At 35.6% G+C, this 72,089-nt stretch overlaps 4 long non-coding RNA genes across 4 annotated transcripts; all 4 read right to left on the reverse strand.

Annotated features, from left to right (window-relative positions):
- Positions 1-11,297: 11,297 nt before the first annotated feature.
- LOC123328395 lies at positions 11,298-26,023 on the reverse strand. Its single transcript, XR_006543184.1, has 4 exons — positions 24,553-26,023; positions 19,778-19,798; positions 16,975-16,995; positions 11,298-11,309 (listed from the first exon to the last, which is right to left on the reverse strand). It is a non-coding gene; the product is annotated as an uncharacterized LOC123328395 (long non-coding RNA).
- A 1,307-nt stretch (positions 26,024-27,330) lies between these two features.
- On the reverse strand, positions 27,331-49,085 carry LOC123328396. The gene is made up of 4 exons (XR_006543185.1): positions 49,063-49,085; positions 30,678-30,698; positions 27,698-27,742; positions 27,331-27,528 (listed from the first exon to the last, which is right to left on the reverse strand). It is a non-coding gene; the product is annotated as an uncharacterized LOC123328396 (long non-coding RNA).
- Positions 33,999-39,211, reverse strand: LOC102406123. Its single transcript, XR_006543187.2, has 5 exons — positions 39,191-39,211; positions 37,893-37,913; positions 35,264-35,305; positions 34,695-34,715; positions 33,999-34,018 (listed from the first exon to the last, which is right to left on the reverse strand). It is a non-coding gene; the product is annotated as an uncharacterized LOC102406123 (long non-coding RNA).
- Positions 49,086-50,511: 1,426 nt separating the features above from the next.
- LOC123328398 lies at positions 50,512-55,284 on the reverse strand. Its single transcript, XR_006543188.1, has 4 exons — positions 55,262-55,284; positions 51,598-51,639; positions 51,412-51,432; positions 50,512-50,532 (listed from the first exon to the last, which is right to left on the reverse strand). It is a non-coding gene; the product is annotated as an uncharacterized LOC123328398 (long non-coding RNA).
- Positions 55,285-72,089: the final 16,805 nt, after the last annotated feature.

The following is a 72,089-nucleotide window of genomic DNA, read 5'->3' on the forward strand; positions in this document are numbered from 1 at the left end:
GTCTCTGGAAGAACACAAGATCAATGTTTATAGGGAGGTACAGATATTGAATGAAAAAGAAGGATTGAGAATGAATGAAAAGTATAGAAATAGAAATGAAGAGAACATAATGTGAGAGAAGACCATGAGCAGAAATAAGTGAATGGGACATGTAGACATCCAGAAGAATGAGCCACTGGAAACCATATAGGTAAATGGAACTCTAAAGACACCAAAAAAGCAGTCATTTATATGGTTATGGGAAATGTCAGAGAAAATTTACCAATTTTTTGGGGAAGATCTTCTGAAAAATAAAATACAAAGATAAATGTAAATATCATGGGAAGTAGATGTGAAGAAAATTAAATGCATTGAAAATTCTAAATATAAGCCCCAAATTAAACCTATTAACATGCAAAAGCACACACACACACTTACTCACATACACACTACCTCACACATAAGTACCAACAGAGGAGGAAATCCCACCTCTGCCCACAGAATATTTTACAAAAAATCAAACTAGAAATGGAGTGAAATTACTGAAAGAGAAAACTTTTTAGAAATATTAGTTGTGGTGGTTACCTCTTAAAATATGCTATTGACATTTTGGGGCATTATTTAGGCTTTTACTGATGGACAGGGAGGCCTGGTGTGCTGCAGTTCATGGGGTCGCAAAGAGTCGGACACGACTGAGTGACTGAACTGAACTGAACTCAGCTGAGGCTTTTATTATTTGATTTGTTAGCTTTGGTAAGTTCTTGTGTTGTGCTGTGCTCAGTTTCGTTCCACACTTTGCAACCCCAGGGATTGCCAGGCTCCTTTGTTCATAGAATTTCCCAGGCAAGAATACTGGAGTGGTTTTGCCATTTCCTTCTCCAGGGGATCTTCCTGGCCCAGGGATCAAACCAGAGTCTCTTGTATCTCCTGAACTGGCAGGTGAATTCTTTACCAGTAGTGCCTCCTGAAAAGCCCCAACCCATGGACATATATAGCCTTGTTACATGAAAGGAAGGAAATTGAAATATTAAGTGGCAGTGATGGCAGTTCCAAATCAGATGGCCTCAAGTTATCTTGAATAAAGTTTAATATCAGAAAGTTTAAAAATACAGACATATATTTTAATGCAGGAGGCCCAGGTTCAATCTCTGGGTCAGGAAGATCCCCTGGTGAAGTAAATGGCAACCCACTCCATATTCTTGCCTGGAGAATTCCATGGACAGAGGAACCTAGTGGGCTACAGTCCATGGGGTCGCAAAGAGTCAGACATGACTAAGTGAATAACACATACACACAGAATAATGACTAAATTTCCTAATATCCTGCTACCTTAACCAATGTAACTGTGTATTATCAGCAACATGTAGATATTTAACATACTTGATGAGTTTAAGATTTTCCAGTCAGTATTTCTTTGATGCTCAATCTCTAAAATCATTGTGAAGTGGGATCTTATTTAAGTTGAAACCTGTGTCCTCTTCAAAGGACCCCAGAAGCCTAATGCAGCTTCCTTGCTGTTCATTTAACAAGATATTCCAAGTAAGTTTGACATTTTCTACCTGATCTGGAAATGGCTATTTTTTTCCAAGACACTTTACATTCTTTTAGTGAGAAATTGTTTAGAGAAATCACAATCTTGGAAATGGGAACAGGAATTTCTGGGAAGTTGATCATAGTATCCAGACCTATTCAGTGAAACAGATATATGTGTATATATGAAATAATAATACATCATTGGAACTTGCCTTTTCCCTGTTCTTTCTTGTCTGAAAAATAAAAATAAGAAAGAATTAACATTCAAAATGAAAGTACAATATCAGGAAGAGATGAGTATAAAATTTTTAGAAGCATTGAGTTTACTCTGTAGTTTAAGCTCACTAATATTTCTGGGAATTGGAACCACAAGTTTCCTAAAGCCATCAAACCAATCACAGACAGCGTTGCTGTACAACTTTCACCCACTGTGCAAAGCAGTTAAGATAGGCGGTGACACCTTGAGAGAAAGTAGACATGACTTCCTCTGGGATATATACACACACACATATAATCAATCATTATTCTTTCAACAGACCTTCTTTTTCAGAATAAAGTGCAAGCATGTTCACATACAAGACAGATACTTAAAAAGTGATGAGGCAGCATATAATATAAACATTCATCTGACCAAAACTGTATCTGTAGCAGTAGTTATATGAAGCCTGCCACATACATGAAAGAAGTATATTCCTAAATTCCATTCAACCTGGAAACATAAAAGCAATTTTAAAATTAATGAGGGCAATAACCTTACAGAAGTATTCTAGGATAATAGCTTTTTAAGTAATAGGTCTATATTATCAAGAAATGTATTAAAAATATAAATTGCTTCTACATCCATAAAAGAATTTTATATGGTATAGTTAACTTCTATGCCAAAAAAATGCAAAAATATAAGGAGAATGACTATAGTTGGTAGAAAAAATGTGAGTAAGAATTGTGTAAAATATCTGTATACTTGTGAACATTTGGGTAAAAAGATTGATTGCAGTGGAAGACAGCTTCATGCTTACAAATGGCCATTAAATAAAATCAGAATTTACACATTTTTGATAGAACAATTGGGGATATTTAATCACATGTTTATTGTCTCATAAGTAATAAACTTTGAAAAGTGTCTATTGCAAAGAAATGAGCCCTAATATTTGGAGCACATGACAGAGGTCCAAAATTTGAATGTATTCCAGAAAAATAGATAGAATAAAAATCATATGCCATTTGTCTCATGACTTCTCAATGAAACTGTGGAAGGTCTCTGGGTACAAAAAAAGGGCCAGTATTTATAGAGAAGAAATGGTGTGGAATGAAAGAAGTGAGCACGAATGGAAGGAAGGGACAAGAAATGGAGACAAGTTAATAGAGGAGAGATAACCAAAAACTTGAGGAGGGAAGTGTAGACACCCAGGAGAAGAGTGAGCCAATGGATGACATATAGATAAAAGATAGATAATCTCAAAGACACCAAGAAAGGAATAATTATAAAAGGATTTGGGAATACTGAGTTGTCAGAAAATTTACCGAATATTTTCTGTGGTCTTTCTGAAAAATAAAATGAAAGGATTAGTGAAAATATTTTGGGAAAGAAACACAAAAAAATCAAATATTACAATTTTAAAATTTAAAAGTAAACCCATTAGTTTTCAGGTAAAAACACACACACAAATATTTTCCATGCAAAGATGCACATACACACACACACTGTCTAAGAGCTCATATTTCTCAGAGAATTGTCTACAAAAATGAAAAGAGGAGTGAAACGGAGAATTTACTGAACTGAGAAAAATTTAGAAATGTTAGATAAAATATGTGTGTGCTGTGCTCAGTTGCTCAGTCATGTCTGACTTTTTGCAACCTCATGAACTGTAGCCTGCCAGGCTCCTCTATCCGTGGGACTTTGTGGGCAAGAATACTGGAGCAGGCTAACACTTCCTCCTCCAGAGGATCTTCCCTACCCAAGGATCATACTGGAGTCTTTGCACTGGCAGGCAAATTCTTTACCACTGAGTCACCTGGAAATTCCTATTAGATAAAATGACCACCTTTAAAAAGTGTTCTTAATCCCTTTTGACATTGTTTAGGCTTTTATTATTTGCTATGCTAGCTTTAATAAGATCTGTGGCTGCTATCAATAATGATATAGTCAATTCTTGTTTTTGTGATATCTGTGTTGTATAACCAGCTGGTGCTAGTGGTAAAGAATCTGCCTGCCAATGCAGGAGATGCGGATTCTATCTCTGGGTCCGGAAGATCACCTGGGGAAGGAAATGGCAACCCACTCCAGTATTTTTGCCTGGAGAATCCCATGGACAGAGGAGCCTTGTGGGCTATAGCCTATGGGGCCACGAAGAACATGTAGGACATGACTGGCTGGTTGAACACACACATGTTGTATAAAGTTGCTTAAAACACTGAAGTAGATAATACTGGTCTTAGAGAAAATGCAGGGTTATGTTTCTGGGCACCTCTATTCACTTCTCTGTTCACCTATTTAATGAAACCTAACTGTAGTTTAACTTCTATTTTAATTCATACCTGAATGAGCTAACAAATAAATTATTTGATAGGAAGTGGAATGAGATATTAAATGTTGGTAGAAGTGGTCCTCAGTCAAACAGCCTGGACCTTTTTTTAGAGAAAATTTATACACCATAAGTTTTAAAAGTACAAAACTTTTCAGACATATTATTAACAAAATTTATACAACAATGAATCTGTTTATATTGATTTCAATGATTAAGACAAATGAAAGAGAATATTGGGGAAAATGTAATAACAAATGATGATGGCAAACTATAGTTGGAAAGATAACAAGACTAAGTCATGAAAAATATGTCTGTTGGAACTGAGGAGTATAATCATTGAACACTGAAGACAAAGGTAGAAGAAACAGATGAAACGTGACTAGGTATACAATGAAATAGTTTAATTGGACTTGCCTTTTTCTTGTTTACTCTTATCTGAAAAATAAAGAAAATCAGTTTGTTCAAAGTGAGGGCTCAATGTCAGGAAGGAAGAGGATAAAAAACTTTTAAAGTTTTATAGTTTATGGTTCAAATTGACTCTTATTTATGAGAATAGGAACCTTATGGATGATCAATCAGAGGCAGTACTGTTTTATATTCTCCTACCTCTTATGCAAAAGGAAATAATATAGGAAATTACATACTGAGAGGAGACTGACTAGGAATTCTTCTGGAATAACTAGTATAAATATTTTGTTTTTCATTAGAACTTTTTCTTTTTTTCAGAATAAAATGCAAACAAGTACACATACATAAGATAGGTACTTAAAAAGTGATGAGAAAGTATACACTAAAACACGTTGGTGTCCATAACTGTACTAGTACATGTAGTCATAAGAAGCCTGTGTGTGCTCAGTCACTCAGTTGTGTCTGATTCTTTTGTGACCCCTGGACTATAGCTTATCAGGCTCCTCTGTCTCTGAAAATATTCCAGGCAGGAATATTGGAGTGGGTTGCCATTTCCTTCTCCAGGGGAATGTCCCAATCCAGGGATTTAACCTGAGTGCCCTGAATCTCTTGAATTTGCAACCTGGCTCTTTACCACTGAGCCACTTGGGAAGCCCATAAGAAGCCTGTTCCATTCATTAAAGATATATGTTCCTAAATTCCACTCCTGAAAACGAAAATGTAATGGAAAAATATCACTGGGAAAAGAAAAATATGAAAACTAGTAATTGTATTAGTGTTAATGAAAACATTTTAGGAATATCTTGGGACAATAGCATAAAAAGTCAGCAGAAAACTCATTGATCATTATTGATAAATAGTCAAAGTTAAATTTGGTAATATAATTGTGATGCATAATTCACTCAGAACTCAAAGTTAAAATAATGAATGTAGTAAAATAGCCATAACTACAACAAATTGTTACTAGTTACAAATATTAAAAAATATGTAACTTGTAATATCAATAACCTAAAATGTGAGATGGGAGAAGGCAATGGCAAGCCACTCCAGTACTCTTGCCTGGAAAATCCCATGGACGGAGGAGCCTGGTAGGCTGCAGTCCATGGGGTCGCTAAGAGTCAGACACAACTGAGTGACTTCACTTTCACTTTTCACTTTCATGCATTGGAGAAGGAAATGGCAACCCGCTCCAGTGTTCTTGCCTGGAGAACCCCAGGGATGGGGGAGCCTGATGGGCTGCCATCTATGGGGTCGCACAGAGTCGGACACAACTGAAGTGACTTAGCAGCAAAATGTGAGGTGAAGAAGTAAAAAGTGTAAGGTTTAGGAATTCTTCTGAAGTTATGTTATTATCAGCTTGAAATAGGGTGTTGTAATTTAAGGTATTTTATGTAAACTTCATAGTAACCCAAAGGGAAAAAAAAATCTGTAATAATTATGCAAAAGAATATGATAAAGAAATTAAATCATACTGATAAAAAAAAAGACATCAACACACATATATACACATGCAAAACAGAGTAAGAAACAGGGAACAACAGACCTACAGAATAACTGAAAAACAATTAACAAAATGGCACTAGTAAGTTTTTACCTATTCAACCGGCACGCTAAAGCGCGGCTGAGAGGAGCTATCCCACGTCCGAGGTCAGGGGCAGAAGCCAGGAGGACCCCATGCCGGAAGGGCGCGGCCAAGAGGAGCTACCCTGCATCCGAGGCCAGGGGCGTGGCCGGGAGGACCAACCCCCGTCCAAGGAGTGGTGGCTGCGTGGGCGCAGAGGGCCTAGAGGAGCTATCCCACGTTGAAGGTCAGGAAGAGCGGTGGTGAGGAGATACCCCTCCTCCAAGGTAAGGAGCAACGGCTGCGCTTTGCTGGAGCAGATGTGAAGAGAGACCCCACGCCCAAGGTAAGAGAAACCAAAGTAAGATGGTAGGCGTTGCAGAGGGCATCAGAGGGCAGACACACTGAAACCATACTCACAGAAAACTAGTCAATCTAATCACACTAGGACCACAGCCTTGTCTAACTCAATGAAACTAAGCCATGCCTGTGGGGCAACCCAAGATAGGCAGGTCATGGTGGAGAGGTCTGACAGAATGTGGTCCACTGGAGAATGGAATGGCAAACCACTTCAGTATTCTTGCCTTGAGAACCCCATAAACAGTATGAAAAAGCAAAATTAGGGGATACTGAAAGAGGAACTCTCCAGGTCAGTAGGTGCCCAATATGCTACTGGGGATCAGTAGAGAAATAACTCCAGAAAGAATGAAGTGATGGAGCCAAAGCAAAAACAGTACTCAGCTGTGGATGTGACTGGTGATAGAAGCAAGGTCCAATGCTGTAAGAGCAATATTGCATAGGAACCTGGAATGTCAGGTCCATGAATCAAGGCAAATTGGAAGTGGTCAAACAAGAGATGGCAAGAGTGAATGTCGACATTCTAGGAATCAGCGAACTCAAATGGACTGGAATGGGTGAATTTAACTCAGGTGACCATTATATCTACTACTGTGGGCAGGAATCCCTCAGAAGAAATGGAGTGGCCATCATGGTCAACAAAAGAGTCCAAAATGCAGTACTTGGATGCAATCTCAAAAACGACAGAATGATCTCTGTTCATTTCCAAGGCAAACCATTCAATATCCAGTTCTATGCCCCAACCAGTAACACTGAAGAAGCTGAAGTTGAATGGTTCTATGAAGACCTACAAGACCTTTTAGAACTAACACCCAAAAAAGATGTCCTTTTCATTATAGGGGACTGGAATGCAAAAGTAGAAAGTCAAGAAACACCTGGAGTAACAGGCAAATTTGGTCTTGGAATACGGAATGAAGCAGGGCAAAGACTAATAGAGTTTTGCCAAGAAAATGCACTGGTCATAGCACACACCCTCTTCCAACAACACAAGAGAAGACTCTACACATGGATATCACCAGATGGTCAACACCGAAATCAGATTGATTATATTCTTTGCAGCCAAAGATGGAGAAGCTCTATACAGTCAGCAAAAACAAGACCGGGAGCTGACTGTGGCTCAGATCATGAACTCCTTATTACCAGATTTAGACTGACACTGAAGAAAGTAGGAAAACCACTAGACCATTCAGGTATGACCTAAATCAAATCCCTTATGATTATACAGTGGAAGTGAGAAATAGATTTAAGGGCCTAGATCTGATAGATAGAATGCCTGATGAACTATGGACTGAGGTTTGTGACATTGTACAGGAGACAGGGATCAAGACCATCCCCATGGAAAAGAAATGCAAAAAAGCAAAATGGCTGTCTGGGGAGGCCTTACAAATAGCTGTGAAAAGAAGAGAAGCGAAAAGCAAAGAGAAAAGGAAAGATATTCCAATTTGAATGCAGAGTTCCAAAGAATAGCAAGAAGAGATAAGAAAGCCTTCTTCAGCGATCAATGCAAAGAAATAGAGGAAAACAACAGAATGGGAAAGACTAGAGATCTCTTCAAGAAAATTAGAGATACCAAGGAATATTTCATGCAAAGATGGGCTCGGTAAAGGACAGAAATGATATGGACCTAACAGAAGCAGAAGATATTAAGAAGAGGTGGCAAGAATACACAGAAGAACTGTACAAAAAAGATCTTCATGACCCAGATAATCATGATGGTTAATCACTGACCTAGAGCCAGACATCTTAGAATGTGAAGTCAAGTGGGCCTTAGAAAGCATCACTACGAACAAAGCTAGTGGAGGTGATGAAATTCCAGTGGAGCTCTTTCAAATCCTGAAAGATCATGCTGTGAAAGTGCTGCACTCAATATGCCAGCAAATTTGGAAAACTCAGCAGTGGCCACAGGACTGGAAAAGGTCAGTTTTCATTCCAATCCCAAAGAAAGGCAATGCCAAAGAATGCTCAAACTACTGCACAGTTGCACTCATCTCACATGCTAGTAAAGTAATGCTCAAAATTCTCCAAGCCAGACTTCAGCAATATGTGAACCGTGAACTTCCTGATGTTCAAGCTGGTTTTAGAAAAGGCAGAGGAACCAGAGACCAAATTGCCAATATCCACTGGATAATGGAAAAAGCAAGAGAGTTCCAGAAAAACATCTATTTCTGGTTTATTGACTATGCCAAATCCTCTGACTGTTTGGATCACAATAAACTGTGGACAATTCTGAAAGAGATGGGAATACCAGACCACCTGACCTGCCTCTTAAGAAACCTGTATGCAGGTCAGGAAGCAACAGTTAGAACTGGACATGGAACAACAGACTGGTTCCAAGTAGGAAAAGGAGTACGTCAAGGCTGTATATTGTCACCCTGCTTATTTAACTTCTATGCAGAGTATATCATGAGAAACGCTGGACTGGAAGAAACACAAGCTGGAATCAAGATTGCCTGGAGAAATATCAATAACCTCAGATATGCAGATGACACCACCCTTATGGCAGAAAGTGAAGAGGAACTAGAAAGCTTCTTGATGAAAGTGAAAGAGGAGAGTCAAAAAGTTGGCTTAAAGCTCAACATTCAGAAAACGAAGATCATGGCATCCGGTCCCATCACTTCATGGGAAATAGATGGGGAAACAGTGGAAACAGTGTCAGACTTTATTTTTCTGGGCTCCAAAATCACTGCAGATGGTGACTGCAGCCATGAAATTAAAAGACGCTTACTCCTTTGAAGGAAAGTTATGTCCAACCTAGATAGCATATTGAAAAGCAGAGACATTACTTTGCCAACAAAGGTCCGGCTAGTCAAAGCTATGGTTTTTCCATTCGTCATGTATGGATGTGAGAGTTTCACTGTGAAGAAGGCTGAGCACTGAAGCATTGATACTTTTGAACTGTGGTGTTGGACAAGACTCTTGAGAGTCCCTTGGACTCAAGGAGATCCAACTAGGCCATTCTGAAGGAGATCAGCCCTGGGATTTCTTTGGAAGGACTGATGCTAAAGCTGAAACTCCAGTACTTTGGCCACCTGATGCGAAGTGTTGACTCATTGGAAAAGACTCTGATGCTGGGAGGGATTGGGGGCAGGAGGAGAAGGGGACGACAGAGGATGAGATGGCTGGATGGCATCACTGACTCGATGGACGTGAGTCTGGGTGAACTCCGGGAGTTGGTGATGGACAGGGAGGTCTGGCGTGCTGAGATTCATGGGGTCGTAAAGAGTCAGACACTACTGAGTGACTGAACTGAACTGAACTGATCAACAGTTATGTTAAATATAAATAAATATTCCAATCAAAATACATAGAGCAGCTGAATGGAAAAACTAATTTAAAAAAAGATAGATTCAATTTTATGTTACCTACAAGAGACCCACTTTCACCTTAAAGACACACATAGAGTGAAGGTGAAGGGATGGAAAAAGACGTTTCAAGCCAAAAAGAGGAAAATGAGACATGTATATTTCATTACATAGTGAAAAGTGGGTTAATTATGAAGATATAACAATTATAAATGTCTATGTGTCTAATTTTGTAGCACCTAAATATACAAGACACATATTCACAGAGATAAAAGGAGAAATAAATAGCAATACAACAGTAGTGGGGTACCTGAATACCTCACTCCCAACAATGAATACATCACATAGGCAATCAATTACGAAACAGTGGATCTGAACAACACTATAAGCCAAATAAACCTCCCCAAAATATCAAGAACACTTATCCAACAACAGAAAATACATATTCTTCAGAAGCACACATGGAATCTTTTATATTTAGATCATATATTGGGCCACAAAACAAAGTCTTAGCAAATTCAAGAAGACTGAAATCCTACTAAATATTTTGTCTGCTCACAATGGTATGAAACTATCAATAAGATGAGTCCAAAAATCAATAAGAAATAGAATACTGGAAAATTTACAAATGCATGAAATTAAACAACACTCATTAAAAGCTAATGGATCAAAGAAGAATTTAAGGGGGCATACATTTTCTTGAGACAAAGACCATGAAAACACAACATATCAGAACTCATGGAATGTAGCAAAAGCAGATCTAAGAGGGAAGTTCATAGCAATAATAACCCATTATAATAAAAAAATGAAAAAAAAATCCCCAAATAAAAACCAACCTCTATGTCTTATGCAACGAGATAAAGCAAACTGAGCTAAAAGTTGAAAGAAGGAAGGAAATAATAATAGTTAAAGCCAAAGCAATAAAGAATAGAAAACCAATTGAAAGGATAAACCAAATTGAGTTAGTGTTTTGGAAAGTTAAAATTGACAAACTTTTATTTAGAATAACCAGTGAAAAAAGAAAGGCTGCAAATCAATAAAATTATAGATGAAAAAAGTGGACATTACAATTATTATTACAGAAATGCAGAAGGGAGTAAGAGGTTATATGAACCTCTATATGCCAACAAACTGGACAACTTAGAAGGAAAACAAACCCTCTTAGAAATATACAACCTACCCAAGACTGGAAGAAATAGAAATCTTAACAGACCAATTTCTAGTGAGGAGATTGAATCAGTAAGAAAAATTCCCTAATGAAGCAAAGTCCAGGACTTGATGGCTTCACTGGTCAATTTTACAAATCACTAAAAGAAGAATTAACACCAATCTTGAACAAAAGTTTCCAAAATATCAAAGAAGAGGAAAATAATCCCAAACTCATTTTACAAGGCCAGATTATCCTGATAACAAAGCCAGGTAAGAACATTATCAGAAAAGAAAACTACAGACCAATGTTCCTGCTGAATATGGATGCAAAAATTCTCAACAAAATACTCTTAAATCTAATTAGGCAGCACATTAAAAAGAACATTCATCATGATCAAGTGGTATTTATCTGTGTGATCCAAGGATGGTTTAACATATGCAATGCAATGTGATACATCACACTAATAGAATGAAAGAAAAGAATCATATTATCATCTCAATAATAAAAGCTATATATGACAAACCCACAGCAAACATTATCCTCAATGGTGAAAAATTGAAAGCATTTCCTCTAAAGTCAGGAACAAGACAAGGGTGCCCACTTTCACCATTACTATTCAACATAGTTTTGGAAGTTTTGGCCACAGCAATCAGAACAGAAAAAGAAATAAAAGGAATCCAAATCGGAAAAGAAGAAGTAAAGCTCTCACTGTTTGCAGATGACATGATCCTCTACATAGAAAACCCTAAAGATGCCACCAGAAAATTACTAGAACTAATCAATGACTATAGTAAAGTTGCAGGATATAAAATCAACACACAGAAATCCCTTGCATTCCTATACACTAATAATGAGAAAACAGAAAGAGAAATTAAGGAAACAATTCCATTCACCATTGCAACAGAAAGAATAAAATACTTAGGAATATATCTACCTAAAAAATCTAAAGACCTATATATAGAAAACTATAAAACACTGGTGAAAGAAATCAAAGAGGACACTAACAGATGGAGAAATATACCATGTTCATGGATTGGAAGAATCAATATAGTGAAAATGAGTATACTACCCAAAGCAATTTATAGATTCAATGCAATCCCTATCAAGCTACCAACAGCATTCTTCACAGAGCTAGAACAAATAATTTCACAATTTGTATGGAAAAACAAAAAACCTCGAATAGCCAAAGCGATCTTGAGAAAGAAGAATGGAACTGGAGGAATCAACCTACCTGACTTCAGGCTCTACTACAAAGCCACAGTTATCAAGACAGTATGGTACTGGCACAAAGACAGAAATATAGATCAATGGAACAAAATAGAAAGCCCAGAGATAAATCCACACACATATGGACACCTTATCTTTGACAAAGGAGGCAAGAATATACAATGGATTAAAGACAATCTCTTTAACAAGTGGTGCTGGGAACTCTGGTCAACCACTTGTAAAAGAATGAAACTAGAACACTTTCTAACACCATACACAAAAATAAACTCAAAATGGATTAAAGATCTAAACGTAAGACCAGAAACTATAAAACTCCTAGAGGAGAACATAGGCAAAACACTCTCTGACATACATCACAGCAGGACCCTCTATGACCCACCTCCCAGAATATTGGAAATAAAAGCAAAAATAAACAAATGGGACCTAATTAACCTTAAAAGCTTCTGCACATCAAAGGAAACCATTAGCAAGGTGAAAAGATAGCCTTCAGAATGGGAGAAGATAATAGCAAATGAAGCAACTGACAAACAACTAATCTCGAGAATATACAAGCAACTCCTACAGCTCAACTCCAGAAAAATAAATGACCCAATCAAAAAATGGGCCAAAGAACTAAATAGACATTTCTCCAAAGAAGACATACAGATGGCTAACAAACACAAGAAAAGATGCTCAACATCACTCATTATCAGAGAAATGCAAATCAAAACCACTATGAGGTACCATTTCACACCAGTCAGAATGGCTGCAATCCAAAAGTCCACAAGTAATAAATGCTGGAGAGGGTGTGGAGAAAAGGGAACCCTCTTACACTGTTGGTGGGAATGCAAACTAGTACAGCCACTATGGAGAACAGTGTGGAGATTCCTTAAAAAACTGGAAATAGACATGCCTTATGATCCAGCAATCCCACTGCTGGGCATACGCACTGAGAAAACCAGAAGGGAAAGAGACACGAGTACCCCAATGTTCATCGCAGCACTGTTTATAATAGCCAGGACATGGAAGCAACCTAGATGTCCATCAGCAGATGAATGGATAAGAAAGCTGTGGTACATATACACAATGGAGTATTATTCAGCCATTAAAAAGAATACATTTGAATCAGTTCTAATGAGGTGGATGAAACTGGAGCCTATTATACAGAGTGAAGTAAGCCAGAAAGAAAAACACCAATACAGTATACTAACGCATATATATGGAATTTAGAAAGATGGTAACAATAACCCTGTGTACGAGACAGCAAAAGAGACACTGATATATAGAACAGTCTTATGGACTCTGTGGGAGAGGGAGAGGGTGGGAAGATTTGGGAGAATGGCATTGAAACATGTAAAATATCATGTATGAAATGAGTTGCCAGTCCAGGTTCGATGCACGATACTGGGTTCTTGGGGCTGGTGCACTGGGATGACCCAGAGGGATGGAATGGGGAGGGAGGAGGGAGGAGGGTTCAGGATGGGGAACACATGTATACCTGTGGCAGATTCATTTTGATATTTGGCAAATCTAATACAGTTATGTAAAGTTTAAAAATAAAATAAAATTTAAAAAAATGGCAAAAATTTAGCATCTTTCATGATACAAACATATAGCAAATTAGGTGCAGAAAGGACATATTTTAACATAATGAAGACCATTTATGAGAAGCCCATAGCTAACATAATGATGAAAGCTGGAAAGCTTTTCCTCTAGTATCAGAAATAAGACAGGGGTGCTCACTCTTACCATTCTTACTCAATATAATACTGGAAGTCTTCAGTAGAGCAGTCAGGCAAGAAGCAGTAATAAATGGCATCAGAATTGGAAAGGAAGATGTAAAGCTCTCTCTATTTGCTGATGACATGATTTTATACACAGCAAACTCTAAGGACTTGATTAAAACTGTTCATAACCAATCAAGGAATTCAATAAAGTTGCAGGGACAAAATAAACACATAAAAATCAGTAACACTTCAACATACTGACCACAAACTTTCTGAAAAAGAAATGTAAAAATTGATCTCATGTATTGTGCAACAGTATCAAAAAATTAAAGTACTTAGATTCCTAAAATTAAAATACCTAGATTCCTAAATTTAGCTAAGGCAGTGAAGGATCTCTACTATGAAAACTACATACTTTGGTGAAAGAAAATAAAGCATACACCAAAAAATGCAAATTTATCTCATCTACATGCTTGAAAGAATTAATATTGTTAAAATATTGATACAACAAAAAGCCATCTATAGATTCAAAGCAATTCCTAGTAGGATTTTTTTTTTACAGAAATAGAAAATACACTCTTCCTTAAAAATCTTATGAAACCACAAATGACTCCATATAGCCAAAGAATTCTGACAAAGAATAACAAGTATCTCAATACTGATTTAAGCTATCTTGTAACAGTATAGACCTATAGTAATTGAAACAATATCATACTGGCAAAAAACTTACAAATAGACCAATGGAAAAGAATTGAGAACCCAGAAATAAAGCCAAGTATATACGGCTAACTAGTATTTGACAAAGAAGTCAGGAAGAATCAGTGGGGAAAAGACAGTCTCTTCAATAAATAGTGCTGGAATATTACTCATCTATTAAAAAGAATGCATTTGAATCAGTTCTAATGAGGTGGATGAAACTGGAGCCTATTATACAGAGTGAAGTAAGTCAGAAAGAATAACACCAATACTGTATATTAATGCATATATATGGAATTTAGAAAGATGGTAACGATGACCCTATATGTGAGACAGCAAAAGAGACACAGATGTAAAGAACAGACTTTTGGACTCTGTGGGAGAAGGCGAGGGTGGGATGATTTAAGAGAATAGCATTGAAACATGTGTATTATCATATGTGAAACAGATCAGCAGTCAAGGTTCGATGCATGAGACAGGGTGCTCAGGGCTGGTGCACTGGGATGACCCTGAGGGATGGGATGGGGAGGGAAGTGTGAGGGAGGGTCAGGATGGGGAACACATGTACATCTATGGCTGATTCATGTGAATGTATGGCAAAGCCACCACAATATTGAAAGTAATTAGCCTCCAATTAAAATTTAAAAAAAAGTAAAAAAAAAAGAAATAGTGCTGGAAAAACAGGATAGTCACAGTGAAAGAAAGAAACTTGATCCTATTTTATATCACTCATAAAAGTAACTCAAAATGGATTAAAAACTTAATGTAAGACTTAAAGCTGAAACTCCAATACTTTGGCCACCAGATGTGAAGAGCCAACTCATTGGAAAAGACCCTGATCCTGGGAAAGACTGAAGGCAGGAGGAGAAGGAGACGACAGAGGATGAGATGGTTGGGTGGCATCTTGGACTCAATGGACATGAGTTTGAGCAATCCAGGAGATAGTGAAGGACAGGGAGGCTGGGGATGCTGCAGTTCAAGGGGTCACAAAGAGTCAGACAAGACATAGTGACTGAACAACAACATTAAAAATATCAGAATGTAAACACACAAACACATATATGCAAGCACACAGATGTGTACCAACAGTGGCTGCAAGCTTCATTTCAACCTGGTCAAATATTAAAGAAGAAAAGGGAATGAACTTACTGATGCGAGCAAAAATTTCAGGAATCTTTGTATTTGTGGTATTGTTTTTAAAATGTTCTTAAACTCTTTGGCTATGACAGGGGCTACTATTATTCTGTCGGTCGTCATTAATCAGTTCTTTAGCTAGTACTGAAAAGAAGTGATCAGTTCCCTCATATTTGTAGCTCTGTGGTATGAAGTGCACACAAACAGTGAACTGGAGGATCCTGACCCACGACTTCCAGAGAAAATACAGGGATTGGTTCTTAGGAGCCTGTGTTTACATTTTCATCAAACAGTGACTACATTACCACCTTCAGGCGAGTTCCTATTTTAATTCATGCCCAAATAGACTTCATCTTTTCTCACTCACCTTTTCAAAAGAAAATGGACACATACACCCATACAGAAGAAAGTTAGTTAAAAAGAAATGAAGCAAAGAGAAAAAAGCAGCCCTTTGTGACATACAGTAGCTGTGGCAACCTTTACATGAAGCCTCCTATGTGCATTAAATTTCACTCCCTCTGAAAATAAAAATACAACTCTTAAGTGTCATTTACAAGTGAAGTTTTGAACTTTTAATGGTATATTCATGTTTTATGAAAACATCTTTAGGAGACATTGATGGACAATAGGCTCTTGTGTCATTCGCACAAAATTTCAGTGTTGAGACATATATGATTATTGAATTTTCCTTAAAATATAGAACCCTTCTACACACGTTTTGGAGAAGGCAATGGCACCCCACTCCAGTAATCTTGCCTGTAAAATCCCATGGATGGAGGAGCCTGGTGGGCTACAGTCCATGGGATTGCTAAGAGTCGGACACGACTGAGCAACTTCACTTTCACTTTTCACTTTCATACATTGGAGAAGGAAATGGCAACCCACTCCAGTGTTCTTTCCTGGAGAATCCCAGGGACAGGGGAGGCTGGTGGGCTGCCGTTTAGGGGGTCGCACAGAGTCGGACACGACTGAAGTGACTTAGCACACACGTTTAAGAGGAATTGCAGTTTCCCAAATTGTGCCAACAAAAATAACAACAGGAAGTAAAAGTGCAATTGTTGGCAAGAAAAATTTCTAAAAAGTTTATGTGAAATATTTGTATGAATACTCTGGGAACAGATGGCTAATAAGTTCAAGGTCAGTGGAAAAATGACTCTCAACTTTACTCTTGACCCTTAAAATATATCTGAATTGATACTGACTTTGGAAGGCAATGAAGAGAGATAACTAGGAGAGAAGCTCCAACCTAAAAATTTAGGTTAGAGAAGTAGACATGTGGAGTAGCGTGAAGCTTAGAATGACAGATCAATAAAACAGTGAGAAATGTTAAAAATCCATCAGAAATACAGTCATTTTAATGTGTTTTGGGAGTAACATGACTTCAAAGATACTTTACCAAATTGGTGTTGAAGTTCTTCTGAAAAAGAAAATGGATAAACAATGTAAATCTCATGGGAAAGACATAAGAAGAAAATTCAAATGTGTTAAAGATACATATTTAAAATTGAATCCATTAAGACTTAGATGCACACACACATACAAACAAATACAACAACACATACAGATGAATATACACAGACTTGTCTGAAGGAGGTTTTCTGAGGAAATAATAGTATTTAATAAAAGAAAACAGGAGAAATGAATAAATAAGTATTCTGAATTGAGAAATCATTATAAGGACTGTAACTCTGGTAATTATCTCACTCAATTTTTCATGATCAATTGGACCTTATTTAGTGTTTTATTGCTCAGTTTTTCTTCTTTAAGCAGTCTTCTGATGGCTGCTAAGGATATATAGTCAATCCTACTGTTGAAGCTATGCTATGTATAATACTACAGACACTGAAGTAAAGAGTGGTGAGCTACTGTTCCTATAGGATCTGCAAGCTTAGATTCCTGGGTGCCTCCATTCGCCACTCTTTCTCAACTGATTCATACCCCACTGTATTTGTGTGAGTTAACTCATTCTTAATGAAACTTACTTAACAAGTGTCTGATGAAAGGAAGGTTGAATGAGGTATTAAACAGCAGCAAAGGGGGGTCTGAATCAAGTAAACTTAAACTATCTTGGAAAATATTTTCAGATCAGAAATAAAAATAGCAAAACCTTACAGATAGATTATTACTAATATATCCTTGACAGAAGGAAGCATGTGCATAAATTGTAAGGAGAGGACAACTGAAGAAAAAGTAATGGGAGAAATTGAATATAACATGAAGATTTCAGACTTAGGTTACAACAATAAGAGCATGAGACAATCTGATGTACGGCTCCCTGGACATTGATTAAGATGATCACTGAGAATTGAAAATCAATGCCAAAGAAACTAGTGAAACCTGACCAGGTACAAATTGTAATGGACTACTGGGTCTTTCCTTTTGACAGTTCACCATTTTAAAAACAAAAGGGAAAAATAACCCATTTGTACATAGAGAAGGCAAAATGTCAGGAAGACAAGGGGACAATCATCTGAAGCCAATAGATTGCTTGTTTTCTTTCTTTTTTTTTCAACAAAACAGACATAACTTTCTATGAATTGGAACCAAAAGTTACAAAGACCACTTAACCCATGAGGCAGTGTTGTTTTACCTCTCCCCAGCCATTTGTGCAAAAACTTTTAAGATAGGAAATGGAATCATGATTGAATATACAGTAGGACTTCCTCTCTGCTAAACTGTATCAATCCTTGGTCTTGTATCAAGCCTTCCAGATTTTTCATAATAATAGACCACCATTCTTGCCAGAAAAAAATTATGGAATATTGTGCTGGTGTAATTAAGAACATGAGGATAATATGATCAAGGACAGTGAAATGTGAGACTCAAACTTAGCCTGGACTCTGAAGTGACATCAGAATTTATACAGGCTTTGACAGGACAATAGAAGAAATTTCATTCATCTGGTTTGGGATGATATCATCATAGCAATGTCCACTTCATATTGAATATTTTCTGATATATCAGAAAATAAAGTGTGAAAAACATGGGCCTATTAGTTTAATTGCTCTCATCAACAACATTTAAAATGTAAGTATAATAAATCTCTGAAAGAGAGATTAAATCAGTGATGTTGGAAAGAAAGTTATAACATAAAAAAGATGTAATGGGAAATGGTGGAACATAAAGCAACATCAATGGAAAGAAGTTAATAAGAGAGAAACTGATGTCCAGGAAACAGAGAGGGAAGAATGGACAATCAGAAGAAGAGGAGTCAATGGAGGGCATAGAGATAAAAGGGCAGAGAATATTACTGACACCAGCAGTCATTAAAGATTTAATGGAATAAAATTTTGTCAGAGAATTTCACCAATTACTTTCCAAAGATCATCTGAAAAATAAAATGGAAAGATTGAAGTAAATACTGTAGAAAACACACATGAAGAAAAATCAATTTTTTTGAGTAATCTGAGTGCAATTTCAGTGTATTGGGATGCAGATGAAAACACTCATGCATACATCAGGCATAAAAGTTGGTTATTAATTAACGAGGAAGCAAAGAGAATAAATAGCCCTTTGTGAAATACAGTAGCTGTTACAACCTTTGGATGCAGCCTCCTACAGGCATGAAAGAGATACATTGCTAAATTTTACTCCCTCTGAAAATAAAAATACAACTCTAAAATGTCATTTAAAAGTGAAGTTTTAAACTTTTAATGGATTTATTAATGTTTAATGAAAAAGTCTTTAGGAGACATTGATGGACAATAGGTTCTCATGTCATTTGCACAAAAATTCAGTGTTGAGATATTTATTGTTATTGAATTTTCCTTAAGATATAGAACCCTTCCACACATGTTTAAGAGGAATTGCAGTTTCCCAAATTGTGCCAACAAAAATAACAACAGGAAGTAAAATTGTAATTGCTGGCAAGAAAAATTTCTAAAAAATTTATGTGAAATATTTGTATGAATACCCTGGGAACAGATGGGTAATAAGTTCAAGGTCAGTGGAAAAATGACTCTCAACTTTACTCTTGACCCTTAAAATACATCAGAATTGATACTGACTTTGAAAGGCAATGAGGAGAGACAACTAGGAGAGAAGCCCCAACCTAAAAATTCAGGTTAGAGAAGTAGACATGCGGAGTAGCGTGAAGCTTAGAATGACAGATCAATAAAACAGTGAGAAATGTTAAAAACATCAAATATACAGTCATTTTAATGTGTTTTGGGATTAACATGAACTGAAAGATACTTTACCAAATTGGTGTTGAAGTTTTTCTGGAAAAAAAAAAAAAAAAGGATAAACAATGTAAATCTCATGGGAAAGACATAAGGAGAAAATTCAAATGTGTTAAAGATATATATTTAAAATTGAACCCATTAGGCTGTAGATACACACACATATACAAACAAATACAACACATAAAAATATCTTTATATTGAGCATGCATTCCTATCTTTGTGGTAGTCTAATGTGTAAAACAGATGGATGTATGCGGGAGCCAGCATATTGCATATTGAGTGCAGCACTTTCCACAGCATCATCTTTCAGGATCTGGAATAGCTCAACTAGAATTCTGTCACTGCTGGGAGCCAGCATGAGGCACTCCGCCTGTGGCAAAGGTCATGAGGAAGGAGGCTCGGCATACGCAAAGGCGGGATCGAGCCTCAGGAGTCCCCCCTGGAAATTCTCGAGCATCTACCCCCAAAACCAGAGTCTGCCTACTTTCTGCTTTGTGCTCTCACCTACACCTCTGACTTTACGGGGGGCTGTCCCTCACTACCTCTCTCTGAAAAAAGAGTTAGCTTACAGCTCCAGTTAATAATTCCTGGGTGTGACAGTGTTTAACCTACAAACTCCTTTGGCAATCCTCTAGCCTGCCTGAATAGGTTTTTCCGGCCACATGTGATTGCTCAGAGCCTCCCAACTGTGAGAGGCATGAGATGTTTTAAACTGTCTAAATACAGATTCCTTTGAGCAGTTAAAAGATTGATTAGAAATTGTATTGGTGAAGGGTTTTTCACTTGTTGGGCCAATGTTTGCTGCTAAGTCTCCATATCCCTTACCTGCTGTGTCCCTGGCAGTGTATTGATTAATATAATTGGTGTAAATAGTAGCTTTAATGTTTGTAACCTGGGACCCTTGAGTTAATTCTTTTTCTTGTTACAGCCCACCACACCTTTGCCCTATAGGAATGCAACTTTAATGCTTTTGGAGGGTAGTGCCTGACTAATCACCTTTAGAGAAAAATAAGTTTTCTGAAGAAAGGGTCTTAAAATGTTAACAGGCCTCCGGGCCAGAAGATGATGCAAATCACCTAAACTTTTGCGCATATGATAAGTTTGCAGGAAGAAAGCCTGGCTTACTGCATGACTTTACCCCTTCCCCCATTATCCTCTATGCATAACTTAAGGTATAAAAACTACTTTGGAAAATAAAGTGCGGGCCTTGTTCACTGAAACTTGGTTTCCCCATGTCGCTCTCTCTCTCAACCTCTGGCTGAGTCTCCATCTGGAGCGCGGAACCCGCCATGCTTGCTAATTATGCCTGGGCTTCTAAGATCCGACAGGGGAGGTCTCAGTGTCTCCTCTCCTTTGGGAGAACGGAAGGATGCCTGCGGCCTACGTAAGTGGTGCAAACTTCTTATCTTGAAGTTTTAATGGTCTCCTGCGTAAACCAAGCCTCTTTTCTCCACTGAATTTTCCTACTGAGCTATCCTCATTCTATTACTCTTTACATCTCTAATTAATATCTAATTGAAGCTATTGTATCCTGATCCTCGCCGATGCCGTCCCCGCTTCGAATACCCTGGATCAGCTGGGGCTGGACCCCGGCAGATGTATTAGTTGTGCATTGCACATTTAGCAATATCAGACACATATGGATGAATACACACAAACTTGTCTAAAAGAGGTTTTTTTTCTGGAAGGAACAGTATTTAATAAAAGAAAATAGGGGGAATGAGAAGAAAAATTCTGAACTGATAAATCATTATAAAAATAGTAACTCTGGTCACTATCTCATACAATTTCTCATGATCAGTTGGACCTTGTTTAGTTTTTTATTACTCAGTTTTTCATCTTTAAGCAGCTTTCTGATTGTTAGTAAAGAGATGTAGTTAATCTTGTTGTTGAAGCTATAGACAGAGGAGCCTGGGGAGCTATAGTCCATGGGATAGCAAAGAGTCAGACACAACTGAGAGGCCAACACTTTCACTTTGTTTTCATGCTATGCATAATGCCACAGACACTGAAGAACAGAGTCCTGAGCTACTGTTCCTATAGGATCTGCAGGGTTAGGTTCCTGGGTGCCTCTGTTCACCATTTTTTCTCAGCTGATTCATGAAGTGAAGTGAAAGTGAAAGTCGCTCAGTTGTGTCCGACTCTTTGCGGCCCTATGGACTATATAGTCCATGGAATTCTCCAGGCCAGAATACTGGAGTGGGTAGCCTTTCCCTTCTCCAGGGAATCTTCCCAACCCAGGGATCGAATCCAGGTCTCCCATATTGTAAGTGGATTCTTTACCAACTGAGCTATGAGGGATACCTAACTGTATTTGTGTGAGTTAACTCGTATCTTCATGAAGCTTACTTTAACAGTGTCAGATGAGAGGAAGATAAATCAGCTATTAAACAGCAGAGATATGTGGCTTGAATGAAATGATTTTTGTCATTGAAAATTCTATTAACAGTCAATAGAAGGGAAAAAGGAATGTTTTCCCAGTCAATCTGATGATTATAATCAGGGAGGTGGAATCTCAGAATTTCTGAGAACTGTTCTACTCGTTAGAAATGGAAGGCACAGTTTTATTTTGAAGACAAGGGACAATACATCACATTTTATATAAAGTTCACCAAAGATACATTGTCCAAGTAAGCATATACAAAGCAAGTAGCAAGTCACTGTAACATCCTGTATACAGTCAACCTTTTAGAAAGTTACATTGCTAGCATCAGAAAAAAGGAGAAAAAATATCTTTAGGTTGAGCATGCCTTCCTATCTTTGTGGAAGTCTGGTTAATGGGTAAAGCAGGTAGACGTACTAGATGTACATTGCACATTTAAGAGTACAGGAGGAGACTCAAATAGACAGAGAGAGGAAATTCTATTTTTAAATTTTATTGTCTTGCTGTAAAATATAAATTTTATTTTATCACCTGAAATTATCTTGGATAAAAACTTCAGATCAGAAACTTTGAAAACAGCAAAAGCTTAAATTTAAATTATTGCTAGTAACTCCTTGCCAAAGGAAATGTTTGCATAAATTTCAAGGAAAGAACACATCAAATAAAAACAAATAGGGGGAAATGAATAACATCTGAAGATGGGAGACTTCAGTTGCAAGGATAATAACATGGAAAAGATAGATAAATAGAGTTCCAGGTACATTGGAGTTGGGGACAAAGAAACCAATGAAACTTGAGTAGGTATAAAGTGTAATACACTAATGGGACTTACCATTTCCTGTCCTCTCATATAAAAAAAAGAAGGAAGAAATAAACCATTCAAACCAATGAAGGCAGAATATAAGGAAGAGAGGAAGACAATAGTTTTAAAATCTTCAATTGATTATTCATTCATTAAAAATGAACCACCCTTCCAAGAGTTGGCATTAAAACTTCCAAAAACTATATAACCCATGAGAGGTAATAATGTTTTAAATTCTGTCACTCATCTGTACAAAAAGAAGTAAGATAGGAAATGAAATCATAACAGAAAGTATAGCAGGACATCACTTGGATAAATCTTATGAATCACTGGTGTTGCATTGGGCCATCCACTATTTTAGAACAAACTATTGATACAAACATGATTACGACATGAGACTGGAAGTTAAAATGTGATTAAAAAAAAAAAGCCTACAGTAAAAGTCAAAGCTGTACCACTCCTCTGTCAAAGCTGTACCACCAGCCATATGAAATGTGCTATGTGATTTAAAAAGACATGTTCTCAAATTCCATTCAAAATGCAAAACAAAATATAATTTTAAAATATAATTAGGAAAATGTTAAATTTCATTTTTTAGTGCTTCATTAAGAAAATCTTAGGACTGCAGCATCTATAGTCATTCATGTAGAAATTTCTGAGTTGAGAGATGTATATTATACATGAATTTTCCTTAAAATTTAACATTCTTCTTCAAACAAAGAAGGTATTGGTGTGAAGAATTAATGATTATGCAAATAGAGATGCAAAGGAATGCAGAATATTTACTATAGATGGAGAGGAAGAAATGACATGAACAATTCTAGAATATAATTGTAGTATAAATGAGAACATGTAAGTAATATGATCAAAAGTAATAAAAGAGTGAGACTCAAGCTTACCAAATACTCATAAAGGATATTAGAATTTTTATAGTCTCTTACAAGACAGAAAAGAGAAAACTCATGTATCAAGTTTGGGATCTTCTCATCTCCTAAAGTTTGGGAAGGTTTCAACAGCATAGTAATGGCCCCTTTAATAGGGATATTTGAAATGATCCTTTGATAATGAAATTGTTTCAGAAAATAAAGTGTGAAAACCATAGACTTATTAGTCTCATCACCCTGATCTCAGAAAACTCATGATGCAAGTAAAGCAAGTCTCTGGAATACAGATGAAGTTGATGCTATATGAAAGGAAACATATGAAACAAACAAAAGATGGAATGAGAAATGATGGAGCCTATGGAACCAACATTGGAGGAACTTAATGAGAGAGAAGCTCATTAACAAAAAGTAGGGAGGGAAGAGCAGACATCCAGGAGAAGGGGAGCCAAAGAAAAACCAAAAGTATAACCGAAAGGGCAGGGAACCTTACAGACACCAACTGAGCAGTCACTGAAGAGTTAAAGGAGTAAAGATTTGTCAGAGAACCTTATCAAAATTTCCCCAAAGATTTTCTGAAAAAGGAAATAGAATATTCATGTAAATACCATGAAAATTAATGAGAAGAAAAAATTTTTAGAAAAATTTGAACACAATGTTCAAGGTATCAGGATACTGAGAGACAAACAAATGTACATACTTTAGGCACACTAAATAAACTCACCAAGAATAGATGAGGACTGCTCCTTCTTACTCAGAGAGTATTCTATAAAGAAAATAGAAAAGAGTAACAAAAATAAAGAAAAAGCAGAAAAAAATTGTATTTTCTGAATAGAGACAAAAAATTTTAGGAGCAGTATTTCTGAAGGTTCACTTTTCCATATATTCATAACCTCATTTGACATTATACTTTCTTTTATTATTCAATATGGTTGCTCTTATCAGTTTATTGGCTGCTATTAAAGATGTATTGCCAATTCTCATTTTTGCCATTGCTGTTATATATGAAATCATTGATTTCATTAAAATTTTAATACTCTTTTAAAATAAACTTTTGAGTCATATTTTTGTTTTCAAATGAAATAGAATTCAGGAATATATTTCCTGAATATATTTCCTGAATAATTTCCTGCCTAAGCATAACTGATTCACTTTGCTGTATACCTGAAACTTTTACAACACTGTAATATCAACCATACTCAAATAAAAATTAAAAAAATAAATAAAATAACATTTTACTGCATATATCATGTTTTATGAAAAAATCTTTAGGAAACATTGCAGGCAATAGGTTTTGGTATCATTTGCTTAAAAAAATCAAATTTGAGAGACAGGCACACTGTTACTAAACATTCTTTATGATACAGAACCCTTCAAAACATCATTAAAAGGAATTATAATCTCTCAGACTGACAATTGTGTCAATAAATATAAAAATGAAAAGTAAAATTACTATTGTTGACAATTTTAAAAATTATTTAAAATATATTAGACATTTTTATACCCTGGAAAACCTGGGTAATAAATTCAAGGTCAGTGAAAAAATAAACTTCAACTTACCATTGACATTGATAGATATCAACATTTACATTTTTTTTGAGGACAAAGAAGAGAGAAAACTATGGTGGAAGTCCATAACTAAAAATTCAGGTTAGAAGTGCACACATGCAGGAAATGTGTGAGCCAATAAAGAGGATATAGATAAAATGTTGAGAAATGTTAAAAAAAATCAGAAATTCAGTCATTTTAAACTGTTGGTGAATAAAAGGATATCTAAGATACAGTACCAAATTTGCGCTGACGTTCTTCTGAAAAATAAAATGGATAAACAGTGTAAATTTTATGGGAAAGACAAGAAGAAAATTCAAATTACCTATAGGAACCATGGAATTAGGATCCTGGGCATCTCCATTAACCACCTTTTCTCAATTGATTCATACATAACCATATTTGTATGAGTTTTAACTCATGCCTTAATAAAGCTTACTTTAACAGAGTCAGAAAGGAAGGGAAATGAGATAGTAAATAGCAGAAAAGAGGGTTGTAAATGAAATAAACTGAAGCTATCTTGGAGAAACATTGCATATCAAAACATTTTAAATTACAAAAACCTACAGATAAATTTCTGCTAATAATCTCCTGGAAGAAAGGAAACACATATAAATTGCAAGGACAGGACAAATTGAAGAAAAATGATGAGGAAACTGAATAACACCCAAAGATGGTAGAGTTCAGTAGCCAAAAAACAAAACAAGAGTAAATGATGTAAAACTCTATCTATGTTGGAATTGAGGAAGATGGTCTTTGAGAGTTGAAAACCAGTGTCAAAGAGATAAATGAATTTTGACTAGATACAAAATATAACTCAATAATGAGATTCGTGTTGTCCTGTTCACACAGGGTGAAAAAAAGATGAAAAAAAACAACAACAACAACATTCAAACATAAAAGACACAATAGGAAATGAGGACCATTTGAAACCATTTCATTTCATGTGAAACCAATAATTTGAAACCATTTCCTGGATAGTTTTTCCTTAAAACTAGACTAACATTTCTAAGAACTAGACCAAAGTTTCCTAGAGCCTTGAAGTTCATGAGAAGTTCATGTGTTACTACCATTAATCGTTTTTTTTTGTTTTGTTTTTTGTTTTTGGTAAAAAGTAGTTAATGAATCCATGAGAGACATTAGAGTAGTACTTCTTCTGAGATAGGCCCCAGCAATTATTGGTCTCACACTGAACAGCTGTTGCATAAAAAAAGCAAACATGTTTACATTCATGAGACTGAAAACCAAAGAATAATTGAAAATACTATTAGAAAAGGGGGATGCTAAACTTTAAATTATTATGTTAATTCTTTAATAAAAATAATAATCCTAAGACCACAGCTTCCCCAATCACTCACATAAAAATTCTAAATTGAGAGATATAGTAGACATGTGTGTTCCTTAAGATTCAAGGTCCTTCTTCACTGATTGAAAATGTATTTTAATGTGAAAAATTAATAACTGTGTGAATAAAAATGCAAAAATATATAGAACATTCACTATAACTTAAAAGGAAGAAAAGCTAGGAAAAAAAAAACTGGAATGTAAATATAGTATAGCTGAGAATATATGGATAAGGTGATCAAGAGCTATAAAAGAGTGAGACTCAAGCTCACCCTGGACAAAAGAATGAGATTAGAATGTATGAAGTCTTTGACAGGGAAATGGAAGGAGAAACTTTATCCATCACATTGGAAAGCTTCTCATCTTCTAAAGACTAGGGAATTAACAGTAGCATAGTATTTGCCCCTTCAATTTGGGTAAGTGAAATGATCCTACATAATGAACTTGTCCCAGGAAAGAAAGAGAGGAAACCATGGGCCAGTTAATCTCATCACTTTCATCTCACAAAATCCATAGTACATTATAGAAAGTCTCTGGAAGACAGATAAAGCCAAAGTCACAGGGAAGGATAAGTATGGAACATGAGAACAAAAGATGCTATGGGAAAAGATGGAACATGAGGAAAAACTATGGAGAAAAGTGAATAAGAGAGACGTTTATATCCAAAACCTGGGGAAAGAAGAATGTACATTTGGAAGGGAGCTGATGGTGGTTATGTGGATGAAAGAGTGGGGACTCTTATAGATACTCTAAAAGAGATGAGTAAAGATTTGTCAGAGAATCTTACCAAATTTTCCCCAAATATCACCTGAAAAAGGAAAAAGTCATATAAATACCATGGAAACACACATAAAGAAAAATCAAATTTTTTGAAAAATCTGAATGCAATGTTTGAAGTATTGGGATGCAGACAAAAGCATACACACACACACACACACACACACGCAGAAAACATCAGGCACAAAAAAGAAACGCACCCACAGTGGCCGAAAGCTGCTCCCTTATCTCCAGGATATTTCCTACTAAAAATGAAAGAAAAAGCAAAAACTAAGTGAATTTGCTGAATGGATAAAAATTCTTAGGAGTAATATTTGAAAAAGCAAAAACTAAGTGAATTTGCTGAATGGATAAAAATTCTTAGGAGTAATATTTCTAGTAGTTAACTTTTCCACATGTTCATTAAACCATTTGACATGATTTAGGATTTACTGATTCAGTATGGTTTCTCTAATAGGTTCATTGGCTGCTACTAAATATGTATTGTCAATTTTCATTTTGAGACAAAACTACATCGTGCTCAGTCGCTCAGTCATGTTCGACTCATTTGTGACTCCATGGACTGTACCCCGCCAGGCTCCTCTGTCCACGGCATTCTCCAGGCAAGAATATTGGAGTGGGTTGGCATTTTCTCCTCCAGGAAAAACTATATAGAAATATGCAAATTTTGGATTTGAGGAAAATATTCATAGAGACCTGAAGACAAAAGTATGAGAAAAGGATGAAACTATAACTAGGCGCACAGGTAAATACTTGAATGGAACTTGTTGTTTTCCTCTTCACAATTATTGATAAAAATAACAGGAAAAACTCAAATTCACCCAAAATGAGGTCCTAATGTAAAGAAGAGACAAGGGCCAAAATTTCAACTGCTCAGTTATGTCCAACTCTTGAGACCCCATGGACTGCAGCCCACCAGGCTTCTCTGTCCATGGACTCTCCCAGGCAAGAATACTGGAGTGGGTTGCCATTTCCTTCTCCAGGTGATCTTCCCAACCCATGGATCAAACCCAGGTCTCCTGTATTGTACGTAGACCCTTTACCCATTGAGCCACCAAGGAAGCCAATAAAAGTAACTGGGAAAAGCACTCAAATTCATCCAAATGAGGGCCCAATGTGAGGAAGAGAAAAGGGTCCAAATTTCAAACACTTCCATTTTTACTCTGTGACTCAACCTGACCCATGTTTCTGAGAAATTACTCCATATCATCCAAAGGCCATCTCACCAATCAGAGGAAAGTTTTATTGACTTCCATTCACCTGCTGGTGCAAAGGGAAATGAGAAGAGATATGACACCATGACAGGATATAGAATAGGACTTCCTCTATGATAAACAGTGATCATCAGCGTTGCATTGGGCCTTCCTTCACAGAATAAATTGCAAAGCCACACTCATACACAAAAGAGTCCCTTAAAATGAAATGAAGAAGTAAAGAGGCAATCACCCCTTTCTCCAGACTCCATGAAATCTGCTACATGCATGAAAAAATAAGTTCCTAAAACCTGCTTCTTTTGAAAACAAATTTATAACTAGAAAATATCTTTAGAAAACAAGAACGTTAAACCTTTAATGATTTTGTCAGTGGGGTAAAAACAAAGCCAAAGGAAACAAATGTTGGCTACATTCTGATGGAGGAGGAAGGAAACTTATAGCCCTTTCCTAGTGCAGTCCATGGTTCAAAATGATCATGATTTTGAGAATTGGGAGCATTCATTTCCAACGGACACTTGGCTAACCAGAAGAAATGCTGTACTTCATCCTCACCAACTCTTGGTGCAAAATGAAAAAAGGATGGGCAATGATACAAGGAGAGGAAGTAGAGAAGGGATGAGAACCTCTGGGTTAAAAATTAATAATTTGTCATCATTCATTTGTCCTTCTTTTAATTTTACAGAATCCAAGGCAATGTGACCTGATTCATGAGTCAGGTACTCAAGATGTCACAAGGAAGCCTTAAGTGAAAGCACCCATCTATCTAAGTCTGTAGCAGTAGTCCTATGAAACCTGTGCCATATATTAAAGATATAGATATAAAGAAAAGATATATATTTCTTAATTCCATTTAATCTGTAACAAAAATACAATTGTGAATGTCATTAGTAAATGAAAGATGTTAAACATGTAAGTTTTAGTACTAAGTCATTAATCCTCTCTTCAAAGTATTCCTTGGTAGCTCACACTGTAAAGAATCTGCTTGCAATGCAGGAGACCTGGGTTCGATTACTGGGTTGGGAAGATTCCCGAGAGAAGGAAATGGCAACCCACTCCAGTATTGTTTCCTGGAGAATCCCACTGAGAGAGGAGCATGGAGGGTTACAGTCCATGGGGCTGCAAAGAGTCAGACACAATTGACTGACTTTCACTTTCACTAAAAGTATTCTAAGACTGTAGCCTCTCTTGCTATTTGCATAAAATTTCAAAATAAACTAATACAAGTGAATTTGCATTAATATATTAAGTTCTTCTACAAACAAGGTACTTGCATTTCCCCCCCCCAACTGTGGGCAAATAATGCAATGAAAAGATAATATAATTACTATGGTATGAAATAATTTAAACTTGGGAAATAGTATTTAAAATATCTGTAAACATAGAGAATATGTTAGGAACTGGACAGAGCAGGGCAAGTAAGCCTAAAGTCCACAATGGTTCAATGAATTATATCTTAATTTACACAATCTTTGCAAGTACAATGTATTAAGGGACATGACTCAGCAAATTTGTAGACTTAGCTCATCTCATAAGGTTTGTGGTGGTATCAACTGCATAGTAATGGTCCCTCAACTAGAAATATATGAGATATGTACTAACTTAATGGGCATTTTCCAGAAAAAAAAAATATAATGAAAACCAGGTCCCCATTAATCTTATCATGTTTATCCCAAATTTATAATATAACTGACCACAGTCTGGATGAAAGAAGATAATGTATATAATGTATAATTATGTGAAATGAAAAAAGAAAAAGAATTGGGCAAGATGTAAGGGTAGGGAAAAAGAAAAAGTGAGAAATTTATATGGGTGATTTTATGAACAAATAATAGACTGGGAAGGATCAGCATCTGGGAAAAGGGGGTCAACACTGCCATAGAGATAAAAAGAAAGGGAATATTAAAGGCATTGAGAAAGGATTCATTTAGAGGGTCATTTTGGTAAAAAGGTTGTCAGAGAAATTTACCACATATTTTCTGAAGGTCACCTGAAAAATAAAAAAGAAAGATCCATGTCAATATTATGGCACAGAAACGGGCGGGGGGATTTAAAAGTAGTGAAAAATTCACATGCAAAGGTGAAGATACCAAAATGCAGACAAACAGACACATCCCCACACATGTGTGCAGACATATGCACTTATACTATTAATAATAGTGTCTGAAAGCCCACAAAATTAAACAAAAATTTAATAGGAGTAAAAGAAATAAACTTATTGCCTGTGCAAGAATTTCAGGACTATTAGTTTTGTCCGTGATCTTTTAAAGTTATTCTTCATCTATGTGGACATTACATTGGATACTAGTATTCTGTTGGTTGCTTTTAATAAGTTCTTTGGCTGCTAGGAAAAAGAAATAATCAATTCCCTTCATGTTGCAGCTATGCTGTATAAAGTATTCCCAAGCAGTGAAATAGAGAATAATGAACTCACACCTTGAGAGAAAATTCAGGGATTGGTTCTCAGACACCTGTATAAACATTTTCATGAAACAATGATTTATGATCTGTTTTTGACAAGTTTCTATTTTAACCTATCTCAAAATGAAGTACATCTTATTTTGATCACCTTTTCAGAATAATATGAAAACCCAGACTCATTATGGGCAAGAGTTAGCTTAAAAGAGATGAAAAACCAAATAAAACAGCACTCCTTTGTGCAAAACACTAGCTGTAGCAGCCCTTACATGAAGGCTACTCCCTATCCAACCAGTCCATTCTAAAGGAGATCAGTCCTGGGTGCTCATTGGAAGGACTGATGTTAAAGCTGATTAGGCCACCTCATGCGAAGAGTTGACTCATTGGAAAAGACCCTGCTGGGAGGGATTGGGGGCAGGAGGAGAAGGGGACAACAGAGGATGAGATGGCTGGATGGCATCACCAACTCGATGGACATGAGTTTGAATGAACTCCAGGAGTTGGTGATGGATAGGGAGGCCTGGCGAGCTGCGATTCATGGCGTCGCAGAGAGTCAGACACGACCGAGCCACTGAACTGAACAGAACTCCCTATGTTAAAGAGATATATCTCTAAATTCTATTCCCTCTAAAAGCAAAAATATGATTCAAAAAATTCATTTAAAAAGAGGATATTAATCATTAAATGGATATATTAGTGTTTTATGAAAAAAACTTTAGGAAACATTGCAGACAATAGTTTCTGGTGCTTTCTGCCTAAAAATTCAGAACTGAGAGATGTAGAGACATTGGGTTTTATAAGATAGAAAATACTCCTACACATCAGTAAAAGGAATTGCAGTCTCTTAAATTAGCAACTGTGTTAATTAAAAGACAAAATAGAGATTCAATTGGAAATTTTTAAAATTCCAAAAAATTATGTCAAACACATTATACCTGAGAACACTTGAAAGAACAAGGAAGAAAGAAAGTAATGGCTTTCCCCTACTTTCTCTCTTCCTTATTCTTTCAAATGTAAAGTAATTAGCTCCAATTAAAATAAATAAAATTATATTAAAAAATTCAAGTTAGGATAGTAATCAGCCAGGAAAAGAGTAAGACAGTGAATGACATATCAGAAGAATGAAGGGAAATGTTAAAAACATCAGGAATGTATTTTCAAGTGTTTTGGGTATAAAGAGATGTCAGAGATATGTTACCAAATTTGTGCTGAAGTTCTTCTGTAAAATAAAAAGGAAAAATCAGTGTAAATCTCATGGGGAAAACACAGGAAGAAAATTTAAATTTATTAAAAAGCATGTATTTAAAATTAAAGCATTTAGGATACAGACACACACACATAAATGCAAGAACTCACACCAGGAAGACACATACACACTCACAAAAACACACAAATACACAGACAATGTGAACAAATTTGGTTTAAAGTGCATTATTGAAGAAACGAGTATTAAATGAAACACAAAGGTGGAGATGAATACATTTTCTGAATCAAGGACACATTTTTAAAAACAGAGATTCTGATAACTACTAATACAATTTTTCCAGATTCCTTTTGTCCTTATTTAGAATTTTGTTGCTCAGTTTTTCATCTTTAGAGTGTCCTCTGACTGCTGCTTATATGGTCACTTCTGTTGGGGAAACTATATATAATCCACAAACACTGATGTATATACAGAGTGCTGAGTTCCTAGAGAATGTGCAGGGTGAAGGTCAAGGGGGCCTCTATCACCATTTCCCTCAACTGAAACATATATAACTGTATTTTATGTGAATATGGTTTTAACTCATGTCTCAATAAGGTCACATGAAAGAAAGGAAAATAAAACTTTTTGTTTGTTTTTACTTTTAAACTTTTTGTTTTATATTGAGGTATAGCTGATGCCTGGAGAATCCCGTGGACAGAGGAGCCTGGTGGGCTGCTGTCCATAGGGTCGCACAGAGTTGGACATGACTGAAGCCACTTAGCAGCAGCAGCAGCAGCAACAGCAGCTGATTGACAATGTTGTGACAGCTTCAGATGAACAGCAAAGACACACAGCCATACATGCCATGTTTTAATTCTCCCCCAAACTCCTCTCCCATCCAGGCTGCCACATAACATTGAGTAGAGTTCCATACTGTATAGCTATACAGTAGGTCCTTGTTGGCTATCCATTTTAAACATAGCAGTGTATACATATCCATCCTAAACTCCCCAACTACCCCTTCTCCACTTTCCTCCCACCGTCAACCATAGGTTCATTCTCCAAGTCTGTGAATCTCTTTCTGTTTTGTAAGTTCATGTGTATCAGGCAAATGAAGTATTAATGTCAAGGAAGGAATTTTAAATTAAATGATGCAAACTATGGGCTTCCCTCGTGGCTCAGAGGTTAAAGCGTCTGCCTGCAATGCGGGAGACCTGGGTTCGATCCCTGGGTCAGGAAGATCCCCTGGGGAAGGAAATGGCAACCCACTTCAGTATTCTTGCCTGGAAAATCCCTGGTAGGTTACAGTCCATGGGGTCACAAAGAGTCGGACACGACCGAGCAACTTCACTTTCACTTTCATCTTGGAAAAACTTTCAAATCAGAAAATTTTAAAATGACTAAACCTTGCTAAAAGATTACTCCTAATACTCCTTGAAGAAGGTAACATATATGTGCATAAATGGCAAGGACAGGACAAACCAAAGAAAAAGTAATGAGGAAACTGAATAACATCTAAGAATTACAGACATCATGAAAAAGCAAAAACTGCATGACAAAAAAGTGACATAAAGTTCTACGTACATTGGAGTTGAAGGAGGTGATCATGGAGAACTGAAAACCAATGTCAATGAAACACATGAAACTTGAGTAGGCACAGAGTATAATATAATAATAGGACTTGCCTTTGTCATGTTCACACTTATCTGAAAAAAAAATAATATAAAGTTATTGAAACATAATGAAGGCACAGTGTTAGGAAGAAGGAGGATAATAATTTGAATTCTTCACATTGCTTATTCTTTTGTTAAAACTGGATGCACCTTTCTAAGAACTGTAACCAAACTTCCAAAGTATATGCAACCCATGAGAGGGAAGATTGTTTTATCTCTGCCCAGCCATTTGTACAAAAGGAATTAATATAGGGAATGGAATCAGGACTAATGTTAGCGTAGGACTTTCTCTGAGATAAGACCACCACAGTAGCACAGTAATGGCTTTTTCAACTTGGATAAATGAAAAGATCCTATATAGACCAGCCCCAAAAAGAGAGAATGAAAATCATGGACCTGTTAATCTCATTGCTTTCATCTCAAAAAATTCATAATGCATTACAGAAAGTCTCTGAAGACAGACAAACCCATTGTTATAGGAAAGAAAAGGTATAGGATATGAGAACAACAACAAAAAAAGATGAAATGGTGGGCAAAAAAGGAACAACGACGGGAGGAAATTAAGAGAGAAGTTCAAATTCAAGAGTGAACATTCACGAGAAGGAGAGCTAATGGAGGGCACAGAGAAGAAAGGGTGGGGACTGTTACAGACACCAAAGATGTAGTCCTTAAAGAGTTAAAGGAGCAAAGATTTCTCAGAGGATCTTACCAAGTTTTTCACAAATATCATCTGAAAAATAAAATAAAAAAACTCTTTAAACAAGGTGCTTTAGATTTTGTTAAATGAAGAACACAGAAGCAGATGAAGAGGTAAATAACTGCATAAAGAATTTAAATGATATACAAATAAAATGTGCAAGGAAGGGCTGAAAAATATAATCTGTAAACAAACAAACAAAAAAAAACGCACCTCTTTTCCAACTTGCTTTGAAACAGTTACAAAAATTGATCATGTATTAAACAACATCAACAACACTTTGCAACTTGTAATTAACAAAAATTATGTTTGTCACATTTTCTAGCACAGATGTTTTACAACTAGAAATTGCCAGTAAAATTTTAAACAGGATAAAAATAAATCAGCCTTTTGAAAAAAAAAAAAAAAAAAAAAAATAAAATAAAAAAACTCTTGTAAATACCATGGAAACACATACAAAGAAAAATAAAATTTTTGAAAAATCTGAATGCAATGGCCAAAGTATTGAGATGCAGATAAAAGCATACACACACACACACACACACACACACAGACAATATCAAGCACAAATGTAAACACACCCACAGTAGCTGAAAGCTTCTCCATTCTATCCAGATTATGTGCTACAAAAAAGAAAGAAATAAAAATGAACAAAGAGAATTTTCTGAATGGATAAGACTTTTTGGAATAGTATTTTTGGTAGTTAACTTTTCCACATGCTCATAGTGTCATCTGACATAATTAAGGTTTTAATTATTCAGTATGCTTGCTCTAATAGGTTTATTGGCTGCTATTAAATATATGCTGCTAACTCTCATTTTGTTGTAGCTCCATTATATAAAATCACCACAAACACTGAATCAGAGTATCCTGAACCACTCCTCCTCAAGAAACCACAGGATTTTAATTCCTGGATAATGATTTACAACATTTTTGTCAATAGGTGTCACAACATAACCTTATATTTTGTGAATTTTTATTACAATTCATGTTGAAAAGATGCTCATCTTAATTAGATCACGTGAAACAACAAATGAAGCAATGAACACAAGTAATGAGGGAGTTGAAATCAAATATCCAGGGCACATGTTGGACAAAACTTTCACACCAGTCCTTGAACATTCCATCGCTTCAGAAGTATATGATTAATAAAATGTATATGGCAGAAAGTGTCTGTTTGTGCCAGTTGAATGGACAGGACAAAGCCAAGAAATTATGATGGAAGAAACTGAGTGAAAAATAAAGATGATGAATTTCAGTTGGAAAGATTGGATAATGAGACAGACTATGTAAAAATATGCAAATGTTGGATTTGAGGAAGATGGTCATAGAGACCTGAAGATAAAGATATGATAAAAGGATAAGACTGACATTTTCCTCTTCGTATTTCATATAAATTAACAGGAAAAAGAACTGAAAATTCATTCCAGTTGAGGTTCTGATGTGAAGAAGGAACAAGGGCCAAAATTTCAAACTCTTCTATATTTTACTATTTGGCTCAACCTGACTCATATTTCTGAGTATTGACTCCATGTCATCTGGAGGTCATATCACCAATCAGTGAAAGTTTTATTGATTTCCATTTTCCTACTGGTTCAAAATGGAATCAGAAGGTATATGACACCATGGGAGGCGGTAGCATAGGAATTCCTCTTGGAAAACTGCATCTGTCACTGGTGTTTCACTGAGACTTTTGCTTCTCAGAATCAACTGCACACCCACAATCATACTTAAGAGACTTACCTAAAATGAGGTGAAGAAATAAGAGCACAATTACTTCTCTGTCCAAATGACATGTTACAGTAGTCAGAGAAATCCTGCTACATATATCAAATAAATATAATCCTAAAAGCATTTCCTTTGAAAGCAAAATCATAATTGAAAAATGTCATCAGAAAAGGAGGAAAATTTTAAGGACTTAATGAAGTATAAAGCAAAAGAATAGCCCATGGTTCCAAATGACCAGTATTTTTAGATCTAAAGGCACCAATTTCCAAAAGACATCTTGCCAATTATAGGTAATGTATTTTTTTCCCATGGAAATTTTGGTGCAAAATGAACATAGATGGGAGATGATACAAAGAGAGGAATTAGAATAGGAAATCTCTGAGATAAACAGTAACAGTCTTTCATCTTTCCTTGGCCCCTCTTTTTTATTTTTAAGAATAGAATGCAGTTCTTCCCATATTCAAGTCATGAAGAAGCTACAATGAAAGTACTCTTCTATCTAAATCTATATCTTTAGCAGTACTTGTTTGAATCCTGGTCTATGTGTGAAAGAGATATATTCCTTAATTCCATTCAGTCTTTAACAAAAATATAATTGTAAATATCATTAATGAAAGAAGGATGTTAAACTTTTATTGGCTTTAGCAGTGAGTTATTAACCATCTCTTAGGAGTATTCTAAGACTTAGCCTCTCAGGCCAGTCACATGAAATTTCAAAATAGACTAGAATGTTATAAATGAAATCCCCTTAATATATAAAGCCCCTATAAACATTTAAGGCATTTCAATTTTTCCCATCATGTCCAAATAAAGTAGTGAAATTACATCACAATTACTTCAGTTTGAAATAATTTAAACTTGGAAAATAGTATTTAAAATATATGTATGCCTAGAGAATATGTGAGTAAATAATCTGAACAGGTGAAAGGGAGTCTCAAACCCAAAGTATTCCAAGAGTTACATTTGCGTTTACACAGTTTGAGAGAAGAATGGATGGAGGTGTGTCACTAGCAAGTTTGTAGACTTAGCTCATTTCATAAGGTTTTGGAGGTATCGACTGTATAGTAGTAATGTCCCTGAACTAGAAATACATGAGATAAGTAGTAACATAGTAGCCATTTTCCGGAAAACAAATTATATGATGTAAAGCAAGTTCCCATCAATGTCATTGCTTTCACATCAAAAAATTCATAATGAAATTCTCGTAAGGCTCTAATGATTGTTGGAAACAATGTTTGTATAAAGACAATATGTTAAATGAAAAAAAAAAGTAGAATTGGGCAATGTTTAAGGGCAAGGAAAGAGAATAAGTGAGAACTCCATATGATTGATTTTATAAACTAATTGGGTAAGAATGGGTCGACATCCCATAGTAGGGGGATCAACAGCCGGTATATAGTTTAAGAGACTGGAAAGTATAGGTGCTGAGAAAGTGACCATCTAGAGGGTTACTGAAGCAGAAAGATTGTCAGGGAAATTTACCCCACTTTTTCTGAAGGTCATCTGAAAGATACAATGGAAAAGTTCTTGTCAATACCATGGCACAGAAACAGTGAAAAAACTTGTAAGCAGAGAAAAATTCATATGCAAAGATGAACATACCAGGATTCATATAAACACAGACATACACAAACACACCTATGTGCAGGCACACACATATACCAACTGTGTCTGAAAGCTGAGCACACTGGTCAAAATTTACTACAAGGAAAAGGAGCAATGTTACTGCCTTGTGCAAGCATTATAGGGTTATTGGTTGTGTCAGTGATCTTTTAAAATTTTTCTTATTTGTACATTACATGGGATACTAGAATTCTGTTTTTGGCTGCTAGGAAAAAGAAATAATAAATTTCTTTTAGATTGTAGCTATTTCGTACAAAGTATCCACAAATAGTGAAGTAGAGAATTCTGAACCCATGCTTCCAGAGAAGATTCAGGGATTGGTGCTCAGATACCTTTATAAACATTTTCATGAAACAGTGATGTCATGACTTGTTTTTGTTGAGTTTCTATTTTAACTTCTGCCAAAATGAACCATATCTTATTTTAAGTCACCTTTTCAGAATAATATGAAAACCCAGACTCATTATGGGTGAGAATTAATTTAAAAGAGATGAGAATCCAATGATAAAACAGCATTAGCCATAGTAGCCATTAACCTGTATTAAAGTAATATATCCCTAAATTCTATTCCCTCTGAAAACAAAAATATGGCTGAAACTATAATTTAAAAAGAAGATATTTATCTTAATTGGATAAATTAGTGTTTTATGAAATAAGCTTTAGGAAACATTGCAGGCAATAGGTTCTGGTCTTTTCTGTATAAAAATTCAGAACTGAGAGATGTAGAGAAATTGAACTTTCTATAAGATAAAGAATACTCCTACGTATCAGTAAAAGGAATTGCAGTTTCTTAAATCAACAACAGTGTTAATTAAAAGAGAAAATAGAGTTATTATTGTTGGAAATTTAAAAAATTCCAGAAACTTACATATGAAATCCATGTATGCTCAAGAACATTTGTATAATAAGTTCAAAATAGGTGGAAAAATAGCCCTTGATCTTTGAATGTTATTGGAATATATATAAACTTTGAAAGGACAAAGGAGAGAAAAGAAGAGGAGAAATCTATAAGTAAAGATTCAGGTTTGAAGTGTAGACATGCAGACGAGTGAGGCAATGAATGGCATATTGATAGAATGGTGGAAATGTTTAAAAACATCAGGAAATCAGTCATTTTCAAGTATTTTAGGCATAAAGGGATGTCAAAGATATGTTACCAAATTTGTGCTGAAGATCTTCTGAAAAATAAAATGAAGAAAATCAATGTCAATCTATGGAAAGACACAGGAAGAAAATTTGAATTTATTGAAAAAATTGTATTTAACATTAAAATCATTAGGATGTAGATAAACACAAACTCAAGAAATCATAGATACTCATTCAGTCACATTCAGATAAATGCTGACGAACTCGGATCAAAGTACCCTTTTGAGGATAAAGTAGCTTTTAGTGAAACAAAGCAGAAGGCATGAATAAGTTTTGCAATTTAAAGAAACATTTTAAGAACCATAGCTCTGGTAATTACTTGACACAATTTTTAGTAATCTCCTTGATCTTAGTTTTTAATTATTCAGTTTTTTATCTTTAATGAGTTTTATGATTTGGCTAATGATGAATACTCAATACTTATATTGAGAAAGCTCTGCTATATATAATCCACAAACACTAAAGTGAACAATGCTGAACTATTGCTCCTGTAAGACCTGTAGATTACAGATGTAGTCACTGTGTTTTCTCAACAGCTTCATGCATAACTGTATTTTATACGAATATAATTTTAACTCATGCTTCAATAAAGTCACATGAAAGAAGGGAAATGAAATACTAAAGTCAAGAAAGAAATTTTTTTGCCAGTCAATCTTTATTGAAAACTGCAGTATTAATACATAACAATTCTTATTACAATAAATGTGCTTTTAAGAATTTTAAATCTAAGTTCGTCTGCTTATCAGAATACATACAATTTAAAATAGCATGAATTTACACATAATGGAATTGGTTCAGGGTGGATGTTCTATTCCTTCGTATTGACTGACACCTTAGTTCAACACAGAGGTGAGGGGTGACTTTAATACTGGAAGACAATGCTGACTTAAGTTTTTTAAATGTACTGAGGTAATGGTCTAAAAAACCAGTACTCAAAAATCATTTAAAAAAAAAAAAAAAAAGAACCATTTCCCAGTCAGTAAAGAAAAGTTATGACCAACCTAGATAGCATATTCAAAAGCAGAGACATTACTTTGCCAACAAAGGTTCGTCTAGTCAAGGCTATGGTTTTTCCAGTGGTCATGTATGGATGTGAGAGTTGAACTGTGAAGAAAGCTGAGCACTGAAGAATTGATGCTTTTGAACTGTGGTGTTGGAGAAGACTCTTGAGAGTCCCTTGGACTGCAAGGAGAGCCAACCAGTCCATTCTGAAGGAGATCAGCCCTGGGATTTCTTTGGAAGGAATGATGCTAAAGCTGAAACTCCAGTACTTTGGCCACCTCATGCGAAGAGTTGACTCATTGGAAAAGACTCTGATGCTGGGAGAGATTGGGGGCAGGAGGAGAAGGGGACGACAGAGGATGAGATGGCTGGATGGCATCACCGACTTGATGGATATGAGTTTGAGTGAACTCCGGGAGTTGGTGATGGACAGGGAGGCCTGGTGTGCTGCGATTCGTGGGGTTGCAAAGAGTTAGACAAGACTGACCGACTGAACTAAACTGAATAGTGGGCCCAGGGGTCTCTCTTGAATGGACATCACAACAATACCACCAGGAACACAGGAAAGCTGACTTTCTACCAACGACTGGACTGCACGAGGCCCTACAGGAGACTTACACAGGGCTCAGGAGGCCAAGATAAGAAACCTGTCATCTCCAAAATACCCATCCTGGGAGCACAGCATGCCCTGATGCTCACTGCAACTTCCCTGAGCAGAGACACCAAAGTCTCTTTGGTCCCCCTGGTCCAAGTGACTCGAGGTTGATCCTGGGGATTCAAATAAGATTACCCCAGAGCTTTTAAGAAAGGACTTTTAAAATGAAATGATTGGCGCTATCTTAAAAAAGTTTTCAAATCTGAAATTTTAAATATTACAGAAGTTTGCTAGAAAATTACAAAGAATATTTCCTTGGCAGAAAGGAAATATGAATGGACATAAATTGCAGGGATGGGACAAACCAAAGAGAATAGTAGTTAGGAAGGTGATTACACTTAAAGATTTCAGACTTCATTTACAATAAGAACACCATGAAAAAGAAGTATATAAAGCTCTATGTACATTAGAGTTGAGAAAATTTATCATGGTGAGTTGAAGACCAATGTCAAAGAAACTGATGAACTTGAATGGATACAAAGAGTAATACACTAATTGTACTTGCCTTTTTCCTCTTCATATTTATCTGAAAAATAAAAATAAAATTATTCAAACATAAAGAAGGCACAATGTTAGGAAGAGAGAAGGACAATAATTTGACTTCCCCATATTGTTAATTCTTTTGTTAAAACTAAACCCACCTTGCTAAGAACTAGATGCAAAGGCTCCCAAAGATCATGTAACCCATGAGAGAGAAGATTGTTTTACCTCTCCGAGCCATTTGTGTGACAGGAATTAATATAAGGAATGAAATCATGACTGAAGTTAGAGTAGTACTTCCTCTGAGATAAGCCTTACCAATCACTGATATTGCATTAAACCTAGCTTTGCAGAATAAAAGACAAGCAAGCTTACATTAATGAGACAGGAACTTAAAATGTGATGAAAAACCTACAGTAAAAGTACCACTCTTGTCAAAAACTCTTTCTATAGCAGTTAGTCATAAGAAACCTGCTACCCACATTAAAGATAAGTGTTCCCAAATTGCATTCAATCAGTAAACCAAAATATAATTGACATATCATTTGAAAAGGAGGATGTTGGCACTAAAACAGACATATAGTTCAATGGGACAGAATAGAAAGTCCAGAAATAAATTTGCACACTTATGGTCAATTAATCTTCCACAAAAGTGGCAAGCATATACAATGGGGAAAAGACAGTCTCTTTGGCAAGTGGCCTTAGGAAAGCTGGACAGCCATATAAATCAATGAAGTTAGAATATTTGCTCACACCATACACAAAAATAAACTCAAATGCCTTAAAGACCTAAATATAAGACATAACACCATAAAATTCCTAGAAGAGAACATAGGGAAAACATTCTCTGGCATAACTTATAGCCATATTTTAAGGTCAAAGAAATAAAGGTAAAAGAAATAAAAACAAAATTTAACAAATTAGACTTAATCAGCTTTGCTTTTGCTTAGCAAAGGAAACAAAATGAAAATACAACATATAGACTAAGAGAAAATAATTCCAAACAATGTGACTTTCCCAAGAGGGACTTAACTTCTATAATATACAAACAACTCATACAATTTAATAGTAAAAATCCAAAACAACCTAATCGAAAAATAGGGAGGAGACCTAAATAGACATTTTTGCAAAGAAGGCATACAGATGGCCAACAAGCACATGAAAAAATACTCAGTGCTGCTAATTATTAGACAAATGCAAATCAAATCTAAAATGAGATATCACCTCAATTCAGTCAGAATGGCCATCAAAAAATCTACAAATAGTAAATGCTGGAGGGGGTGTGGAGAAAGGGGAACTGTCACACTGTTGGTGGGAATATAAATTGGTGTACCACTATGAAGAACGGTATGGAGTTTTCTTGAAAAATAAAAAATCCCACTCCTAGGCCAAAACTGTAACTCAAAAAGATACATGCACTCCAATGTTCATTAAAGCACTATTTACAATAGCCAAGACAAAGGAGTAAACTAAGTGTTCATTGACAGATGAATAGATAAATAAAAGGTTGTATATATACATATATATATATACACATATGTATAATATATATATAATGAGATATTACTCAGCCATGAGAAAGAAAGAAATAACACCATTTGCAGCAACATGGATATACTTAGAAATTATTATACTTAGTGAAGCAAGTCCTAACAGAGAAAGACAAATATTGCATGATATCACTTTAGAGTCTAAAACATTATGCAAATGAACTTATGTACAAAACAAACAGACTCAGAGATACAGAAAATAAACTTATGGTTACCAAAGGGGAGTGGGAGAGAAGAGATAAATTAAGAGTTTGGGATTAGCAGATACAAAAAGGTATTATGTAAAATAAATAAACAATAAGGTCCTACTGTATAGTACAGGGAACTATATGTAGTATCTGGTAATAAATATGGTGGAAAGAATATGAATGTATATATAATACATATATCTAAATGTATGTGTGTGTGTGTTAGTTGTTCAGTCACATCTGACTCTTTGCAACCCCGTGGACTGTAGCCTACCAGACTCCTATGTCCATGGAATTTTCTAGGCATGAATACTAGAGTGGGTAGCCTTTCCCTTCCCCAGGGGATCTTCCTGATCCAGGGATTGAATCTGGATCTCCCACATTGCAGACAGATTCTTTACCATCTGAGCCACCAGGGAAGCATGTATAAATGAATATATAACTGCAAATTAACAACACTTGAATTAAAAAGAAAAGGAAGATGTTAAAAATTTTATGATTTTATTAGTGCTTTATTGAAAATATCCTAGGACGAGAGCTTTAACACTTATTCACATAAAAATTTCTGAATTAAAGATGTGTAATATACATTCTTTCATTAAGGTTTAAGGTTCTTCTTCACACATTGAAAAGATATTTTAGTGTGAAGAATGAAACTTGTGTGAATAAAAATGCAAAAGTACAGAGAATATTTACTATAGATGGAAAGGGAAAAAGCTAAAAAAAATTTTGGAATGTAGCTGTAGTATAACTGGGAATATGTGGATAAGATAATCAAGGACAGGAAAGAATAAGATCCAAGCACACTCCAGACCAATGAATTTATAAAATTTTTGATAATACAATAGATGGAGAAATTTCATTCTTGGCTTTTGGAAGTTTTTCATGTTTTAAAGTTGAGTAGTATAGGAATGGTCTTTTCAACTTGGATAAGTGGAAAGATCCAATATAATGAACTTGTTCCAAGAAAGAATGTGAGAGTGGAAACCATGGACCTATTGATCTCATAGCCTTCATCTCAAAAAATTCATAATGTATTATAGAAAACTCTCTGGAAGAGAACCAAACCCATTATTATAGGAAATAAAAGGTATAGATCCTAAGAACAACAGTAGAAAAAAGATGAAATAAGAATGGTGGAACCAAAAAGAACAACAATAAGAGGAAATTAATCAGAGAAGTTCATATCCAAGATTTAACATCCAGGAGGAGAAGGAGAGCCAATGGAAAGCATAGAGAAGAAAGGGTGTGGACTGTTATAGACACCAATGGGGTAGTCCTTAACAAGTTAAAGGAACAAAGATTTTGCAGAGAAGCTTACCAAGTTTTTCACAAATATTATCTGAAAAATGAAATGGAAAACTTATGTAAATACCATGGAAACACACATGAAAGAAAATAAAAAATTGGAAACCTCTGAATGCAATGGTCAAGGTATTGGGATATACATAAAAACATACACACACATATGTATACAGACAACACTGAGCACAAAGACATAAACATACCCACAGTGGCTGAAAAAAGCTGCTCTCTTCTACCCAGAGTATATTCTAAAAAAAAAAAAAAGAGAGAGAGTAAAAGGAATAAAATAAGAGAATTTTCTGAAGCAAAAATTTTTTTTGGATAATATTTTTGGTAGTTAACTTTTCCACATGTTCATAGTGCCACTTGACATGATTCAGGCTTTAATTATTCAGTATGCTTGCTCTAATAGGTTTATTGACTGCTACTAAATATATTGTGGGAGAAGGCAATGGCACCCCACTCCAGTACTCTTGCCTGGAAAATCCCATGGATGGAGGAGCCTGGTAGGCTGCAGTCCATGGGGTCGCACAGAGTCGAACACGACTGAAGCGACTTAGCAGCAGCAGGAAATATATCATCAATTGTCATTTTATTGTCACTCCATTATATAAAGTCACCATATACACTGAATCAGAGTATCCTGAACCACTGCTCCTTGAGAAGCCATAGGCTTTTAATTGCTGGGTAACTATTCACAACAATTTTTGTCAATGGATGCCACAATATAACCTCATATTTTATGAGTTTCTATTACAATTCATGTTGACAAGAAGCTCATCTTAATTAGATCATGTGAAACAAGAAAATGAAGCAATGAACACAAGTAGTGGGGGGCTGAAATCAAATATTTTGGGCACATATTGGACAAAACTTTCACAGTTTTCTGTGAATATTCCACCACTTCAAAAGCATTGCTGTGCTTAGTCGCTCAGTCATGTCCTGGTCTTTGCAACCCCATAAACTGTAGCCCTCCAGGCTTCTCTGTCAATGGGGATTCTCTAGGCAAGAATACTAGAGTGGGTTGCCATGCCCTTCTCCAGGGGATCTTTTGAACCCAGGGAGAGAACTCAGGTCTCCAATATTGGAGTTTGATTCTTTACTGTCTGAGACAACAGGGAAGCCCTCCAAAGCATACCTGAAGACAAAGGTATGAGAAAAGAATGAGACTGTAACTAGATTCACAGAGAAATACAAGAATGGGACTTGCTATTTTCCTCTTCATAATTATTGATAAAATAACAGGAAAAAGAACTCATCCCAAAAAAGAGCCCAATGTAAGTAAGAGACAATGGCCAACATTTCAAACACTTCCATACTTTACTCTATGGCCCAACCTGACATTTCTGAGAATTGACTCCATACCATCCAAAGGCCTTTTCACCCATAGGAAGAACATTTTATTGACTTCAGTTTACTTGCTGGTGAAAAAGGAACTGAAAACAAAAATTACACAAAAGGAGGAGGTAGAACAGGACTTCCTCTGGATAAAGAGTATGCATCATTGGTATTGCATTGGTTCTATTGTAGTAGTCCTGTTAATATACCTACATGCATGAAAGAAATACAATCCTAAACATCATTCCCTTTGAAAATAAAATTGTAACTGGGAAATGTCATTAAAAAGGAAGGATGATAGATTTTTAAGGAGTCTATTTCTTTGGTATAAAATGAAATAAAATTATCCAAAGAATTTTACTACTTTATAATAACTATATTTTGGCAACTTGGAGTCTTTTCTTAGTTCACCCCATGGTTCAAAATGACTAATATTTTGAGAATTGGAAGCACTTATTTCCAAAGGATACTTGGTCAACCAGAGGCAATGTTGTATTCCATTCCCACCAACTCTTGGTGCAAAATGAAAAAAATATATATATGGGCAATGACACAAGGAGAGAAAGAGGAACAGAGCTCCTTTTGGATTGAACAATAATAATCATTCCTCATTTACTGACCTCCTTTTTTCTTCTGAATACACTGCAGTCCTGCCCCTATGCATGAATCAGGTACTTAAGATGTCATGAGGAAACCTTCAGTGAAAGCACCCATCTATCTAAATCTGTAGCAGTAGTCTTATGAAGCCTGTTCCCTATATTTAAGAGATAAATTTCTTAATTCCATTCAATCTTAACAAAAATATAATTGTGAATTATCAGCAAAAGAAGGATGTTGAACTTTTAACGGCTTTAGTAGTGAGTATAAACCATTTCTTAGGAGTTTTCTAAAACTGTAGCCTCTCATGCCTTTGCATGAAATTTCAAAATAGACTAATATGTTATAGATGAACTCCCCTTAATATGTAAGCTCCTTCTACAAGCACATAAGGTACTTGCAGATTTTCCTAATTGTGTGCAAATAATCTGATGAAAAGACATTACAGTTACTGAGGTATGGAATAATTAAAACTCAGGAAACAGTATCCAAAATATATGTGTACCTAGAGAATATGCTAGTAAATGATCAGAGCAGTGCAAGGTGAGCCTAAAGCCCCAAATTATTCACTGAGTTACATTTGAATTTATAGAGTCTTTGAAAGGAAAATGGATGGAAATGTGTCACTCAACAAGTTTGTAGAATAGATCATCTCATATGGTTCACAGAGCTATCAATTGCATGGCAATGGCTCCTGAACCAGAAACACATGAGAGATTTAGTAAGTTAATGGCCATTTCCCAGAATATATATAAGTGTGTGTGTTAGTTCTCAGTTGTGTCCCACTCTTTGGACTGTAGCCCGCCGAGCTCCTCTGTCCATGGAATTCTTCAGGCAAGAATACTGGAGTGGGTAGCCTTTCCCTTCTCCAGGGACTTTCCCAAACCAGGGATCAAACCCAGGTCTCCTGCATCTCAGGCTGTTTCTTTACTGTCTAAGCCATCAGGGAAGCCTATATATATATATATATATTATAAAACCAAGTCCCCATCAGTCTCATTCTCTTCACCTCAAAAATCCATATGAAACTCTGGCAAGATTTTGGATAATAGAAGCAGACTATGTTTATAGAGAAATAATATATGAAATGAACAAAAAGTTAGATTGGGCAAGATTTAATTGTAGGGGAAGTAAAGAGGAGAGAATTTCATATGGGTGATTTTATAAACAAATAATTGGCAGAGAAATGCTGACATCCAAGATAAGGGTGTGCCAACATTGGCATATAGATAACAAGAGAGGAAGTGTGAAAGGCTTAAAGAAAGGGATCCTTTAGAGGTTTGTGTGTGTGTGAGTACTAAGTCACTTCGTTGTGTCTGACTCTTTGTGACTCTATGGACAGTAGCCCACCAGGCCCTCTGTCCATGGGATTCTGCAGGCAAGAAAACTGGAGTGGGTTGCCATGCCCTCCTCCAGGGGATCTTCCAGACTCAAGGATCGAACCAGGATCCAGGGATCTCCTGCATTTCAGGTAGATTCTTTACCACTGAGCTCCCTCTAGAGGTTTATTGGAGTATAAAGATTATCAGGGAAATTTACCACATTTTTTCTGAAGATCATCTGAAAAATACAATGGGAAGGTCCATGTCAATTCATGGGACAGAAACAGGGGAAATGTAAAGTTAGTGAAAATTTCACATGCATCCTTAAAGGAACCAGGATGTAGGTAAACACACACACACACATACACACACACCTGTGTGTACCAACAGAGTTTGGCAGCTGAGAATATTTGTTAAAATTAATAGAAGAAAAGCAGTAAACTCACTGTCTTATCCAAAATTTTCGACCATTAGTTGTGTCTGTGATCTATTAAAAACATTCTTGATCTTTTGGACATTTCTTGGGGTACCAGTATTCAGCTGGTTGCTTTTAATAAGTTCTTTGGCTGCTACATAAAATAAATAATTCCCTCAATGTTATAGCTATGTTGTACAAATCATCCACAGTGAAGTAGAGAATACCAAACGCATGCTTCCATAGAAAATTCAGGGATTGATTCTCAGACACCTATAGTCACATTTTCCTCAAACGGTGATGCTATGACCTGTTTTTGGTGAGTTTCTGTTTTAACTCATGCCAAACCCCCCCACCCCCACATCTTACTTTGATCACCTTTTCAGAGTAAAATGGAAGCGCAGACTCATTATAGACAACAATTGGTTAAAAAGATATGACAAAACAAAGATAAAACAACACCCTTTGCACAAAACACTAGCTGTAGCAGCCATTGCATGAAGGCTGAAGCCATTGCATAAATTAAAGAGATATATCCTTAAATTGTTTCCTTTTAAATAAAAAGTATAATTAAAATGTCATTTAAAAAGAGGATATTAATCTTTAAATGGATATATTGGTGTTTTATGAAACAAACTTTAAGAAACTTAAAGAAAGAAACCTAAAGTAAACAATAAGTTCTGATTCTTTCTGCATAAAAATTCAGAACTAAGAAATGTAGAGACATTGAAATTTCCATAAGATAGAGAACTCCTCTACACACTGTTAAAAGAATTTGCAGTTTCTCAAATTTAGAATTGTGTCAATGAAAAGAAAGAAAAAGTAAAATTACTATTGTTGGGGGAAAAAAAAAGCAAAACGAGAGAACATAGGGGAGAAGTCACAAGCAATTCAGGTTAGAAGAGTAGATATGCGAGAGAAAAGTGAGGCAATCAATGGCATATCAGAGGGGTGGCAGGAAATTTTAAAAACATCAGTAATGCAGCCATTTTCAAGTGTTTTGGCATACAAGGATGTTAGGGATATATTACCAAATTTGTGCTGAAGTTCTTCTGTAAAATAAAATGGAAAAAGTGTAAATCTCATGTGAAAAACACAGGAAGAAAATTCAAATTTATTAAAAATTATGTATTTGAAATTAAGACATTCAGCATACAGACACACACACACACATAAACACAAGAACTGACACCAGGCACCCATGCGTGTGCGCACACACACATACACACAAATACACAGATGAATACAAACAAATTTGGCTTAAAGTGCACTATTGAGGAAATTAGTATTTAATGAAATGCAAAGGAGGAAATGAATAAATTTTCTGAATTGAAGACACATTTTAAACGTAGACATTCTGGTTATCACCTAATACAATATTCCCAGATTCCTTTTGTCCTTATTTAGAATCTTATTGCTGTTTTTCATATTTAGAGTCCTCTGAGTACTGCTGACGGTATATGGTCAGTTCTTCTACTGGGGAAGCTATCTATGTGTGCGCTCAGTCACTCAGTCATGTCCGACTCTTTGTGACCCCAAGAACAGTAGCCCACCAGGCTCCTCTGTCCATGGGACTTTTCAGGCAAGAATACTGAAACAGGTTGCCATTTCCTATTCCAGGAGGTCCATCTCATTCAGGGATTGAACCCATGTCTCTTGAATCGGCTGCATTGGCAAGGCAGATTCTTTACCATTTTGCCACCTGGGAAGCCTGGGGAAGCATTACTCTATATAGTCCACAAACATTGAAGTTGAGAATGCTGTGTTTCTACAGAATGTGCAGGGCTAGGTTCTCTGGTGCCTATATTCACCACTCTTTCTCAACTGAATCATATATAGTTGTATCTTATGTAAATGTGATTTAAATTTATGCCTCAATTAAGTCACATGAAAGAAAGCAAAATCAAGTATGCATGCATGCTCAGTTGTGTCTGACTCTTTGAGACCCCGTGGACTACAACCCACCAGGCTCCTCTGTCCATGGGATTTTCCCAACAAGAATAGTGGAGTGGGCAGCTTCCTTTGCAGGGGATCTTCCTGACCCAGGAATCAAACCTGTGTCTCTTGAATTGCAGGCAAATTCTTTACCCCTTGAGCCATCAGGAAAACCCATTAATGTCAAGGAAGGGATTTTAAGTAAATGACAAAATGCTATCTTGGAAAAAACTTCCAAATCAGAAATTCTAAAACTACAAGACTGTGCTAGAAATTAACAACAAACTTTTCTGTGGTAGAGAGGAAATATGTATGTGCATAAATTGCAGGGACAGGACAAGCCAAAAAAAAAAAATAGTAATGAGGAAACTGCGTAACACCTGAAAACTGCAGAATTCATTTACAATAAGAACACCATTAAAAAAGGATGTAACATTTGACGACATTAGAGTTGAGAAGACTGATCATGGAGAGTTGAAGAGCAACGTCAAAGAAAGAGATGAAACTTCAGTGGGTACAAACAGCAATACACTAATGGGACTTGCCTTTTTCCTCTTCATACTTATCTGAAAAAAATTAAAAAAAAAATTATTCAAACATAGTGAAGGCACAATGTCAGGAAGAGAGGAAGACAATAACTTGAATTTCCCATATTGCTTATTCTTTTGGAAAGGTTGAGATTTTTGGAATATGGTTGTGGTTATCTAGGAACACATGGGTAATGTGAAAGAGTGAGACTCAAGCAAACTTTGGACCCTGGACATAGAATGTATACAGTCTTTGACTGAACAATAGACTGAGAAATTTCATTTATCATGTTAGGGATTTTCTCATGTCTTAAAGTCTTTTTTTGTGTGTGCGTGCTCAGTTTTGTCTGACTCTTTGTGACCTTGTGGTCTATAGTCTGCCAGGCTCCTCTGTCCATGGAATTTTCCAGGCAAGAATATAGGAGTGGGTTGCCATTTCCTACTCCAGGGGATCTTCTTGACCCAGGGATTGAACCCACGTCTTTTGTGTCTCCTGGATTGGCAGGGAGATTCATCTTAGGCAGTGACAATAGTGTAGTAATTGCCTTTAAATTGGGATGAATGAAAAGATCCTACATAATGAACCAGTTCCAGTAAAGACAGTGAAAACTATGGGCCTGTTAATCTTATTACTTTGTCTCAAAATATTCATAATGCATTACATTTGGAAGGCAGACAAGCCCATTATTATAGGAAAGAAAGGTATGAATCCATGAGAACAAAGAAGGATGAAATGAGAAATTGTGGAACAAAAAGTAACAACAATGGGAGGAAATAAATAAGAGAGAAGTTAATACTCAAGATTGAACATCCAGGAGAAAGAGCATGGAGAAATGGAGCATAGAGAAAACAGGGTGGGAACTGTTATAGACACCAAAGAGCAGTCCTTAAAGAGTTAAAGGAACAAAGATTTCTTACCAAATTTTCCACAAATATCATCTGAAAATGAAATGGAAAAACTCATGTAAATACCATGGAAACACATGTAAAAAAATCAAATTTTTGAAAAATCTGAATGTAATGTTTAAGGTATTGGGATGCAGGTAAAAACATATACACAAACACATACACACAGACAATATTGGGCACAAAAAATAAACACACCCACAGTGGCTGGAAGATGCTCATTTCTATCCAGAGTATGTGCTACAAAAAAGAAAGAAAGAAAAAGGAATAAAACAAGAGAATTTTCTGAGTGGATAAATTTTTTTTAGAACAGTTTTTCTGGTAGTTGACTTTTCCACATGTTTATAGTGCCATTTGACTTGGTTTAGGCTTTAATTACTCAGCATGCTGGCTCTAATAGGTGTATTAGTGAAGTCGCTCAGTCATGTCCGACTCTTTGTGACCCCATGGACTGTAGCCTATCAGGCTCCTCCATTCATGGGATTTTCCAGGCAAGAGTGCTGGAGTGGATTGCCATTTCCTTCTCCAGGGGATCTTCCCGACCCAGGAATCGAACCCAGGTCTTCCGCATTGCGGGCAGACGCTTTACTGTCCGAGCCACCAGGTATTGGGTGCTGCCAAATACATATTGTCAATTTTCATTTTGTTGCAGCTCCATTATATATAGTCACGACAGACACTAAATCAGAGTATTTTGAACCACTGCTCCTTGAAAAACAACAGGATTTTAATTCCTGGGTGACTATTTGCAACATTTTTGTCAATTGATGTCACAGCATAACCATATATTTTGTGAATTTTTATTACAATTCATGTTGATAAGAAGCTCATCTTAATTAGATTACATGAAACGAAAAATGAAGCAATGAACACAAGTAGTGGGAGGCCGAATTCAAATATCCTGGGCACATGTTAGACAAAAACTTCACATGAATCTTGAACATTCCACCACTTCAAAAGCATATGATAAATAAAATTTACATGGCAGAAAGCATCTGTTTGTGCCAGTTGAACAGACAGGAAAAATCCAAGAAGTTATGATGGAGGAAAATGAGTGAGAAATAAAGATTAAGAATTTCAGTTGGAATGATTGGATAATGAGACAGAACTATGTAAAAACATGCAAATATTGGATTTGAGGAAGATGATATGAGAAGAGAAAGGTATGAGATTGTATGGTATAAGAATGTATGAGATAAGGATGGTGTAAGAAGATAAAGGTATGACAAAAGTATAATTAGGTTCACAGGGAAATACATGAATGGGACTTGCTGTTTTCTTCTTCATATTTCATGAAAAATATAAGAAAAAAAAATTGAAAATTCATTCCATTTGAAGGAGGGCCTGATGTGAATAAAGAACAAGGGCCAAAATTTCAAACACTCTCATCTTCTGGGAAACACAATGGACTGTAGCCCACTAGGCTCCTCTGTCCATGGGATTCTCCAGACCAGAATACTGGAGTGGGTTGCCATGCCCTCTTCCAGGGAATCTTCCAGGTATATTACCACTTTAATTGCTCGTGTGTGTGTGTGCACACGCGTGCACAGAATTTGGGAATAATTTGGGAAAAAAACAAATACTTTTAAGTGTTCACAGTAAGACTTTATATAATAAGGGAAATTCATGTATTAGAACACTCCTAGGAGATTGCTCAGAGAAGGTGATGGCACCCCACTCCAGTATTCTTGCCTGGAAAATCCCATGGACGGAGGAGCCTGGTAGGCTGCAGTCCATGGGGTTGCGAAGAGTCGGACACGACTGAGCGACTTCATTTTCACTTTCATGCATTGGAGAAGGAAATGGCAACCCACTCCAGTGTTCTTGCCTGGAGAATCCCAGGGATGGGGGAGCCTGGTGGGCTGCCGTCTATGTGGTCGCACAGAGTCGGACACGACTGAAGAGACTTAGCAGCAGGAGCAGCAGCAGGAGATCGCTAATAACACATTTCTAAAACCATTAAAATTTAACTTTCTTTTTCGCTAATAATACTTTTCAACCATATTTATTTACAGATGGAAAAGATTAAGGAATATACTGCAAGGAAATACTGTAACCTCTTATTCCATTCACATAAAAAATTTCAAAATTGAGAAATATGTTACATGTGAATTTCCCTCATTATATAAAGTTGTACTATGGAGGTATCAATTAATGACTTCTACACTTGAAGCACAAGAGAGATATGGTAACTTAATGGACGTTTTCTAGGAAAATAAATGTGTGTATATATGTTATGTATGATCCATGTTAATATGGTGCATAAACAGGGGTGAAATTTAAGTTGAATGAAATATTTGCACACGATGTACCAGGATGGTAACCAACACACACACATGTTCATGGATGTGTAGCCACTGGTATTGGTCAAAAGTTAATGGAGCAAATGAAATAAATTTGCTAAATTGAGCAAAAATTTCAGGAACATGAATAGTGTCAGTAATCGTGGTGTTGGAGAAGATTCTTGACAGTCCCTTGGACTGCAAGGAGATCCAACCAGTCCATCCTAAAGGAGATCAGTCCTGAGTGTTCATTGGAAGGACTGATGCTGAAGCTGAAAATCGAATACTTTGGCCACCTAATGTAAAGAGTTGACGCATTTGAAAAGACCCTGATGCTGGGAAAGATTGAAGGAGGGAGGAGAAGGGGACGACAGAGGATGAGATGGTTGGATGGCATCACCGACTCAATGGATATGAGTTTGAATAAACTCTGGGAGTCAGTGATGGACAGGGAGGCCTGGGGTGCTGCAGTCCATGGGGTCGCAAAGAGTCGGACATGACTGAGCGACTGAACTGAATGGAATCTTTTCAAAATATCTATTTTGATATTTAGTGGGATACTATTATTATATTGGTTGTCTTTAATAAGTTTGTTGAATACTGCTTGTAAGAAATTGTCAATTACCATCACTATGTTGTCTAAAATATCTATAAGCTGTGAATTAGAAAATATAGAACGATTGCTTTTGGAGAAAATACAGGCATTCTTCTTAGGTGCCTATATTTGTATTTTCAACCAGCAATGTTGTTAACCTCTATTTTTGGTGAGTTTCTATTTTGACTTATGCCAAAATGAAGCTCATTTTATCTCAATTAACTTTTTGGAATAAAATAGAAACACACATCCATACATGAAAGAGTTAATTAGAAAGAGATGAAGAAGCAAAGAGAAAATATCAGTCTTTTGTGCAGAAGAGCAGCTAGAGTAGACGTTAGTTACATGAAGCCTGTCATATGCATTAAAGAGATACTTTTGTAAATTCTGACCCTTCTGAAAAAATTACTCAAAAATGTAGTTTAAGAAAAAATATTAAACTTTTAATGAATATATTGGTGTTTTTATGAAGAAGTCTTTAGGAAACATTGCAAGACAAATAGGTTCTAGTGTAATTTACATTACAAAATTCAGAAATGAAATATATATTATTATTAAACTTTTGTTAAGAAATAGAACCCTCTACACATATTTAAAACGAACTGCAGTTCCCCAAATTGATAAATATGTCAATAAAGATAAGGAAGGGGAAATAAAATTATTTTTGTCAGAAATTTAAAAAATTTGGGATATACTTTCATGCTTATGAACATGAGTTATAAATTCAAGGTTGTTAGAAAAATAACCCTCAACTTTACCCTTGATCATTGAATAATATGAGAATATAAGTGAGCCTTGAGATGACAAAGAAGAGAGAAAATAGGGGATAAGTCATAACTAAAAATTCATGTTAGAAGAGTAGACCAGCAAGAGAAGAGTAAGGTAAGGAATGGCAAATGGGTAAAATTATGGGAAATGTTAAAAATATCAGGAATGCAGTCATTTTCTAGTGTTTTAGAAATAAAAGATGTCAGAGATATGTTACCAAGCTTGTGCTGAAGTTCTTCTGTAAAATAAAATGGAAAAATCAGTCATGTAAAATATAAAGGGGAAAATTCAAATTTATTGAAAAGCATGTATTTAAAATTAAATTAAAATATTTGGTATACAGATACACTGACACACACACATAAATGTAAGAACTCACTCCAGGCACACGCATGTGCACACAAACAAATACATAGATGAATGCAAACAAATTTGGCTTAAAGTGCATTTTTGAGAAAACAAGAATACTTAATGAAACACAAGGAGGGAAATGTAGAAATTTTCTGAATTGAGGACACATTTTAAAAATAGGTTCTGGTGATTACCTGACACAATTTTCCAGGATACTTTTTGTCCTATTTAGAGTTTTATTATTCAGTTTTTAATCTTTAATTAGTCCTCTGGCTACTGCTAATGATATATGGTCAGTTCTCCTGTTCAGAAAGCTATATTCTATATACTCCACAAAGTTTGAAGTACAGAATGCTGAACTCCTGTAGAATGTGCAAGGTTAGGGTGTTGGTTGCCTGTGTTCACCACCTTTTCTCAATTGATTCGTACATAAATGTATTTTGTGTGAGTATGATTTTAACTCACACACCAAAGAAACTTACCTTAAACAGAGTCAGATGAGAAAGGGGTAAAGGAAGTATTAACTGGAAGGAAAGGGGATTCTAGATGAAATGACCTGAAACTACATTGGAAAAAACTTTCAGGTCAGAAAGTTTTAAAATGGCAAAAGCTTACAGGTAAATTATTACAAATACTCCCTTGGCAGAATGGAAAAATGTGCAAAAATTGCAAGGTCAGAATAAATGAAAGATAACATTACTGAAGAAATTGAATATCATAGGAAGATGGCAAATTTCAGTTGTAATAATAACAATGTGGGAGAAAATGACATAAAATTCTATGCACGCTGGAGTTAACAAAGATAATCACTGAGAGATGAAAAACAATGTCAAAGAAACAGATTAAACTTGAGTAGTTAAAAAGAGTAATACACAAATGGGACTTGCCTTTTTCCTGTTCATACTTCTCTGAAGAGTAAAAAAGAAAAAAAAAACATTCAAGCATTTGAAAATACAATTTTAGGAAGAGGAAAAATAATTTGAAACCCTTAAATTGCTTATTCTTTCTTTAAAATGGACACAATTTAACAAGACAAGGATGCCCACCTTCTCCACTTCTTTTCAGCATACTTTTGGAAGTCATAACCATGGCAATCAGAGAAGTAAAAAGAATCCAAATTAGGAGAGAAGAAGTAAAACTGTAACTCCTTGCAGATGACCTGATACTATACATAGAAAATCCTAAGGATTTTCTACTAGAGCTCATCAATGAATTTAGTAAAGTTGTAGGATACAAAATTAAAAGACAGAAATCTCTTGCATTTTTATACTCTAACAATAAAAATTAAAAAAAAAAAAGAATTTGAGAAAACAATCACATTTACCATTGCATCAAAAAGAATAAAATACCTTGGAACAAACCTACAAAAGGAGGCAAAAGACCTGTATGCAGAAAATTATGATTCTAATGAAAGAAATCCAAGATGACAAACAGATGGAAATATATGGCATGTTCTTTGATTGGAAAATTGGTATAGTATGTACTAGCTCAAAAACAGACATATCAAAGGAATAGAATTGAAGACCCAAAAATAAACCCATGCACCTATGGTCAATCTATAACAAAGATGACAAGAATATACAATGGAGAAAAGATAGTCTCTTCAATAAGCTGGGAAACTGGACAGCTACATATAAAAGGATGAAATTATAACATTCTCTGACATTATATACAAAAATAAACTCAAAATGATTAAAGACCTAAATGCAATACCTGATACTATAAAACTCTTAGAGAAAATCATAGGCAGAACACTCTTTGACATAAATCATGGCAGTAACTTTTTGTATCCACATCATACAGTAATGAGAATAAAAAAAATAAACAAATGTTACCAAAATAAACTTAAAAAGCTTTTGCACAGCAAAGGGAACCATAAACAAAACAAAAATACAACCCATAGAATGGGAGAAAATATTTGCAAAAGATGGGGACAACAAGGAGTTAGTCTCCAAAATATTAGTACACAGAGCTTAATATCAACAAAAAAAAACCTAATCAAAAAATGAGCAGAAGATCTAAATATATATTTCTCCAAAGAAAGCACAAAGATGGCCAAAAAGTACACGAAAAGATGATGAGCATCATTAATTATTAAAGAAATGCAGATCAAAACTATTATGAGATATCACCTCACACAGGTCAGAATCAGATCAGATCAGATCAGATCAATCGCACAGTCGTGTCCGACTCTCTGTGACCCCATGAATCGCAGCTGGCCAGGCCTCCCTGTTCATCACCAACTCCCAGAGTTCACTCAGACGCATGTCCATAGAGTCAGTGATGCCATCCAGCCATCTCATCCTCTGTCGTCCCCTTCTCCTCCTGCCCCCAATCCCTCCCAGCATCAGAGTCTTTTCCAATAAGTCAACTCTTCGCATCAGGTGGCCAAAGTACTGGAGTTTCAGCTTTAGCATCATTCCTGCCAAAGAAATCCCAGGGCTGATCTCCTTTAGAATGGACTGGTTGGATCTCCTTGCAGTCCAAGGGACTCTCAAGAGTCTTCTCCAACACCACAGTTCAAAAGCATCAATTCTTCGGCGCTCAGCCTTCTTCACAGTGCAACTCTCACATCCATACATGACCACAGGAAACACCATAGCCTTGACTAGATGAAACTTTGTTGGCAAAGTAATGTCTCTGCTTTTGAATATGCTATCTAGGTTGGTCATAACTTTCCTTCCAAGGAGTAAGTGTCTTTTAATTTCATGGCTGCAGTCACCATCTGCAGTGATTTTGGAGCCCAGAAAAATAAAGTCTGACATTGTTTCCACTGTTTCCCCATCTATTTCCCATGAAGTGGTGGGACCGGATGCCATGATCTTCGTTTTCTGAATGTTGAGCTTTAAGCCAACTTTTTCACTCTCCACTTTCACTTTCATCAAGAGGCTTTTGAGTTTCTCTTCACTTTCTGCCATAAGGGTGGTGTCATCTGCATATCTGAGGTTATTGATGTTTCTCCAGGCAATCTTGATTCCAGCTTGTGTTTCTTCCAGTCCAGCGTTTCTCATGAGGTACTCTGCATAGATGTTAAATAAGCGGGGTGACAATATACAGCCTTGACATACTCCTTTTCCTATTTGGAACCAGTCTGTTGTTCCATGTCCAGTTCTAACTGTTGCTTCCTGACCTGCATACAGGTTTCTCAAGAGGCAGATCAGGTGGTCTGATATTCCCATGTCTTTCAGAATTTTCCACAGTTTATTGTGATCCACACAGTCAAAGGCTTTGGCATAGTCAATAAAGCAGAAATAGATGTTTTTCTGGAACTCTTTTGCTTTTTCCATGATCCAGGTCAGAATAGCCATTGTCAAAAAAATCTACAAACAATAAATGTTGGAGAGGGTATGGAGGAAAGGAAACCTTCCTACCCTGTTGGTAGGAATGTAAATTAGTACAACCACTATAGAGAATGGTATGGAGAGCCCTTAAAAAAAAAATAGAGCTTCTATATGGTCAGGCAATTCCACTCCTGGGCATATATCTAGAGAAAACCATAATTCATAAAGATATATGTACCCCAGTGTAGGGCTTTCATGGTGGCTCAGCTGGTAAAGAATCTCCCTGCAATGTGGGAGACCTGGGTTCAATCTGTCGGTTGGGAAGATGCCTTGGAGAAAATAGGCTTTGCAGGTGTCACTAGTGGTAAAGAACCCTCTTGCCAGTGCAGGAGACATAAGAGATGCAGATTTGATCTCTGGGTCAGGAAGTTCCTCTGGAGAATGGCATGGCAACCCACTCTAGTATTCTTGCCTGAAGAATCCCCATGGACAGAGAAGCCTGGTGTGTTACAGTCTGCAGGGTCAAAAAGAGTCATACATGGCTGAAACAACTTAGCACTCATGTATTTACAATAGCCAGGACGTGGAAACAACCTGAAAGTCCATTGATTGAGGAATGGATAAAGAATAAGTGGTACATTTATACAATGGAATACTACTCACCCATAAAAAGAATGAAATAATGCCATTTGCAGCAGCATGGATACCTAGAGATTGTCATACTGAGTGAAGTAAGACAAACAGTCTTACTGTCTTACTTACAAATATCAAATTATATTGCTTATTGTTGTTGTTTACTCACTAAGTTGTGTCTGACTCTTTTGCAACCCTATGGACTGTAGCCTTCCAGGATCTTCTGTCCATGGGATTTTCCAGGCAAGAATACTGGAGTGGGTTGCCATTTCTTTCTCTGGGGATCTTCCTGACTCAGGGATCAAACTCATGTTTCCTGCATCTCCTCCTTTGGCAGATGGATTCTTTACCACTGAGCAATCTGGAAAACTCTATATTCCTTATATGTGGAATCTAAAAAAATGATACAAATGAACCTATTTACAAAACAGAAATAGTGCCACAGATGTAGAAAACAAACTTATGGTTATCAAGGAGGAAAAGAAGGGATAAATTGTGAGACTGAGATTGACATATGTGAAAGTGAAACTCTTTTTTTTTTTTATTTTTTTATTTTTTTTTTAAATTTTATTTTATTTTTAAACTTAACATAACTGTATTAGATTTGCCAAATATCAAAATGAATCCGCCACAGGTATAAGTGAAACTCTTAGTCGCTCAGTTGTGTCCAACTTTTTGTGAGTCTATGGACTGTAGCTCACCAGGCTCCTCTGTCCAAGGAATTATCCAGGCAAGAATACTGGAGTGGGTAACCAAATTGGAACCAAAGGCCATGTAACACATGAAAATCAATGTTGTTTACTTCTTCCCAGACATTTTTGCAAAAGGAATTAATATGCAGAATGAAATACCATGATAGATGGTAGAGTCATTCTTTCTGGGGATAAACCCTACCAATCACAGTCCTGCAGTGGGCCTTTCAAATTTTTCAGAATAAGGGATAAGCACATTGACGTTCATAAGATAGGAACTTAAAATATAATGAAAAACCATACAGTAAAAGTAAGTGTCTTTCAGAAACTTTTTAGTAGCGAATAGTGAAGTCACTCAATCGTATCCGACTCTTTGCGACCCCATGGACTGTAGCCTACAAGGCTTCTCTATCCATGGGATTTTCCAGGCAATAGTCCTGGAGTGGATTGCCATTTCCTTCTCCAGAGGATCTTCCCAACCCAGGGATTGAACCCGGGTCTCCCGCATTGTAGGCAGACATTTTACCATCTGAGCCATCAGGGAAGTCCTATATAGCTATAATCATATGAAGCCTGCTATACACGTTAATTTGTGTTCTTAAATTCCATTCAATCTGTAAATCAAAATATAATTGAAAATACCTTTTGAAATGGAGGATGTTAATCTTTTAATAATTTTATTAGTCCTTTATTAAAAAATTAAGAAAAGAACAATAACTTAAATTATTCACATGAAAGTTTCTGAACTGAGAGTTGGATTATACCTGTTCTTCCCTTAAGATTCTTCTTCACACATTGAAAAATTATTGCAGTGTAAAGAATTAAAAATTGTGTGAAAAAATGCAAAAGGACACAGAACATTTACTACAGATGTAAAGGAAAAAAATCCAGGAAAACTTTTGAGTGTGATTGTAGGGAATCATATATGGTAATATGAATGGTAACACATGCTTAATATGATCAGATCAGATCAGATCAGTCGCTAAGTCGTGTCCGACTCTTTGTGACCCCATGATACGAAGCACGCCAGGCCTCCCTGTCCATCACCAACTCCCGGATTTCACTCAGACTCATGTCCATAGAGTCAGTGATGCCATCCAGCCATCTCATCCTCTGTTGTGCCCTTCCCCTCCTGCCCCCAATCCCTCCCAGCATCAGAATCTTTTCCAATGAGTCAACTCTTCACATCAGGTGACCAAAGTACTGGAGTTTCAGCTTTAGCATCATTCCTGCCAAAGAACACCCAGGGCTGATCTCCTTTAGAATGGACTGGTTGGATCTCCTTGCAGTCCAAGGGACTCTCAAGAGTCTTCTCCAACACCACAGTTCAAAAGCATCAATTCTTCGGTGCTCAGCCTTCTTCACAGTGAAACTCTCACATCCATACATGACCACAGGAAAAACCATAGCCTTGACTAGACGAAACTTTGTTGGCAAAGTAATGTCTCTGCTTTTGAATATGCTATCTAGGTTGGTCATAACTTTTCTTCCAAGGAGTAAGCGTCTTTTAATTTCATGGCTGCAGTCACCATCCATAGTGATTCTGGAGCCCAGAAAAATAAAGTCTGACATTGTTTCCACTGTTTCCCCATCTATTTCCCATGAAGTGGTGGGACCGGATGCCATGATCTTCGTTTTCTGAATGTTGAGCTTTAAGCCAACTTTTTCACTCTCCACTTTCACTTTCATCAAGAGGCTTTTTAGTTTCTCTTCACTTTCTGCCATAAGGGTGGTGTCATCTGCATATCTGAGGTTATTGATGTTTCTCCAGGCAATCTTGATTCCAGCTTGTGTTTCTTCCAGTCCAGCGTTTCTCATGATGTACTCTGCATATAAGTTAAATAAGCAGGGTGACAATATACAGCCTTGACGGACTTCTTTTCCTATTTGGAACCAGTCTGTTATTCCATGTCTAGTTCTAACTGTTGCTTCCTGACCTGCATACAAATTTCTCAAGAGGCAGGTCAGGTGGTCTGGTATTCCCATCTTTTTCAGAATTTTCCACAGTTTATTGTGATCCACACAGTCAAAGGCTTTAGCATAGTCAATAAAGCAGAAATAGATGTTTTTCTGGAACTCTCTTCCTTTTTCAATGATCCAGCAGATGTTGGCAATTTGATCTCTGGTTCCTCTGCCTTTTCTAAAACCAGCTTGAACATCTGGCTGTTACTAAATATAAATCATCAAGGCTCATATTTGCTGTATTTAGTATCCACAAACAGTGAGTTAGAGAACACTGCTTCTAGAGAAAATGTAGGGTATGAATCCTAGAAACCTCTATTCACATTTTGTTAAGCAATGATAATATAAGTTTGTGGTGAACTGACATTTTCGCTCATGCCAAAATGAAGCTCATCTCCTCTCAATCACCTTTTCAGAATAAAAAGTAAACATGCACCCATGCAAACAGAATTAGTTGAAAAGAGACGAGGAAACAGAGAGGAAAAACAAATCACCCATTTGTTCAAACCATATCTGTAACAGTGACTACATGAAATCTGCTCATGCACTAAAGAGATGAATTTTGACTTCGCCTGAAAAAAGAGTACTGGAAAGTGTCATCAGAAAAATAGATTATTAAAATTTTATTGAATAATTTTGTATTTTACAGAATAACATCTTTTGGAAGCATTGTGGGCAATAATTTCTGATGTCACTCACAAAAAATATTTAAGTTTGAGATATTATTTTAAAACTTTCCTAACCATATAAAATCTTTCCACAAATATTCAAAGTAATTGCAGTTGGCAATAAGAGCTATGGCATAATTGTGTTGATTAGAGTAAATAATGCAGAATTAAAATTACTCTTTTGGGGTATAAAAAAAATTCCAGGAAAAAAAAATTACATGAAATGTTTGCATTAACTGGAAATACAAAATTTAAGGGCGGTGTAAGAATAACCCTCAAGTTTACAATCAACCAAGGAATGATTTCTGTTTTTATTCAGGCTTTGAAAGACCAGAAAAGGGAGGAATATGAGAGAAGTCCATATGCAATATATTGCCTTAGCATGGTAGAGTTCTGGAAGAGTGCAAATCAATGAGGGAATATTGATGAAAAGTAGGATTTGTTTAAGATATCAGGAAAGCAGACTTTTTAAAGTGTTTTGGGAATAAAGGGATATCAAAGATACTTTACAAAATTTTTCTGGATTTTGCCTGTAAAATACAATGAAAAGTCAACTTAAAATTCATTGGAAAGAAGCACGAAGAAAATTCAAATTGTTGAAAAATTTTATTAATATGTAAGCCAGCTCCAGGAGATGGTGAAGGACAGGGAAGCCTGTAGTCCATAGGGTCACAAAGAGGCATACATGACTGAGTGACTGAACAACAACAACAAAATTTAAATTATCAGGTTACAGATAAACAGACAAAACCCACATGGATACACACAAACATACGTGCAGGAACACATACAAACAGTGTTTGAAAGTTCCCATTTAGAATGAATAGTAGTCAATAAAAGAAGAAAGAAAAATGAGTATATTTTTTGAATTGAGAAAACCTTACAAATACTGTTTTGGGTCATTAACTGGCAAAATTTTTAAAAAATTCTTTTGAGAGTGTTTAGCCTTTTGCTACCCAGTTTTTTTATCTTTAATAAATTATCCAAGTTCTGTTAAATACATACTCAACTATCCTAGAGTGGTAGCTTCCTATATAGAATCACCAAACACTGAATTACGCATTCCTGAAATAAAGCTCTTTTAGGATATCAGTGTCAGGTTCATGGGTGCCTCTTTTCACAACATTTTTATTAGCTGATTAATGCATAATTGTATTTTGTGGGGCATCAGATTTTAACTCATTCTCAGTGAAGCTTACCTTCACACAGAAAAATGAAAGGAAGAGAAATGGAATATTAAATGGCTGTGAAGGGTCTTCTAAATCAAATGAATGAAAATATCTTGGACAAAACTTTCATATCAAAAACTTAAAAACTACAAAATTTTACAGGCAAGCTATTACTCATATACACTTTGCAAAAGGAAATGTCTTGCATAAATTGCACAGATGGGGCAAATGAAAGTCAAAGTAATGGAGCATTGAAAAATCTATGAAATAATAATAATTTCAGTTGAAACAATAATAAAATGAGAAAACAAATGCCTGAAAAGCTATATGTACATTGCAGTTGAGGAAGATGATCAATGAGAGTTGAAGACTAAAGGAAAAAACCAGATGAAACATGACAAAGGACAAAGAGTAAAACATTAATGGGACTTACCTTGATTGTGTACTCCCTTATCTGAAAAATAAAGGAAGAAATAGCCATTCAAACCAAATGAAGGGACAATGTGAGGAGAAGAAAATAATTTGATTTTTTTCCATTATTAATTCCTTGAATTAAAATGACCCCACTTTTAAGAGTTGGAACCAAATGTTCCAAAGGTCATGTAACTCATGAGAAGTAATAATGTTTTACACTCACTCATTCTTTGCTGCAAAATAATTAAGATAGAAACACAAATAAAGGTAGACTAGAACTTCCTCTGGGAAAAGTCATATCAATATTTTGTCTTGAATTGGGCTTTCCAGCTTTTTCATAACAAAAGACAAACATGTTCACATATTTGAAGTGGGTTTCGTAAATTTGATGTAAATGTGTATAGTGAAAGTACCCTTCTGTCAGAAATTTGACCTGTGAAAAAATTCATAAGAAGCCTGCTACATGCATTGAAAGGATATATTCTCAAGTTCCATCCAATCTGTACCAAGACAGAACTGAAAAATATCATTTAAAAGGAGGATGTTAAACTTTGAAAAAAAAAATTGGAATAATCCAAGGATGACAGATTGCCTTGTCATTCACATAAAAATTTCTGGGTTGAGAGATATATTATACATTAATTTTCCTTAAGATAAAACATCCTTAAAAAAAATCCTTGTCTACTGAAAAAGCATTGCAGTTTGCAGAAATAATAATTGCATGAATAAAAAATACAAAAAATAAAGAATACTACAGATGGGAAAAAATAAAAATATTGTAAAATATTTATAAAACTGGAACATTTGAATAGTATGTTCAAGATAATAAAAGTGTGAGACTAAATATTACCCTTAACCAGTAGATGGCATCAGATTTTATATGATTCTTGGCAGAACAATGGAGGGAGAAACTTCACTGTCAAATTGGGAATCTTATCTCTTAGGACTGGATAAGTATTGAGAATATCATAATGGACCCTTCAACTTGGGTTTGTAAAGGTTTTAAATTAACTGACATTTTTCAGAAAACATAGAGAGAGTCAGGACCATGTGCTGGTTAGTCCAATCCCTTCATCTCAGAAAATTATGATGCAAGTTTGACAAGTCTCTGGAAGATAAACAAAGCCAATGTGATAGGAAAGAAAAGGAACCAAAAGATGTAATAGGCAATGATGGACCATAGGGAAACAACAGTGGAAAGAATGAAATAAGAAAGAAATAACCAAAAATGGGTTTGTGATGGATAGACCTCCAGGAAAAAGTGAGCCAATAGATGGCACAATTATAAAAAGTCAGGGGATGTTCAAGACAACATGGAGCAGTTATTGGAAGAGTTATTAGAGTGAATAGTTAGAAATTTACCAAGATTTTTTTGAAGTTCACCTGAAAAATAAAATGGAAAGATTCACTTAAATACTATGGAAAACAAGCATGGAGAAAAATAAAATATTTTGAAGAATCCAAAAGTAATGTTAACTGTATCTGGATGCATTGAAGTAATACATGCACACTGTGAACATAAATAAACTCAACAATAGAGGCAGAAAGCTATTCTCTTTCAACCAGAGAATATTCTATTTTAGAAAAAGAAAGAAAAGGGAAATGCAGTCAATTTTCTAAATGAAGGAGGTTTTTAAAAAAAATTAGTTCAAATAGTTGCATTTTCAGAATTTTGTTTACCTTCTTATTTTATTTAGGCTTCTATTATTCAGTCTGCTTGCTCTAATAAGTTTCTTGACTGCTACTAAAAATATATAGTTAGTTCTCAGTTTTGCCAGAGCTCAGTTGTATGTTAGCCACAATCAAGAACCTTGAGCCACTTCTAGCAGAAAATATAGAATCTGTTCCTGGATGCTTCTGTTTACATCATCTTCATCAAACAATTAATATATTACCTTGTTTTATGTATGTTTCAATAAATTCCTGAATGAAGCTCATCTTAATTAAACCAAATGAAAGGAAGGAAATTATATAACTATAAATAGACTTCTAAATAGAACAACCTATGTTGTCTCTGCTTTTTAATATGCTGTCCAGAGTGGTCAAAGATTTTCTTCCAAGGAGCAGCCATTTCATGGCTTCAGTCACCATGCACAGTGATTTTGGAGCCCAAGAGAATAAAGTTTTTCATTGTTTCCACTTTTCCCCCATCTATTTGCCATGAAGTGATGGGACTGGCTGCCATGATCTTAGTTTTTTGAATGTTGAATTTTAAGCCAGCTTTTTCAGTCTCCTCTTTCACCTTCATCAAGGGGCTCTTTAGTTCCTCTTAGATTTCTGTCATTAGGGTAGTGTCATCTGCATATGTGAGGTTATTGATATTTCTCCTGGCAATCTTGATTACAGCTTGTGCTTCATCCAGCCTGGCATTTTGCATGATGTACTCTACACAGATGTTAAATAAGCAGGGTGACAATATACAGCCTTGATGTACTCCTTTCTCAATTTTGAACCAGTCCATTGTTCCAGGTCCAGTTCTAACTGCTGCTTCTTGATCTGCATATAGCTTTCTCAGAAGGCAGGTAAGGTGGTCTGGTATTCCCATCTCTTTATGAATTTTCCACAATTTCTTGCAATCCGCACAGTACTTTAGCATAATCAATGAAACAGAAGTAGATTTTTTTTTGGAATTCTCTTGCTTTTTTGATGATCCAGAGGATGTTGGCAATTTGATCTCTGGTTCCTCTGCCTTTTCTAAATCCAACTTGTACAGGGAAGTTCTCGGTTCATGTACCATTGAAGCCCAGCTTGGAGGATTTTGAGCATGACCTCACTAGCATGCAAAATGAGTGCAACTGTGCAGTAGTTTAAACATTCTTTGGCATTGCAAACCACTTCAGCGTTCTTGCCTTGAGAACCTCATGAACAGTATGAAAAGGCAAAAAAAAAAAAAAAAAAAAAAGGCATATTAATGGTCCCTTGAACTTTGAATAGATGACATAAATTCTAAGTTATTATCAAGTTATTGAAAATGTACCATAAAATAAGGAGAATGTAAACCATTTGCCTACCAGTCTCATCCTTATCTCACAAAATTCATAGTGAAACTAACTGACAAGGCTTATAGGAAAGAAACATAGGAAATGAAACAGGAAGTACTGAGAAAGAATCAGGTCTAGGGTAATAAGAATAGAATTTAATATTGGTGGATTTCATAAACAAATAATTTGGGAAGGTAGAGTAGACATTCAGGAAAGGGTAAGCCAAAGGATGACCTAGGGTTGAAAAGATAGGGAATATTAAAAGTGCTGAGAAAGGGTAATTTAGAGTGTTTTTGGGATATCAAGGCTGTCTGAGAAATTTACCAAGTTTTTTCTGAAGGTCATCTGAAAAATAAAAAGGAAGCACCATTGTAAATATCATGTCACAGAAACACAATGGGATTTAAATTTAGTGGTAAATTCACTACAAAGAAAAAGGTAAAAGATAATACACACATGTGTACAAGTACATATACATGTACCAATGTAGCTGAAAGCTTCCTTTTGTCCTGAGAATATTGATAAAATATTAAAAAGAGGAAAAGGAGTGATCTTATTAACCTGAGGAAAAATTTCAGGACTATTGCCAGTAGTGGTTATCCTTTATATAAATTCTTGATTTATGGGACATCACTTTGGCTGTTTTATTTTGTGGGTTACCCTTAATAAATTTTTTGTTGCTACTAAATGTGAGTCATAATGTTTTATATATGTTACAGCTCTGTTACATAAAGAATACTGAACTGCTTCTAGGGAAAATGCAGGGTTTGGCACATAGGAATCTTTATTCACATTTTGTTAAGCAACAGTGACATAACTTTGTTTTTGATGAATTGCCATTTTTGCTCCTGACAAAATGAAGCTCATCTTATCTCTATCACCTTTTCAGAAAAAAAGTAAACATGTACCCATGTAAACAGAATTTGTTAAAAAGACGTGAGGAACCAAAGAACAAAAAAAATCACACATTTGCTCAAATCAGTATCTGTAGCAGTGACTACATAAAGCCTCCTGTATGCATTGAAGAGATAAATTTGATTTCCTTTGAAATTTGAATTTTGTCTTCCTCCGATAACAAAAGTATACTGTAAAATGTCATTAGAAATATAAGATATTAAAATTTTACTGGATAATTTTGTGCTTTATAGAAAAAAATCTTTTGGAAGCATTGAAGGACAATATTTTATGGCAACAATCACATAAAATATTTAAATTTGAGATATGTATTATTTTTTAACTTTCCTTACATTGTAAAATATTTTCACAATATTTGAAGTAGTTGCAATTTGCCACATTGACAAATATATCAATAAAAATAGATAAGAATGAATTAAAATTACTCTTTTTGGATGTAAAAAAATTCTCAAAAACTTATGTGAGATACTTGCACACTTGGGAGTAGTAGAGTTTAGGGCAGTGTAAGAATGATCATCAAGCTTACACTTGACCAATGAAGGATTTCCAATTTTATTCAGGCTTTGAAAGGCTAGAAAGGGGAGGAATAAGGGAGTAGTCCATAAGCAAAATATTGCCTTAGAGTGGAAGAGGTCTGGGAAACTGCAAGCCACTGATGGCATATTGATTAAAAGGTGGGATATTTTTGAGGCTGGGAAAGCAGGTATTTTAAAGTGTTTTGGGATTAAAATGATATCAAAGATACTTTACCAATTTTTTCCTTAAGTTTATCTGTAAAATGAAAAGAAAGTAATGCAAATTTCATTGGAAAGAAACATGAAGAAAATTCAGATTTATTGAAAAACTGTAGGTAAATTTAAATGATCAGGATTCAGGTAAACACACAACCTACCCTCCCTCCCAAAATATACACACAGGCACACATACAGTGTTTGAGTTTCCTTTTGAGAAATAAATAGTATTAAACAAATGAAGAAATAAGAATAAATGAGAAAACTTTTAAAATATGACTTTTGGTAATTGCCTAATAAAACATTTATGACTTCCTTTGAAAGTATTTTATTTTTTATTAATTAATTATTTCTCTTTAATTAGTTATGTGAGTGCTGCTAAATACATATACCCAAATCTCCTATATTGGTAGTTTCACTCTTTATAAAATCACTGAACACTGAATTACAGAATCCTGAACTACTGCTCTTACAGGGTATCAGTGTCATGTTCCTCGGTGCCTCTATTCACAACACTTTGTCAACCACTTAATATACAACTGTATTTTATGGGAGTTTGATTTTAACTATGCCTCAGTTAAGTTTACTTTCACAAAGGAAAAGGAAAAGGAGGGAAATGAAATATTAAATGGGAGAGAAGGGGCTTCTGAATCAAATGAGTGAAACTATTTGACAAAACTTTCTTAGAAACTTTAAAGATAGCAAAATTTTACAAGTAAATTATTAGTATGATGTACTTGGCAAAAACAAAATTTCTGTATAAATAGGAAGGACAGGATAAATCATATAATAACACATGAAGAGGATAAACTTCATTTGAAATAATAATAAAATGAGAAAATATGATGGAAAGTTAGGTATATAGATTGGAGTTGAGAAAGTTGAACATTGAGTGTTAAAGACAAATATAAAAGAAACAGATAAAACATGAGTAGATAAAGAGGGTAAAAAACTAATGGACTTGCCTTTATCCTGTTCACTCTTAGCTGAAAAATAAAAGGAAGAAATAACTAATTATTAATAACTAATTAATAACAAATAAATAACTAATTAATAACAAATTAAGGTACAATGTAAAGAAGAGAAGAGGACAGTAACTTGAATCCTTTTCATTGTTTACCCATTTTTCTAAGAACTGGAATCAAAGGTTCCAAATCCCATATAACTCATGAGAAGCAATGTTTTATATCCCATCATGCTTCTGTGCAAAGGGAATTAAGATGGGAAAGGGGAAAAAAATGATAGAATTTAGAGTAGAACTTCCCCTGGTATAAGACAGGAAAATAATTCACCTTGCATTGGACTCTCCTCCTTTCTCACAATAAAAGGCAAAGATTCTCACATACATGAGACAGTTATCTAAAATATAATGGAAAGTGTACTGTACCCCTGTGTTAAAAACTGTATCTATAGCAGTAATCATATGATGTCTACTTCATGTTATTAGCAAAATATATTCCCAAATTCCATTTAATCTGTAAAGCAAAATATAATTGAAAAACTACCATTAGAAAAATGAGGATGTCAAACTGAATAAATATGTTAGTGCTTTATGAAAAAATATCTTGGATTAATTCTAGAACAGTATTCCTGCTATTCACATAAAAATTCTGAATTGAAATATATATTATACACAAGTGAAAGTGAAAGTGTTAGTGGCTCAGTTGTGTCAGACTCTTTGCCACCCTATGGACTCGGGTCCGCCAGGACCCTCCATCCATGAAATTCTCTAGGCAGGAATAGTGGAATGGGTTGATAAGTTTTTCTTAAAATGTAACATCCTTCTGCAAACATTGAAAAAGGATTGCAGATTTCAGAATTAATATTTATGTGAATAAAAATGTTAAAGAATGAAGAATGCTTACTATAGATGGAAAGAAGCCAGAAAAGTATCGTAAAGTATTTGCAATATTGGTAACACTTGTGTAATATGACAAAGAACAGTGAGAGAGTGAGACTCCATCTCACACTTAACCAGCCAATGGCATTAGAATTTACAGTCTTTGTCAGGGCAATGGAGGGAGACACTTCATTCACCAATTTAAATTCTCTTCTCTTGTTAAGATTTGGGAAGTGTCAATAGTAAAGTAATGGCCCTTTCAATTTGGATACTTGATAATGACCCAAGTAAATGGATGCTTTCCAGAAAATATAGAGAGTGGAAACCATGTGCTTATTAGTCCAATCCCCTTTATACTGCAAATTCACAATGCAAGGATGGCAAGTCTCTGGAAGACAGAGAAAGCTAATATTATAGGAAAGGGAAGGTGTGGAATAAAAATGCAATGGGAAATAATGAAGCATAAGGAAAAACAGTGGACATAAAGTAGTAAGAAAGCAGTTCATATCCAAATATTGGGTACAAAAGATTAGGTATTCAGGAGAAGGGAAGTCAGTGGATGGCATAAGGATATAAGGGCAGGGAGCACTGACGATATCATGGAAGCAGTCACTGGAAGGTTCTAGAGTGGAGATTTGTCAGAAAGTTACCAATTTTTTTCTGAAGATCATCTGAAAAATAAAACGGAAAGATTAATTTAAATACTATGGAAAACAAACATGAAGAAAAATTAAAAAAAATTGAAATATCTGAAGGCAATGTTTAATGTTTTGTGAGCAGATAAACACATATACATAAACGTATGTGCACACAAAATGAACTCACCAACAATGGTTGAAAGATTCTCTGTTTTTCCCAGAGAATTTCCTACAACAAAAGAAAGATAAAAGGACAATAAGAAGAGAAATACAGGTGAACTCTGTAACTAAAAATTCAGGTTACAGTGGTAGACACTCCAAAGAGGTATGAGACAATGAAAAACATAGTGATAACAGGCTGGAAACAATACACTAAAGACAGGAGAAAAACAATCATCACAAATTGTTTTGGAAGTAAAGGACTGTCAGAGATAATTCACCATTTTTCTGTGAAATTATGCTTTAAAATTGGAGAGAAATATAACAAAAATTCATTGCAATGCAAAATGCATATATAAAATCAAACCTATCTGGATACAGATAACTATAAACAAAAGCACATTGGGTATAAACACACAGCATAGAGTAAAACATACACTCAAACATGTACACAAATACAGTGTTTGGGATCTGTTTTGTCCAAAGAGTTTTCTCCCAAAACTGATAATGGGCATAAAATGAATGATTTCACTAAGCTGAGGAAAAAAAATTAGGAAAAATTAGGAAAAAAAATGAGGAAAAAAAATTCTCCTAGTTGCCTTTTAAAAATG

This window comes from Bubalus bubalis, chromosome 2 (assembly GCF_019923935.1).
Source record: "Bubalus bubalis isolate 160015118507 breed Murrah chromosome 2, NDDB_SH_1, whole genome shotgun sequence".
NCBI classification, from domain to species: Eukaryota; Metazoa; Chordata; class Mammalia; order Artiodactyla; family Bovidae; genus Bubalus; species Bubalus bubalis.